Source organism: Dermochelys coriacea, chromosome 2, assembly GCF_009764565.3.
Source record: "Dermochelys coriacea isolate rDerCor1 chromosome 2, rDerCor1.pri.v4, whole genome shotgun sequence".
In the NCBI taxonomy this organism is placed as follows: Eukaryota; Metazoa; Chordata; order Testudines; family Dermochelyidae; genus Dermochelys; species Dermochelys coriacea.
The window spans coordinates 43,314,127-43,375,983 of record NC_050069.1 but is presented as its reverse complement, the minus strand read 5'-3'; the positions used below and the strand labels follow the sequence as shown (position 1 = coordinate 43,375,983).

Genomic DNA, 61,857 nt, shown 5'->3' with positions numbered 1-61,857 from the left:
TCACTAGAAGGGGACAGAGCACCACACCAAGCAGGCATGGATTACCTGTGCATCTTAAGTCAATGGAGGTCCATCAGAGATAAATCTAGACCACTGTCCCCATTCTACAGATGGAGAAACAGGCAGAGATTTATGGAATTATAGTCTGGACAAATTTGTCCCAGTACTTAGCGGTATTCCATTACTTAATGTAGCCCAAAACACTTACTACTGTTATAAACTGACATAACTCCACTGGAGAGGGACTAGCTTGCGCCCTCTGTGAATTTGTCCCCATATCTTCACATTTAATGATTTACCAAGGAACCTGAAATGAGTTCTAATTGAGACAACTGTTAGTCGGAGTGTATTCACTAGGAGTGCAATTCAACGTGAGTCTAGCAAACATGCATCTGAGAGGATAACAAAGTCTCAGGATTTTATATAAATATCTTGCTTATTCAAATAATGTAGATCTTTCCATCCTGCTTTTTGCTATCTTATTGCAATAACTCTTAGTGTTGCAGACAAAAGCATTCATGCCACTTGCCTAACAGCTGTGGTCATTCTAGTCAATTTGATCAACTTTAAAATGTAATATTCAAACCTGCCCTTTACCAAAAGCTCAGCTGTATTATACACTCTGCTAGAGGGAGATAAATATCAAGTGTGAAAGAAATTTGAGATAGGAAATGTAGCTAGTTTCGCTCTGATATTGAAGATAAGGACCAAATTATGCCCTTTATTTAATGCAAGCACATTTACTTCCATACTTGCTTTATACACAAAGTCTTCTTCAGTAGGGTTTTGTTAGTGCACCTGAAGACAGCATTTGCCCTTGTTACAGTAATTTAGTAAGTTGGAGAACTTACTAAATACAGTCCACAGTAATTTAGTAAATTGGAGAACTTATTAAATACAGTCCATTAGATCACGTACATGATGCTGCACGGCATAAAAGCTCAGATTATTGCTTTCTAAAAAAAACCTGGCTTTCATATTCTGCCCTTCAATTAGTCTGACTCCCACATAACGTCTCAAACTGCTTTATAAATTGTTTTTTATATGAATTAATGCAACTTCATTATTGGTGCTAAATTCTGGCCTTTTTGTTGTCTCTTTAAGACGTGCCCGGTTTCTATATATTGGACCACACAGTGTGTACATGTGTTATTGCATATTCTGAGTTCCTAAATTACATAAATACTACATAATCTACTGATTGATTGTGCCTCAAGTGAAGATTAATTTGGGGGGGGGGAGACGTAAATTCTGTGAGACAACACAGAAAGAAAACTGTGTTATTTTCTTATGTCGAAGATGGTAAAGGAAGAGGTGTATGTTTCTTTGATTTATAGGGGCTGCAGGGATCGGATGACACACCTGTAATTCCTCTATATCAGGAAGCAAAGCTAAGAAGCCTTAGTGAGTTTTAATTTAAAATGTCATGTTTAGTTTTAGAAACGGAGTCTCCTTTTCTAAAAAAGTCTGTATCAAGCTGTTTTTATAAAGTGACTAAACACAAGACTGAACAGGAGATATTTTGCTCAATGCAATTCTGCCCTCTGTAGTGTGGCTTGTGTAATTTCACATTCAGCATTCTATTCGTGTAAAAACTCACCATTCTTTAACTTGACTGAACACTTCTCACCAGCATGTACTGTATTGCCTTTTCTAATGCTACTTGTGACTGCTAACAGCATGCTGTAATATAATATAGAAACCTGTGGGAAAAGTTATACCTTTCTGATTTAATAAGCATTTTTTTTCCTGTTCCGAGTGAAATTCACTTCACCCACAAAGCAGGAACTAATGCTTGTCTGTGTTTGTACAGCACCCAGCACAATGGGCCCTCAAGCCTGACTGGGACTTCTAGGCACTACCATAATGTAAACATTTAAAACTACTACTTTTATGAGGGTGAACTACATCTTTATATGTTGAGGAAACAAAATGTATCACAAACCAAAGCCAGGGCATGGGGCATCAGTGTGGCCTCTTCCTGCCACTCAGACAGCATGTTAAGGCCACTGGATTTTGGTAGCAGCAGATGCAGTAATCTCTTTCCTAAAAAATAATTCTCTGATGGCCCAGAGACCCCTGTGATGGTTATATAACTCCCTACACTAGGTAACACAGGGTTGAAGACACACCAGTGAAAGATGTTACACTTAGAAAAGCAAACACACCACCAAATGCATCCGATGAAGTGAGCTGTAGCTCATGAAAGCTTATGTTCTAATAAATTTGTTAGTCTCTAAAGTGCCACAAGTACTCCTTTTCTTTTTACAGCACAGGTGGGGGCAGACAGAGGAGAACAGACTTCTAGACTTCAGTACCTGGAGAAGGGCAGGCTGAAAGCAAAGGTATCTTGAGTAACTGCTGCCTTGAGGGCTCCCTCCTTGAAGGAAGGGAAGGCCTGATGCTAAACCACTATTGTGGCACTATTGTTTGAGACAAGCTGTTGCTCCAACCTGGCTCATGGGCTAACTAGGAGCCCTACTGTGCCTGTGGGACAGTTCACTTGTGTTTATTGACAACCCAGGAACGGCATGGTATCTGGGACTCAGCTGGAGGGCTGTTTCTTATGACTGCAGTAGTGTGGTGGAATGCCTGGATACTGCAGACCAGAGACTGCAAAGGCCCCATTTTGGTCCCTGTGAGTGCCTCTGGAGAGGAACTTAGTGATACATGTCCCTTTATGCTGTACAAAGAAGTCCTTGCTTCACAACAGCTTTGACTATAGTCTCTCTGCATTGGCCCTGGAGAGGTCCTTTGCCCAAACATGTTTTAATCTGAGAACAGTGGATCAAATTCTGCTCTCACTGCATGCAACTTCCGTGCCTCCAGTGGAGCTATATGGATGTTACGATAGAAATGTGCCCAATGTCTGTGGCTAGCCCATGTACTATTTATAAATCACTACTAATTTAATAGGTTCTGCTTTTACTAACTTAGCAGGATAAGACACAGAATGCAATGTGACTATGATTATTTGATACAGATGCTGCCCTCTTCTCCCTCCCACTTGGGCAGCAGTCTGCGTAGACTGTCTAGGAACTGGTCTCTTGTATCACAATCTTACCAGATAATTTTCTAGATGTTTATTTAATGTCCTCTCGCACAGAAATAATTTGGGGCAGCGTTTTACTTTTATAGGGCTCTGTTTGATTGGAAGGGCACACCAGGGCTTATTTTACAAGTTGCAGGCTGCCTTCTGATGTGCTGATTTCCCCCAATCTGCTAAATTAATATTCAATAGTCTTTTAATATTTTTCAAAGCCACTTTCATTTGGGGAGCGGGGGGAGCTTTCGGTGCTTACGGTGTTTGCACAGAATACTCTTACAACGCAAAAGGAAAAAAATTCTTACATTGTGTACAACATAGAACTTACAATACATGCTACTTTTACTAAGCTATTGTAAGGCGTCATAATAAATCAGTACAGCTTTTAGCTGCTATCTCTATTGAGATCCAGAGCCCAAGTTCTAATATCCTATCTTTCACAACAAAAACACATGAGATTCAACTGGAACATCAGATTAGTGATAACTTTTAATCTGCTTCTCTTCATCGATTTTTAACAGTAACTTTATGCCTGTCCAGCAACAGCATCATAGAACATGAAACCTAAACTTCTGATATTTCAAAGTGAATGCTTTTGTTATGGACTTTTATTCTTCTCCCTTTATTTCTCATTTAGTTCAAAACTCTCAAAAGCAGGACAATGTTATCTCTGCTGGGGAGTGATCTGAACAAAACAGAAGTCCTATGTTTTCTTCTTGTCTTTTCCATAGGTATAAGCAGTAACATTTCTTTCTTCCAAAGCAACAATTGAAGGAAGACAAAGGTCACACTTGTATTAAGAAAAGGAGTACTTGTGGCACCTTAGAGACTAACAAATTTATTAGAGCATAAGCTTTCGTGAGCTACAGCTCACTTCATCGGATGCATTAGTCTCTAAGGTGCCACAAGTACTCCTTTTCTTTTTGCGAATACAGACTAACACGGCTGCTACTCTGAAACCTGACACTTGTATTAGTCAATGTTTCTCTGTAATACAGCCATTTGACAAAATACAAAATGGGAGACTGAGTGAATGACACTTTTAAATGAGTAACTTTTTATATCCTCTGGTTATAAACTCCACCTAGAAAGCAGCTAAATTTGGGAAAAACCAAACCACATGAAGCACGGCCCCTTTCTTGGTTTTACATCGGAGGGAAGCAGCTTCCTCTGAGAAGAAGGGTAACTTTGCAGGGGAGAAACAACTCCTATGTAAAATGCTGAAAATAACCTATGCTTAGAGCTATGTTCTACCTTGGATTATTTCCACAGGTCTGATGCTAAGATTCATTACAGCAGTCTATAAGAAGACCCTTGGCTATTGTTCTGTTATCTGTTTCATGCATTGTGTTTCCAGTGGAAGCACATATGCTGTACACTAACTCTCTGTTTGTTTTAAATAAAGCACTTTTCCAGACCTAGGGGATTTAGGTATTGGACTGCACTTTACAGATGAGATGAGGTGCTTTACATGGAGATATTAACAAAAAGCTGGGATATATGAAGTATTTTAAGATTGCACATGGATTGGACTGTCCAATAAAACTGATTTAGTTTTTTAAATTGCAGATGTAGTAACTATTCCCAAATCTAAAATGACATGAAATGTTGTAACTGTAAATAAAAACATTTATACAAATCAAAATGCAATAACACTATTTTTGTAAATACTGTACCTATATTTCACTTGTGATGAGCTCTTATATCTGCCATTCTAACCAGGGCCACAGACAGGTAGCTAGACTCCTTGAGGAAGAAACTATGAATGGTAGGATTCTTTCATTTGAGTATTCAGGCTTCTAATCACATCTTCAAGAAGAGGCCACCCCTGCCCCAATATTCTAGAATTTTCACTATTTCTTGTATGTTTGCAGCCTATCCCTGCTGGTACTAGCTGGTGCTATTAGCTGATAGTTGCCTCCACCCAGAAATAAGACACCATTTCCACAATGTTTTTAGCTTGCAAGAGGATGAAGTCTATGGTGACGTATGAGAACAGCTGATTCGTACTGTAAATAGATTCATCCTTCACAGATTAAAGTCTTCCTTCTTGGATTCAGTCACATTTGTCCTTTTCCCCTTTTTCTCCCCCTCTGTAGCCTCCACTTTCCAGTTACATTGTTAGTCACTCTTGTAATAACTGGGCCTACTGATTTACCCTAATTGTGAGCTCAATTGTGAAAAATGAGTGCAAGTTCATAAAATGTCACAATAACTTATAATAATAAATGATGATGGGGAAAGGTGCAAAAAAAGACACACTGAATTAATTCAAATGAAGAGGCTTACGCCTTATAACTCAAAGATCGTATATGAAGATCATGCCTGGTTAACAAGAACAGTGTGAGATGGAAAGCAATGAACCAAAACTGGTGTGTTAGAAATTAGGCCTAACTGGTGGACAAAATGAGAGGATGGGCTATTCTGCCCATCACTTCCCTTTCAGAGTCCTCCCAAAAAACCTCCAAACCTAAAAACCTACTTCAGGGGCGGGGGGGAAGATGGCTTACTGTGAAGCAGGCTGACTGTGAGACATGAGAAAAGGAAGGAGCAAGCTTCACCTTCACATCAGAGGCTAGGGGGTCTATTACAGAAGTGGGTGGGTGACTATTCTATGGCCTGCAACGTGCAAGAGTTCAGACTAGAGCATCATGATGGCTCCTTCTGATCTTAAAGTCTGAGTCTGCCATCCCACTATTTGCTAGGGACCCAGGCATTTGTCATTCTGATCCTAAGAGATGTCTTGACTAGACCAGGGCAGAGAGAGGGACCCAGATGACACCACCCCATCTACTGGCTCTGGCTGAAACTCAACCACCAACTGGGATACGAGAGTTTATCCCCTCTCGCCCATGTGTTCTTTTCCTTCTCCACTTTATTTCTTCTCTCTTCTTTGTTCCTGCCTAGTAAAACGTCTGGCTTAGCTGCCCAAGACTACCAACATATTTTGCAACACTGTTGTAAGGCTTTGATCAGGCTAGCAGCTAGAAGCAATGTCCTAAACAGCCCGATCCTGGTAAAAGTTTGCCAGGTCTCAGAGTGGTTGATAAGACAGTGTGCTGTGTTTGTGTTTCTCAAGCAATGAGGCAACAAGTAAAAGTTAGCACCAGAGAAGCTACATCTTCTGTCTTTTTCTCTCCCTTTTTGGGTGCTTGTCTTCAAAACAGGATTGGGTTTGCACAACAGTTGCAGCCCATCTCCACTAACTTCTCTTTTCCCCAAAAAGGACAGTTCTTACCACCTTTGATATAATCTAAAAGACAGTCACACAAGGGGCTTTTTCCTTTTTAATAACTATCTCTAATTAAAGAAAAGGGAACAAGGGATGTTGTTAAAATGAGAGCCTGTTTAATTCTTTAAGTTTCAAATGCTTAAACTGTTTTTTTCCTTCTTTTCTGTATCTTTAATATTAGGTTAAGAGGATTTGTAATGAATTTGCCATAGGCTGAAGCAGGTTGAGGTCTCTGTGTACCAAAGCTTGTTTTAACAGCGTATAATTTTGGACAGTGACAGGGTCTCATTAGCACCTTTGACTCTTCAGGCCTATTTTTTCCATCTAAATTAACACATCATTTTTCTTTGTTTCTGCTTGCTAGCTCTGAAAGCAGTGACTGGTGTTCCCAGTTCATTACTGGCTTAGCTTCACTCACAGCCCTGGTCTACACTGGGGGTGGGGATCGATCTACGTTACGCAACTTCAGCTACGTGAATAACTTAGCTGAACTTGACATAGTTATATTGACTTACCGTGGTGTCTTCACCGCAGTGAGTTGATTGCTGCTGCTCCCCCGTCAACTCCGCCTGCGCCTCTCACGGTGGTGGAGTACAGGAGTCAATGGGAGAGCGCTCGTGGGTGGATTTATCGCGTCTAGACTAGACGCGATAAATCGACCCCTGCTGGATCGATCGCTGCCCGCCAATCTGGCGGGTAGTGTAGACATACCCATAGAGCTCCCTGCCAGGTGTTGCTGAATCTGGAAACAAGCGACCAGTCAGCAAACCCACATCTCCCCGAGCACTACTACTAGGTCAGCTTGAGAGCTGTGTATCTTGCATATCATTATCAGAAACAGAAGTCTTGAATATTTGGTTCCATATAGGAGAGGTGCCTTCCAAATACTGAGTAGCAAAGAAAGTTTCCTTCTCCTAAAGAACTCTTCAATAAATCATGGTCTGATTGTAGGTGTCTTCTTACCCCAATACCACCTAGCATTCTCTGAGCCTGTAAACAACTCAGCTCATCTGAAGAAAACCCAGGAATACTTACCCCTTACAAATCCAAACTGAGGATGGTGAAGCTCTTCATATTGGGTTGTCAGGTACGCAGAGTTGTCTTGCAAACAGCTGTTTCAGAACTAGTCCATCAACTGATCTCTAGGTTTGCCTATGTTCTGGAACCTGCAGTTCTATATTCTCTAAAAGCTGGAACTTTGCCTTGAAATACCAATAGCAGTGAACTTGCAGATGATACACACTCATTACGAGTTTTCTTAGGAAATTTTTCTAAGGACCGAATGATCAAATCTACAGCAGGGCCAACCAGCAGAAAACTTACCAAATTTTATTTGCAACCAAAATACCACAGAGACCATTTGGCCAAGGATGTGAAAAGACTGTCTTTAGTAGTTAAATGAAGATAACTATACTGCATCAGCAGAAGAGCCAAGAAAATTCTTCTTGCTAAGGGAACATTTCCATTTATTAGAACCACCCATCCAGAACTTTAGATTTATGACAATTTTTATAAGATTGGTTAAGAGGATTTCTTAATTACAACCCCCACCGCCCCAAGAAACTAATGACAGTAATTTCCAATCTTTGAGTTGCTTCATTCATCTGCTTACTGCAGATTGCTCCTCATATTTCTCCTGATGTAATTAAAGTATGACAAGTGTTTAAAAACCAGTTACCACTTTGTATACATGAAATTGCATACATCAATTAACTCTGAATGAATCCTTAGAATACTATTTTATTGAATAGTAAAATATTTTCAGTACCGTGTTTTCATTCCATTTTCTTTTACATCATTATGAAATGATCCCATCCCCTTTGCCGAAATTGAACTATAGTCCATTTTTCAATATGGTAATTTCCAGTGCTGAAAAAAAACAAGCCATACATAATACTTGTGCATATTTTATATGCAAGTCGCACTTTTGGGGTGTGTAGTATTTCTGAAATGAAGCTTTTAACTGAAAAACGCAAACACAAGGACAGTTGGGATATATCTTGTTGCACTCTTAAATGTGAGCATCTTTGTTAACTGTTGCAGAGCTACAATTTCCCCAATTTATCTTGTAAAATTGAACTGAATATTGTTAAATAATTCAGGTCCATACTGTCCCCTCCCTGCAGTGCAACCAAAAGAGCGAGGAGAGACCAGGCAAAGAAACTAAGTGGTAAACCTCAGAGCCTTCACAGAACGTCTTACTCTGGACAAAGGGCTTTGAGGAAAACAAAGAGTAGTGAGTACTAAGGAGTTTGGATGGGAGTCTCCAAATTCTGCACTCTTGAGGATTTGTGGGCAAAGGAAAGTGAAGCCCTGTGTGGTGACAGCTGGTCTTGTCCTCGTCCTTTTGGCTCTGTACTACTACTCACTCCCTGAGCTGCAAACCTGGCCATCCCTGCATAAGGCTACAGACAGAGTGGGAGGAAGAGCATTAGTTCTAATGCGGATAGCCACTCAGCTCTGAAAGAGTGCCACAGGGCATGGCTGCTCCCCATCTCCATGGAGTCAAAGATCTTGTATAAGACTTCTGCTGGTTCAGGGGACCGCACCTAGGGGCTCTTGCTCTTCCCTTTTTCTGTGCCCCATTTGGTTTCATTGGCTTCTTCTCCCTCCAATGGCATGAGGGGAGGGGCGCATCAAGCCCATTTATCATTGACGCTCTAATGTCATCTGTAGCTGGCACTCTAAGGAATAGAAGGCCTCAAAGCTGGCTGTTTCCTCTATGAACTCCCTTAATTCATGAGATTGTTACAGTGAGAGGAAAAATGTTCAGTTCTGAATTCAGTGTCACTATCTAGTTCTAGATAAAACGTTCAGGTTCCTTTCTGTTCTCAGAAAATGGAGTGGGAAATGCATGCTAAAAGGAAGTCAGTTTGACTTGAAAGTCTGTTTTCACATAGGAACGCATACCAAACATGTGAGAAGACTTCATTCTACATGTTTACCACAGACCCAACGAAGCAGCCGGTCTTTTCGGAGGTCAGTTAGTTCATCAATGGATCTCCAACTGCACTGACAAGCATAAGCCCGTGATCCCTTCTTCTTTATCATCTTTGCTCTTAATTTACTGAGTTCAGGCATGTTATTCCTGTCAATCAAATAAGTTCACTTTAGTATCATGCAAGTTTGTTTTTTCTATAAAATAAGCACTTAGCATCCTGGGACCAAATTCTGACATTGGATGTGCATACACCAGGACTGACTTTAGTGGGAGTTGTGTGTGAAGCTGAGAAAAGATCTTAGCCCATGGCATTCTGCTGAAACCAATTCTGCTGAAACCACTCTAACAGACGAGCTTTATAAAAAGAAAAGGAGTACTTGTGGCACCTTAAAGACTAACAAATTTATTTGAGCATAAGCTTTTGTGATTTACAACTCACTTCATCGGATGCGTTTGGTGGAAAATACAGTCTGTTTTTCTTTTTGCGAATACAGACTAACACGGCTGCTACTCTGAAACCTAGCTTTATAAAGACACCTTATTATATCTGTTTTGTTTGTTTTTTTAAAGCAAATTTTTAGCATCCTAGGTGTATTACACTTTAATGTGATCGCTGGACAGCTCTTGCTTCTATAGCAGTCTACATGCATGCAGGAAACTGCCAGTGAGAACAGCAGTGTTACTCCTCTCTAGCTACTCTACGGACTTCTGGTCCTGTTGCCTACATCTACTTATTTTCTTCCAACCCACAAGCTCTCAAGACTGTTTTTTCCTCTCCTCATTGACTTTTTCCACTATCATGAGATCTGAAGTAAGAAATCACATACAATTTAAGAACATGTGTAGTGATTGTGGTCATTTATCTACTGGAGCCAGAGCAGTTGCTGAGAATCCTCTTCCTTACCTGAAGGAGGACCAGAAGCACACAGGCACCCCAGTAAATGCAGCACTGCTGCCCTCAGAACCACTTCCCTGTCAGTTAATGGACTGTTGCAGTTCCAGGTGCTGTCATTGTAGGAGCTTTGACTACAGTAAGTATAAAGTCCTCATGCAATGCTGAATGACGTTATTTAACAGGCCAGTCTCCTTTTTATATGCAATTTTTAAATCACCTTATAGTGCAATAGCATCTCTGGTTTAATTACGAGTTATAGGATAAATCAGCCATAGGCTGCTCTGAAATTTATACAGGTCACTTTAACTTTTTTGTTACAAGAGCAACACAATGTTCCAGCAAATAAAAATTCAAGAAGGCAAACTATTGGGTCAAAATCCTCCTGTTATATTGTTTTTAATTACATCAGTTGGAAGAAAAGGAACATTTTGTACTGTGATAATGTCAATTCCTTCCGTGGGTGGTTATGCTGACTAAGGTCTGTGGTAGAGAGGGAGCAAGGGTGAGGTGAGGGGGAAGGGAGACAGCCACTCTCTGCAGCATTGGTTCCCTCCCTCCCCCCCACAAAAAAAATCTGCAAGAAACACTAGTGATGTATAATTCTGACTGGACAGAGCATCTTGCTTTCTCTTCCTCCTTTGTAGTATACAACCACCAAGGAGACAGGAGCCACAGGGAGAGTCCAGTGCAATAACAGCCATTCCTGCACTCAAGCCAGATGCTAGGTCATGAAACAAGCTTTGGGCCTTGATTCAGAAAAACACTTAAACATATGCTAGACATTAAGTGTGCACTTAAGTCTCATTAACTTTAGTGGGATTTTAACATGTGCTGAAGTGCTGTCTTGAATATAATTCTTTCCTAAGTAAAGGTCTCAGTGTACTGTCACTATTGTTTGCAGGTGTATTGAAACCTGAAGTTTTTTGTAGATTTAGTTCTCTGCTGGTTCTTCAGAGGAGAATTCCATCCTCCAAAGTATCAGTCAGAAAGAAATACCAAGTAGACTAATGTCGGATCAGCTCTCCTACTTGGGAATAACCTACAGAGGATCAATCTGGTCTAGAGAGTGAATCTGAAGTGTGTTGTAAGTATTCATTTAGTTTAGATTTATACAGTATCAGCTATCCTATTCTAAGTATCTTAAACTGGTTCACTTGTATCATAAATTAATCCATATGCACAGTGACATTCTGCTGTCAGGAAATAGCATATGCAAGTTAATCACTACGGGGGGGTCTGTGGTGAAAGAGGTCAGGGTAGAAGGCAAAAGGGATCACATTTCATAATACAAACGGATAGACAATAGGGAGAACATGCACCAAATCACAGGTTATTTCTACGCTAGCATCCAGCAGTACAATGAAGAAGCCAAAGGACCGTATAAAAGTCAGTTATTTCAAATAGCAAGTATAAACTTAATGTGTTAACTATGACTGACATTTAGCCTGCTCTTTCCATTAATCCTTCATCTGCTGACCTTATAGATGGTCAAATACTACACTGATGAGCACAATAAAAATGTTTCAGTAGAAATCTGAGAACTAAACACAGTGGGGTAGATGCTTATTTACTAACTTGCTTGCTCATCCTTTAAATCCCATTTTTACACTATTTATTTAGGAAGGATTAAAAGGTTTACAAATGCATGCTATGTAAATATGAGAAACAAAAGCTCACTATTGTAATGATTGTTTAAAGAGACATTACATAGGAATATTTTCATCAGATCTCTCTGTTTAAGAGTTATATTACAGAGTAAGCATTATTACAAGATCTATGACATGTTGTTTAACAGACCAGGCATGTTTAATATTCATATTCAAAAAATTGGACAGGTATGCTGGTTGTGTTTGCAAGTGAATGTAATCAAATATCTGAGACTTGGTCTACACTACATAGTTAGGTCGATGTGAGGCAGCTTACGTCAACCTAATTATGTCAGTGTACACACTATAGCCTTGTCCCTACAGTGTACACACTATAGCCAGGTAGCTAGAGCCTGGCTGCCCCCAGCTCCCAGCCAGGCTGTTGCCCAGAGGCCCCCTGATCAGGGAGCCAAGAAGCCCAGGCAGCTTCTGGCTCCCTGCAATGGGGGGGCTGAGAAGCCCAGGAGGCTGTCCCTTGCTCCCAGCCAGAAGCAGGGAGCCAAGAAGCCTGAGAGTGGGGTGGAGGAGCTGGTTCCCAGTAGGGAAGTGAGAGCCCTGGCTTGTGAGGATGCACACCACCAACAGAAGGAGGGTAGTGTGGACATCAGCCTCTGCAGTAATTACTGTGGCAGTTGCAAGTCAACCTGACATATATCAATTTAAGTCTGTAGTGTAGACATGCCCTAAGTATATTTGTCCTCGGTCTATTCTGCTTGGTATGTAACTGGTTCATTTTCACCTTTAATCCCCTAATTTGCTTTGTTAAATCCAGGTTAGTCTAAATTGCCGAACATCATGTTGAGGATTACACATTTTAATCAAATTAGAAATAGTTGATGACAATGCCTTTCACTTGATTAAATTCTTTATTTTATTCATTCAAACCTCAGGAACAGAATAACTTGTACATTAAATAATATACATTCTGCCTTTTAGTTCATGAAACTCTCTAGTTACCAAAGAATCATATCAAAAACTTATCAATGCAGAGTATTTTTAATAATTTGCATTAATAAAAAAACCAGAGATCTCTCTATAGATTCTTAGGATCAGAGAGAACACAAAGGACGTCCTAACACAACAAGAAAGAGACTATTAATAACAAGATGACTTACTAATGGGTTATTATTATAAGGTGTTATTGTTCTTTACAAGCTACAATACACCCTGGTGTTCACAAAAACAATATGAACATCCAATTAACCTGATCAATGTATTTTAAGAGAACAAAGTTTTAATCAAAACAGATTTTATCAAAATAAATGGAATGCACTGTATTTAAATTCCATGTATAAATCAGGAATAAACCTCTTATTTGTAATTACAATCCAACCTAGTGAGGTCTTCAGGAAAGGTTTGAGAGAAATTACAAGTCAAAGTGGCTAAAGGACAAATTCAGGGACTTCAAATCCCCACTGGGGTGGGGGAAGAGGGAGAAATACCTCAATTTAACAACAACAAAAAAATTTTTTTTTTTAAGTGATTGGTCCAAGGTTTTTTTTCCCCCATGGAAAACCTTGCATTCAGTCAAGCTTCTACATTTTTAAAACAAAGGCTTTTAAACTGCTTAAGTCTCACTGTACAGCTTATATACATAGCATGAGCATAGTACTTAACAGTGGAGAGAAAAAAACCTGACAGAAGCAATAAGTCTGTCATCCAAAACATGGTGGCAAATATACATAAGGACAGTCATATTTTTTCTTTATTCATGAATGAGACACGCTGCAGTAGAACACAAGAGGCCAAATTCATCACTAGTGAAAATGACACTGATTTACATGGAACACCACCTGATTATGCCAGCAATAAATATGGTTCTTTATCTATTAAAATGTACATTTTTGATAAGCATATTACCCCAAATACTAATTTCAAGTCTACCTGAGGCATACCTGAAAAAGAGATAATCACATGACTTATCCCACTGATAGTCATTGTAATGAGACACATGGAAATCGCAGGCAGTACACCGTAGCTGATCACATGTTCTGTTCAAAGTAAAATAATCAAATATCAGTGATTTATTACAAAGATATATTAAGATTTCAAAATCAAGTGCTCAAAAGTTACAAAATTCCAGAACTAAAGTGCCCTCTCATGCACAGGTATTCTACATATTTTAATTACATGAGCCCATACCATACTTTCCACTGCCTCATTCAGTGCATAAGCTGGATGATGCGCTGGGAACTAACTAGGTTAATATAGTTTATGTAGGCTGTTGTCTCAACTCCTGCCTCATTTGGAGGGTGAAGGTGGAAGGTGTGTAGTGAATGAGGCAAAGGATTGTAGATAGAGAAGGGATCATCTCATGGCTAAGGAAGTGAAATGCTTCCCTGGATTCTATGCCCGCCTTTGCCAGAGTTTTCCTCTGTGATGCTGAGTATATCCCTTAAACCAGTGTTTCCCAAACTTGGGACGCTGCTTGTTAAGGGAAAGCCCCTGGCAGGATGGGCCGGTTTGTTTACCTGCCGCGTCTGCAGGTTCGGCCGATTGCAGCTCCCACTGGCCGCGGTTCGCAGTTGCAGACCAATGGGAGCTGCGGGAAGCGGCACGGGCCGAGGGACGTACTGGCCGCCACTTCCTGCAGCCCTCATTGGCCTGGAGTGGCAAACTGCGGCCAGTGGGAGCCGCGATCGGCCGAACCTGCGGACCCGGCAGGTAAGCAAACTGGCCTGGCCTGCCAGCGGCTTTCCCTGAACAAGCGGTGTCCCAAGTTTGGGAAACACTGCCTTAAACCAAAAATTTCACAGGTGGCTATTGTGTGTTCCTCATTTTCTGGGTGCCTAATCTGCAGAAGTGCTGAGCACTCAGAGCTACAACTGATGTTAATGGGAGCTGTTCTTTAAACATACAAAATGCTATGCAATTCTAATTTCTCTGAAAAATCAGACTCTAGGTGTCTCAAGTTGGGCACTTACAATTGGTAGACACTTCTGATAATGTTGGTTTTAATCTCTCTGTGCCTCGGTTCCCCATCTGTAAAAACAAGAATACCACCACCTCCCCTCACAAGGGTGTTGTAAAGGATGATGTTTGTGAAGCATTCAGATACCATGGTGATAAGTGTCTAAAAAAGTCTGTAAAGGAATTAATAAATCTGTATTCAGTGCAGATTTGGATGGTACATAGTAAATAAGGTATGGGACCATATATTGTATGGGAATAGAAATAAATAAATGCTTGACTTTACAACCATAACGTTCTCTTAACATAGTTTTTTGCATGTAATTTACTGGGTTTTTTTAAGCAAACTGAACAAACAAATTCCATCCATACTCACCTCCACATTTGGACTCTTTAGACACACAGCACAGAACACTCTCACTTGAGCTAACAGAATAACTAACTGGTGATACTAATAGTTTTAGGCGGCTATCTGCAGGACAGCCAGAAGAGGATGAGACACATAGTTTGTCAGCAGGCTTCACAAACGTATGCTAACAATAGAGGTCTGTAGGGAATTCAGACTCCTGGGTTCTGCTCCAGGTTCTGGAGGAGAGTGATCTCTAGCTGTTACAGACTCTTCGATCCCAGTCCCCAACCATGTCTTCCTCTCCCAGGGGTGCTATTTCTATCTCCATCTGCCCCTGTTCCCCTCCCTAAGCAGGGTCCCAATTTCTTATCCCTGGCTATTCCCTCTGCTTCTCATTCCTCAGCACTCGAAACAGGCTGATTCCTCTTCCACACTGCCTAGGCACCAGCAGGGGAGCAATAAGAGCACAGGAGAGAGTCTCCCTGATCTCAGTTGTAGTGCCTGGCAAGCTTGGGTGGACGTTTACAGAGGCAGCAAAGGTACCTCTCTGACCCTACCGGGACCATTCCCCACACCCAGAAACATTTAGAGACCATGCTCTGAATTATGGAGGCATTAGAGCTCAGCAAAATGGTGAACCTGTTTTGCCAAATACTAAAAAAAGTTATTTTCCCTTGTTCTCAGAAATGGCTAAACTATTTTTTCTAAACTTTAATAAAAAAAATAAAAAAAATTCAAGCAGAGGCAGACATTCAGTATGGAAAACTTCAGCCTAAATAAAAAGAAAAGGAGTACTTGTGGCACCTTAGAGACTAACAAATTTATTAGAGCATAAGCTTTCGTGAGCTACAGCTCACGTGAGCTGTAGCTCACGAAAGCTTATGCTCTAATAAATTTGTTAGTCTCTAAGGTGCCACAAGTACTACTTTTCTTTTTGCGAATACAGACTAACACGGCTGCTACTCTGAAACCTGTCATTCAGCCTAAATAGTTAGCTTCACAACCAAAAACAGGGTCTTATATTGGAAAGTTTTAGGCAACCCTAACTTAAGGCAGTGCTGTCATTTCTTACTATAACATTTACAAGAGAAAAAGTAATAATTTTAACTTTTTGAAGAGAAATCCATATATTAAAAGGTCATACGCCAGTGGTTTTCTATTTGGTCCTCAGTTTTATTTCCCTTCATTCCCAACTTAGATGTACTCACTAGTAACCTAAGCCCTTATAAGATTCCTATGTTTAGTCACGGATCTATGTCCTTACAGTTGGATTTTTCATCTGCAAGTTCTAAGGCTTTCTCAATATATTTTTTATACAATATACTGTTTCCACTACCAGCCTGACCCTGCAAACCCTCACTTGTATGAGCAGTTCTACTGGCCTCAGCAGGATGGCCTGTACGTGTAACTTCCAGTGGGACTACTCCTGGCTTAAAGGTCCACATGTGTTTAAGTACCTTACCACGTTGGGGCTTTTAGGACTATTCATGTAAGAACTGCAGGATCAGGACCATAATATAAAGGAGTTTATGAACATACTGCTCTACTTTAAACAACAAAAAACGCATTAAGAGACTGATTTTGTGTTTGCCAACTAATCTGAAGATAGCCTTTTCAGTTTTAAAACCCTTGGGGAAAAATGGATAGTAATACTGCAATTTAAGTGTATTAGGTAAATTATTTAATAGTAGAGAATGCTGGTATTTTAAAAGCTTATATTTTCACAACGATTTTTAGGCTAGATCAGCAGTTCTTAAACTGTGGGTTGTGACCCCAAAGTGGGTCATGTCCCCTTTTTAATGGGGTTGCCAGGGCTGGTGTTAGACTTGCTACGGGTCTGGGGCCTAAGTCGAAGACTGAGTCCCACTGCCCTGGGTGGCAGGGCGGTTTTCAGCCTCACGAGGGCTGAAGCCCTTGCAGTTCAGCTTTGGCCCCCTGCCCAGGGCAGTGGGGCTTGGGCAGGCTCAGGCTTCAGTCCCCGGCTCCTGGGGTCTTGTAGTAATTTTTGTTGTCAGAAGAGGATCACGATGCAATGAAGTTTGAGAACTCTTGGGCTAGACTGTCAATTTTTCCTGATGAAAAATACGGAAGACTACATTTAGGCTACTAGATTGTAGAGCTATGCTAGTGCAGTGCAGTAGGATAATATGCAGCACAGGGCTCAAAAGCAGCTGAACTGCTACAGATACACTGTTAAAGGTCACACTGGAAAAGGCCACTGCGGAAGACTGCTTTCCCTGCACACTAAGGCGCAACACTCCACAATTCCTCTCTCTAAGCAAGTTTGAGTGGCTGCATCACTTGTGTAACCACAACTAAGCAGTTCTATTAAACAAAATTGTCTTTTGAGGTAAGGGGTGTAAAGGTCACATACACAGCTGAAGCTAGTTGGCACCAAAGTGGCTTTACAGGGAAAGATTCGGTCTCCCACATAAAATCCCTGTGCAAATCCTTAGCCTAGGAGTCAAGATCTGGCCCATAATTCTGGTTCTGAAGACACTGTTTGTTATAAGCACTTTAAAAACATGATTTAGAAGGAAATTCCCTTTGGCCTGAAATTTCTTGTGACTTGCTGTAAGTTGATGGGTTAATTTTTTAAAATGTTACCTGCAAAGGTAACAAAGGTAACCTGCAAAGGTTGCCTGGCATGCTTTTTCCTTCCTTAAAATGTCTAAAGATGGTCTGAAACTTGAATTGATTTTTTTTTAAATTAAAAATCCAAGTCTGGCTTCGGCTGGATAACTATGACTGCAGAACTAATGAAATGCTGATACCATAAGAGCTGGGGACACCCTACTTTTATAAAAAGGGCTATAGAATCTTTAGTGTCAATATTGAGCAGATAAGCTCTCAAGAGTCTCGAAAACACGCTCATGAAATAAACCATATGTAATAGAGCAGTATCTTTCAGATTTCAGATTTCCTACCTCTGTGAAATATTTGTTCCTATACCACCTGGTGTAGAGCTTCCACCAAGATACACTGGACAACAGCTACATGAATTCAACAGAGAAATAGTAAAATAAGTTAAAGTCATTTGGGAAAAGTAGCATAATAATAACCTAAGTTGATTTGACCTAGTCTGTCATGCTCCAATGAGCACGTGTACCTTTTCAGCAAGTCCATTATTTTCATTAGAATTGTAAAGCACAGTAATTATAAAATAAGTGTTACTTTATTGGACTTATGTTGAACATCCAGGAGCATACAAGAATTAAAAGTTTTTCAACGTGGGCATAAGCAAGAGTCACAGAAACACTCTACTATGGGCAACGTGTTCACCAAATAGTATAGGGACTTAAAATAAACACAGAAAAGTAAAACAGAACATTAATTTTGAACTGTTAATGCTTTTTTATGTGGCAGAAGATTATTTATAACTGCAGTAATCTTTAGTACTTTAATTTAGCATTATAGACAACATGCCTTATACTGATAGACTCAAGGAGCTCAATCTGTTTATCTTAACAAAGAGAAGCCTAAGGGGAGATTTGATCACAGGCTAAAAGTACCTACATGGGGAACAGCTATTTGATAATGAGCTCTTCAATCTAGCAGACAAAGGTATAACAAGCTCCAATGGCTGGAAGCTGAAGCTAGACAAATTCAGAATGGAAATAAGGTGTAAGTTTTTAAATGGTAATTAACCATTGGAACAACTTACCGAGGGTTATGATGGTTTCTCCATCGGGGCAATTTTTAAATCAAGATTGGATTTTTTTAAACATTCAAAAAGGAATTATGTTGGGGGAGGTTCTATGGCCTGTGTTATATAGGAAGTCAGATTAGATGATCACAATGGCCTCTTCTGACCTTCGAATCTATGAATCTATTAAATGAATGAAAAACTTCCTTTGCTCTTTGGAGTCACAAAACGCTGAATTATTTGTCCTTTCTCCTATGAAAGCTCCCCTAAATACTTAGTTCCTTTGTAATTCAGTGTCATCATAGTTTAAATAGTAGACATTACTAGACTGATTATAGAATTTACACACTTGTGTATTCAGTTCAGCACTCTTCACGTACCTTTTACCATGAGCCTGAATGGAAGCGCTATTTCTTTCGGATGTGGGACTTGCAGATTTATATTTCAGTTTCTATTTCAAAAGAAAGAGAGAATGAGGCAGCATTACAGCAACATACACAGCCATTCAGTTTTGCTTAAGAAGCAAGGGCCAGAAATCTCTCTGATGGAAACTGGAATGAGGGTAGAAAAACTGCAAGTTGCTCATCACGGTGATTTGGCTCTTCTCAAAAGGCATCACAATTTTAGCAGATCCACCCATGGGTAGATAGGGAACCAGGCTCATAATACACCTATACTCATCCAATTTCCTCCCCAAATGCAGATTCCCCCACTCTGCAGAGGGCTCTGTGAAAACCCCATGCAATGGAGGCAGCAGATTCCACCCCTCTCCATACAAATATATTTGGGTGTTGGGGGGTAGGTGGGAATAATGATCTGGCCCAGGATAGTAATCAAATAACTTGAAATGAAAATGTACATCTTTCAAATCTATCCAACTGGAATTGTGGGTGCTCAGCACCCCCCCCCTTTTTTTAAAGCACATCCTAGATGTCTCACGTGTGGCATTGAAAATTAGTAGACACACTTAAAAATTAAAGCCTAAGTGACTCGCCCATAGTCATACAGTAAATGCATAGCTAGGAATTTAACTCTGATTCCCAGTTCTGTATGCTAACCACCAGACAATGTTTCCATGAAACACTAGCACACCAGACAGCAACTTTAATAAAATGGTGGAAGGACATAGACTGAAGAAGAGAAAGCTTCTATTTAGACAAATATCTTGGTAATGACAGAAAAAGAAATTGGAAAGTACAAGACCATTTAATTGAAAGTTTTGAAGTTTTCCCTAATAGCAGCTCATCTAGGGTTTATCCACTGAGTTATGGGATATTCTGATATTGGGCTTATAACCCAGGGACTTCTTGGTGCCAAATGGCAGAAGGCACAGTGGGTGCATAGGGTTTTACAAGGATCCCCTGGGTTGGATATAAGCATAACAGTTCACCAAAGGGTGGCATGTGAGGTCTCTACCAAGAGCCAGTAGCCCACTGATCACTGTCATCATTGTAAAAAGTATGTGCGGATAATATTTAAGGAGTTATGTATCTATTTTAAAATTTATGTTGTTAAGGTCGTAGAGTTAAGGACGGTCACCAGGAGGTGAAACACCACAAAAATTTTCCTTTCAGACAGGAGGCAGCAGATACCTATCACCCTTGGCTGGTCATTTGTGTATGGTATGGCTCACAATGTAGGCCTATTTGCATACTGAGCCACAGACAAAAAAAGAGATTTTGAAATCTACAAGAGAGGAAATTCACAGGACGAAACAATGAGCAGGAATGCCCTGTCTATGAATAAAGACAAAGAATGGGACTGATATAACTGGGGGGTGAGGGCATGAGGACAGCATACTTATCTCATGGAAGGAGTATCACAGCTAAGCTGGCTAAAAAGCGCTGCAAGGATTTTGGGTGAGCCAAAGTCAACAAGACATGAGAGTATCTTGGTAAAAAAGTCTAGGCTCAAGAATGCATTATAACTTTATTTTATATGTAAACATTTGTTTCCAGTACTACTACTTGCTATTACTTGAATCTGTGCTTTGTTAAATAAACTTATGTTCACAGTGAAATCAAGTATATCGAAAGGCTGTGTATTGAGTGGAGAGGTGATACGAGATAGAATTGGTAAGCTGATGAGTACTGTTTCTTTGGAAGCAGCGAATCTGTGAAAACTGCCAATGCCAGTGGACCAGGGGCTGGGCACTCCAGGAAGACGTCTGGAGAGCTCAAAGGTTGGACTGTATCTATCACTAACCTGTAGAGTAACAGTGGGGCCTGTAAGGCCTAGAGGGGAGTGCTTGTGTTGCCTCTGGCTGGAGGAGCTGGGGATTACCATGGCAGGCATAGATAAGGCAGGTGACAGCGAGGTGCCTCACAACCCCGGGTATCCCTAGGCAATGTGTCAGGGCTCGCACAATCTCTCCTGCTAAAGAAAGGAAGAGAGCAAGAATGACTGTGTAGCCTGGTGGTTAGGGCACTCACCTGCGAGATGGGAGACTAAGGTCCAGTTCCCCTGCTCCAATGACTCTTTTACTACTTATTCATAATGGAACAGCTTCAACTGGAAAGACTGGGGGAGCCCCACACCAGAATATCCCATAACTCAGTAGTTAGGGCATTTTTCTGGCAGGTTGGAGATGCCTGTTAAAATCCTTCCTCCCCCTTTAGCAAAGGGGGGAATTGAACCTGGATCTACCACATCCGCAAGTGCTCTAACCTCTGTGCTAAAAATAATAAACAGCATCACTTTCTCCTCTTCCCGCCATTTTCTGTGGAACTTATTTCTGCAAGAAACTACTTAGGAACCTAAGTTACTTGACTCCAGGAGGTGGGTTCCCCTGATCATGGATTGCTAGCAGAGATAGGTGCCTATCTCTGTCAGAGTGGTAGGGTTTAGGACACACACCTCTCCTTAGAATTTCCCATGGGCTAGCGTTTCCAGCTCCCCGACTAGCACATTGGCTTCTGTGATCACATTCCAAGGCGCTTCTATCTCCACAGTGATTGTATAGGGAATCCAGGTACCTAACTCAGGCTTTGTGAATTGCAGTGTTGATCCTGTGTCTTTCTAGATGCCTAAAAGTTAGGTACCACGATGCTAAGCATTGCAATGCCTAAATCCCTTTCTGGATCTGGGCCTTAGCTTCCATAATTTCTTGTCCATGCTGCACCACTTACTGAGGAAGAGAGTCTGGTTCTCAGGCTCTCTGAACCTCCGCACAGTTCACATATCCTGAGCTCCCAAGTTCACTACACCCACCTACTCTCTCACAATTAAAAAACAAACAAACAAAAACCTCCATGAAACTCCCTTTTCTGAAAACTTTCTGACGGAATCCCTTCATGCAGTATTTTTCAGAACTCTACTTACCACAGTTTTTTTGGAAAAGCTGCTTTCATCAATGATATCTTTAATTATGTCATCTATGTTCTCTTCATCAACAACAGCCTTTGTTAGTATTTTAGCTGATCTGAGAAATGTAGAGGAAAATCCATCATTGTGTAAAATGAGCAGTTAAAGTAGTTTCAAGCGTTTCAACCATACCTACCTAGTTTCAAGAAACATTTAAAAAACATTCAGCTATTTTCCCTCTAACATATCTTTACTATCTAAGGCATGAAATATTAGTGGTATAAGAGCACAGGAAAATTAGAGATCAGCCTGAACATTTGCACATGCTACTAAATTGTCAATGCAATTTAGAGTACATAAGTCTGCTTATGATTCCTGACTCTTTTCAGACAGATCAAATTACAAGTAATTTCTGAAGCACAATTTTAATTTGTGTTTCAAAATTTTGATACACAACACTGCATGATTTTACAGACTTGTTTATAGTATAATAGATAGCTACATATGGAACTATTAATGACAACTTTGGTGTTCACTGAATGTCCTTGCTTATATATATTTGAGACAATCCCTTAACATTCAATGCTAAATTCATACCTTGTGTAAACCAGTTCAACTTGCTGTTGAAGACATGGATCTGTGACTGTTTAAATCATGTCTGAATTTGGCTTTAAATTAACACAAATTAAAAAAATACAACTACAAAACTTTAATCCTGCATCGTACACAAGTGCTAAATAATGGCTTAAAAACCCAATTATTGTAATGGCTTGACAAAACCTACAATATGAAAGACTCTTAAGAGTATAAATTGAGATGGAAAAAGCAAAGAATAGTTCAGAGTAGTTATGGTACTGTATTTCAGGAAATATAGAATACAGTAATAAGAATCTAACACTAAACCCACTGAAAATCTGCTTAGATTTGTGAATATTTCTATTTAAGGGTTTAAATGATCAATTAGAACATTACAGTTTAGCAATTACAGAAAAATAAGGGTCAAACGATCAATTAGAGAAAATTTTTACATCTCTTATCTTCACCATGGTTGCCTCTAGGTTGGCATTTAACACCAATGGTTGTCTCTCTCTCTCTCTCTCTGAGAAACAAACACAAACTGACAATCCTTGGTTTAAATGACAATTTGGGACGTAAGGATGGTGGAGATGAGAGATTAAAAATGCCTCTGTTGTTTTGAAGAAACTGAATGAGTTATTTACAGACTCAGTAACATTCAGTCTTGGGTTTTTTTGCACTGATATGAGCAATTTCAACATTCTGCATACTGTAAAATAAGCTAGTGTTTAACCACTAAAAGTCAGGTTACATACTTCATGTAGACAGTACATACTTCACTGTACATTACAATAATAGCATAGGGAACTTTTTATATATCTTGCTAATAAATATTGTACTGCTGTAGTTCATATTCATGTTTGCACAGAATGTTTATTTTACTAATCAAAATTAGGTGACACTGATTTTTGTACAGTTTACAGGCTAGTTAATTTTCAAGTATGGTATCTTGCTAGTCCGTTATTAATAATCAATAAAGTATATCAAATAACATTTGTTTACCACAATGCACTGGCCTTGAGTGACACCCTTAGCCTTTGGTTCAACTGCAACTTCCAAATAAGATACCACTATCTTTACTAGCAGTTAGCATTACACTCCAACTTATGTGTTAAGACAGATTTCAGAGTAGCAGCCATGTTAGTCTGTATCCGCAAAAAGAAAAGGAGTACTTGTGGCACCTCAGAGACTAACAAATTTATTTGAGCATAAGGTTTCGTGAGCTACATGCATCCGATGAAGGGAGCTGTAGCTCAGGAAAGCTTATGCTCAAATAAATTCGTTAGTCTCTAAGGTGCCACAAGTACTCCTTTTCATATGTGTTAAGGGAGGGCACCAGAGAACGTGCAAAATCATTGAATGGAGTATTTTCAGTCCTTTTTAGACTTTTACAGACAAATTGAAGCTTGTCTTGGCCTCTTCTGCCCCTGGGAAAGGGGGTTGGGCTGGGTTGGGGAAGAGGGATGGGGTGCAGGGGAGGGATGGGCTCTGGGCTGGGGGTGTGGGCTTGGGGGGGACAGAAATGAGGGGTTCAGGGTGCCTCTGGGCTGGGGCAGGGGGTTGGGGTGCATGCACGGTGAGGGTTCTGGCTGGGGGTGTGGGCTGTGAGATGGGGCCGGGGATGAGGGGTTTGGGGTGCAGGAGGCGGCTCCAGGTTGTGTCAGGGGGTTGGAGTGCGGGAGGGGGTGAGAGGTCCGGGAGGTAGTTTGGGTGGGGGAAGGGGGCCCGGGCTGGGGCAGGGGTGCGGAGGGGATATGGGCTTCCGGGAGGGAGTTTGGGTTGCTGGAGGGGACTCCAGGCTGGGGCAGAGGGTTGGGGTACAGGGTGTGGGGTCCTGGCAGTGCTTACCGTGGCTCCCAGGAAGTAGCCGCCAGGTCCCTGCGGCCCCTGGATGCATGGATGGTCAGGGAGGCTCTGGACGCTGCCCACGGGCCCACAGGTGCCACCCCAGCAGCTCAAATTGGTTGCAGTTCCCGGCTAATGGGAGCTGCGAAGCCGGCTCTTGGGGCGGGGGCTGTGCGCGGAGCTTCCCTGGCTGCCCATGCACCTAGGGGCTGCAGGGACCTGGCAGCCACTTCCAGGAGCCACAGGTAGCCTACCTTAGCACTGGGCTCCCACTATGCAGTTGACCAGATTTTAATGCCCCGGTCCGCAGTGCTGACAGGAGCTGTCTGGTCCCTTTTCGACTGTGTGTTCTGGTAGAAAACTGGACACCTGGCAACTCTACCCAGGAGGAACAGAGGTGAGGTTGGTGAGGAATGAAATAGACAGATATGGGGGCTAGGCAGATGGGGATGAACTGATGGGATGAGTGTGAGGGGGGCTGGGATACAGGCCAGGCTAATGCAGGTGCAGGACTGATTTAGAAGTTGAACGTAGAATTAATTGCTGGGTAGGGGCAGGCATGAGTGGGTGACAACTATTACAGTGGGGCCAAAATCACTGTACCCAATGAATTTGGGGGAGGAGACAACACTACTTGTCACCTACACACACTGTGAATGGGCTGGACAAGTTCAAAAATCAAAAGACAAACCAAAAATCATGATATAATTCTATCTTCATGATTTTGGATCTATTTCATGATGTTTGATATAGTGAGGATGTCAATACCACATTTGTTGCATTCCAATGACTAGTGCCCTGATACAGCTGTTTAGCTAATTTTAAATAAAACTACACTCAGTTTGCTCAGCAGAGAGCATTACAAAAGTGTGTATGACAGACACTAACATTTGATTGACACTTCTCGTGTTATAAACCACATTAGTTACTGCAGTCTACTATTATTGTGGTTCAGCTTGCTGCAAAATTCTCTCTTTTGAGACACCAACAGAATGAAAGCCAATGTTAAAATTGGTCACCTAATTTCTAACTTGCTTTAGTTTAATGTTCAGAAAAACTTTCAGTATGTGAACAACAATAGTTGCATAAGCTAGTTTTCCTGACATTAAATTCTCTCCCTGCGACTTCACAGCCACACACTGACAACAGGTTTCAGAGTAGCAGCCATGTTAGTCTGTATCTGCAAAAAGAAAAGGAGGACTTGTGGCACCTTAGAGACTAAAATTTATTTGAGCATAAGCTTTCGTGAGCTACAGCTCACTTCTTCGGATGCATTCACGAAAGCTTATGCTCTAATAAATTTGTGAGTCTCTAAGGTGCCACAAGTCCTCCTTTTCTTTTTGCGCTGACAACAGAGCACCAACGCCAGCAAGCCACTCCGCCATGGATGCAGGCGAGAGGCGGCGGAGATAAGGGCCATCTCCGGAGCCTGTCGTCGAACTCCAAACGCGGACATTACTAGCCCAGCGTGAACGGATGCCGGCCAACAGCTGATGGCGAAGTGTGTCCTCAGCCCTCCTTTCAGTGTCTGGTCTCCCTTCTTCTTTAAGCTGATCCCTGACAAACCCAACTTGGCAAAGTTGGGTTTTAAGAGGTTCTTCAGCCACGGGGCACGCTGCGGGCACACGGAGGGGCTTCCCTCAGGGTCTACAAAGCCCAGGGCCAGAGCGTGACCCCAGGGCACACGCAGCAGAGCCTGGGCCAAGATTGCCAGGTGACAGGGAGCAAAGGGATTGGGGGGAAGAGGGAGGGAGCCCGGGCCAGAGACCAGAGAGGCCCCGAGAGCGTGAGCCAGTAACTGGAGTGTGTGTGGGCGAGGGCCCGAGAGCCCAGCGACTGCAGGCCACAGGGAGCCCCCAGGAACGTGGCGGGAGACGGGAGCAGGAAGGAGACAAGCAGCGCCTGCGGCTGCCGGGCACGCGCGGCGCCCCGGGGAAAGGGGGAGGCCGCCGGGCACGCGGGCACGCGCGGCGCCCCGGGGAAAGGGGGAGGCCGCCGGGCACGCGGGGCGCCCCGGGGAAAGGGGGAGGCCGCCGGGCACGCGCGGCGCCCCGGGGAAAGGGGGAGGCCGCCGGGCACGCGGGCACGCGCGGCGCCCCGGGGAAAGGGGGAGGCCGCCGGGCACGCGCGGCGCCCCGGGGAAAGGGGGAGGCCGCCGGGCACGCGCGGCGCCCCGGGGGAAAGGGGGAGGCCGCCGGGCACGACGCCCAAGGCAGGGACGGAGCCCTGGGCCCGGACGGCGGGGCGGGGAGACCGCACCGGGCTCTCCCGAGCGTGGCGCACCCACTCCCGCCGCTAACCTGTCCCTCTCCCCGGCCGCCTCCTCGCCTCCGCCGCGGTCCCGCTTCCCGGCCGCCCCCCGCGCCTGTAGGCGGCAGAACTTGGTCTCCACTTCGTCTAACAGCGCGTCCAGATCGTCCGCCATCGCCGAGCCTTCGGCGGTTGCCAGGGAGCCCGCGGGCACGCGCGCCACGGTGGGGGGGGGGCGGGGCCGGGCGCGCCTCCGCGGAAAGGCTTCGGGCGCCGGGGGTGCGGCTGTCGCCCTGCTCTCCAGCGAACTAATAAAACATCCCCGCCCTCCGCCGCGTCACCCGCACAAACGGGGACAGCTCTAGGGGCCCCGCCAAAAGCTAGGGACGGCTCGTAGTCGGCAGGATTCGAACCTGCGCGGGGAGACCCCAATGGATTTCTAGTCCATCGCCTTAACCACTCGGCCACGACTACTCATGGTGGTGGAAGCTGGTGCAGCAGAGTAAGAAGCGGACTTAACACCTGCCTCAGCTCTTTTCTGCAACGATTGAATTCCTGGTTTTTGGCTCACTATGCTACATTGTGACAGGCCTTTAAAAGAACTATATTGTGTATGGTCTGTAATGTAATTGTTATTTATTTGTTAATCAGTGGTCCCTGCAGGTTCAGCACTATCACTGCCAGATTATTAGCTATGGGCATGACCCACAAAAACCTGTCTTTGCAGCTAATCACATTTTTGCCCCCCACAAGGCTGCTTGCACCCACAGAGGGTTTTTTCGCAGCTGCGCCCCTTACACGTACATTTTTTGCTACCTGCAAAGCTGTTTCCACCTACATAGGTATTTTTGCAGCTGCACCTGTCATGCCCATATTTTTACATTCACAAGCCCCATTTGTGCATACAAAGGTGTTTTTTTTCTAAGTGCACTTGTCACACTGGATCCAATGCTCTCTATGGGGGACAGGACTACCAAATCCACCCCCACCCAGGACAACCTAAGGAGGTGGCAGTTGTAGGTCCTTTCTGGCAGTCCCTTGGCTAGTTCATTGAGGGAAGAATAGTGTATGAGGACTGCAGGCCTCCCTTTCCCTGGAGATGGCCATTGGCTAAAGCATGTGGGGGTGAGGAAAGTGGGCCCAGTGAGGTACATTTGGACAGGCAGCAGGGAGTTCTGGTCTCCCATGTTTAAAAAGGATGAATTCAAACTGGAGCAGGTACAGAGAAGGTCTACTAGGATGATCCGAGGAATGGAAAACTTGTCTTATGAAAGGAGACTTAAGGAGCTTGGCTTGTTTAGCCTAACTAAAAGAAGGTTGAGGGGAGATATGATTGCTCTCTATAAATATATCAGAGGGATAAATATAGGAGAGGGAGAGGAATTATTTAAGCTCAGCACCAATGTGGACACAAGAACAAATGGGTATAAACTGGCCACCAGGAAGTTTAGACTTGAAATCAGACGAAGGTTTTTAACCATCAGAGGAGTGAAGTTTTGGAATAACCTTCCAAGGGAAGCAGTGGGGGCAAAAGATCTATCTGGTTTTAAGATTCTACTCGATAAGTTTATGGAGGAGATGGTATGATGGGATAATGGGATTTTGGTAAGTAATTGATCTTTAAATATTCAGGGTAAATAGGCCAAATCCCCTGAGATGGGATATTAGATGGATGGGATCTGATTTACTATAGAAAATTCTTTCCTGGGTATCTGGCTGGTGAATCTTGCCCATATGCTCAGGGTTTATCTGATTGCCATATTTGGGGTCGGGAAGGAATTTTCCTCCAGGGCAGATTGGAGAGGCCCTGGAGGTTTTTTTGCCTTCCTCTGTAGCATGGGGCATGGTTGACTGGAGGGAGGCTTCTCTGCTCCTTGAAGTTTTGAACCATGATTTAAGGACTTCAATAGCTCAGACATGGGAGTGGTTTTTCATAGGAGTGGGTGGGTGACATTCTGTGGCTTGCGCTGTGCAGGAGGTCGGACTAGATGATCAGAATGGTCCCTTCTGACCTTAGTATCTCTGAATCTATGAATCTAGGTCTAGGGTTGCCAATTTTCCAATCCCACCAAACTGAACACCCTTGCCCCGCCCCTTTCCCGAGGCCCTGCCCCTGTTCCGCCCCTTCTCTGAGGCCCCTCCCCCCACTCACTCCATCCCCTCTTCCTCTGTTGCTCGCTCTCCCCCACTCAATTTCATGGGGAAGAGGGTTAGCGTGCAGGAGGGGGCTCTGGCTGGGGGTGTAGGCTCTGGGGTGGGGCTGGGGATGAGGGGTTTGGAATGCAGGAGGGTTCAGGGCTGGGGCAGGTGTTTGGGGTGCAGGAGAGGGTGCAGGCTCTGGGAGGGAGTTTGGGTGCAGGAGGAGGCTCGGGGCTAGGGTTGGAGTGCAGGATGCAGGCTCCAGGAAGGAGTTTGGGTGCAGAAGGGGGCTGGGGTTGGGGTGTGGAAGGGTTTCAGGGTGCAGGCTCCAGCTGGACAGCGCTTACCTCAGGTGGCTCCCGGTCGGTGGGGCTAAGACAGGCTCCCTGGCTCTTGGAAGCAACTGGCATGTCTGGCTTCTAGTCCAGCATTGCTCAAATGAGGCCACTGTGGCTGCATGCAGCCACCAGGGGCTTTTCTTGTGGCCACAACCTCCTGGGCTATGATCGGGGGGGAGGGAGCAAAGCAGCAGCACTTCCCCCTTCTTCTTGCTCCTGGATGCACTGCCTTGGTGTTGATTGCTGGGGCTGCCACCAGAGGTTGGGCCCTGCCCCCCTCTGGAAACACCTGGGGCACAACACTGGAGGAGTAGGCACCTGGTGAGTTCCCCACTTTCCCAGGGGTGGTGGGGCTCAGGCTTTGGGCTTCAGCCGTGGGGTGGCGGGCCTGGCTCTGGCTGTGGGGCTTCTGGCTCCAGTCCTGGGCTCTAATGCACAGTGGCGGGCCCCAGGGCCAGGCTCCAGCCATGCACCTTCAGTCTCTGTCCCCCCGCTGCCTGCCCCGACCCCCGCATGCAGAGTTTAATTTGTCCCCAGGCTTGCCGGGGCTGAGTAAGCCTGCTGTGAATAGTGATACTTGTATGTTTGTTAATATCACTTTTCAGAACAGACTCCTGCCACCAGGGATACTGCCGGTGCCACAGCTCCCCCTACCCTCATGACTAGACAATTATCTACCATGACTTTGGGGATGGGGAGGCTGACGCAGCATAGGGATCCAGGGGAGCAGGATAGCAAGAGCGTGATAGCTGCAGCGTTGTGCCAGCTGGGAGAACAGGAGGCCAAAATGGAAGGCCAGTTAATTCCATTTAATTGACAAGCCATTAAAGGGGGCCAGAGACCCACATTGAATAATCCTGGCTTTATATGAGGAAAACAGGAGCTCTGTATGGTATGGAAACATGATGAGGAAAGTAATAAAAGAGCACGAGAGGGCTTCCTTCTTGGGGAAATGCTTTCCCTCCTTCGGGTGAATCCTTCCTTCTGCCAAATAGGATAGAGCTACAGCTACCATCTGCAGCTGCTTAACTGGTATGTGCCCTTTTGTATTTCAGGCTGAGAATGGGCACTTCATTCCACATACTGCTGTTAGCAAGTATCCAGGGTAGAACAACTGGTGGCGGAGGACTCTAAAATGGGCTTTCTGGGAAAGTAGGCAGGGAGAGGATATGTGAAAGGCTTCCCCTGAGAGTCCCACTTAGCTTCAACTCAGCTAGGGGCCCAAACCCAACCTGCTGAGTCCTGGTGTGCTGCCTCGCTAGAGATGAAGGATTCCACAAGAAAGAGAAAATTCCATCCTGGGAGAGTCTGTCAGTTAGATAACTGTAAGGGTGCGGAGGAATAAAGTCCCTCCAGGGGCAGCCGTGAAATTGTCTTTGGGGAACAGTGGAGAGACTTGGAACTGTTGCTGCATCCACTCTGCCTTAAACCCCTTTCCCCAGCTCGTTCCCAGTACACAGCAGGTCTTCTGCAAAAACGGGTGCTGGAAGTGCTATGCAACCTGTTCTGTAAAGAGCCTCTTAAAGGCGCCTCCCTGGTCTGTGTAAGCCCACCTTTTCCACAGCACGCATCTCTAGCTGACTTGCTTCAGTGGGAGGTTGGAAGGGAATGGTTTATTGAAGAAAAAAAAAAAAACCTCCCCGCTGCTGAGAGAAGCTTTGATCTACTCACTGTATCCCCCCTCCCTTCGTTAGTGGTGTAATTTTTCTGGCCTTCTTACCTCTCTCTTTCCATCTACCTGGCCTTTAGGAAATGAGTTTATATCCCTCATCTCTCTTTCCATAGTACAATGTGTTGCCTCCTTTTTGAGATATCAGACTGGAAGTGGACATTCCTGTTTGTTTTATCCTTGCCTAATTGCTTAGGATTTCGGGGTCCACCCCAACATTTTACACAATAGTAGCCATCTCACCTTGGTCACAGGATAGTATGGTGTGATTAGGACATGGGGAAAGCTCATGGGCGTGATCTCATTACAAAGCTAAATGGTGCTTGGCCAACTCAATGTTTGAATGGGAGATCATCATCTTCATGAAGGTAAGAATCATTTAATCGTCCACGTGGGTGGTCAGCTCCCAAGACATTCATTATTTTGTTGTGTGTACCCAAGTGATGTGCTAAGGAGTGAGAGAGCGCGTTTGGGCTAAACCCACATTTTTGCTTCCCAGGGGTGCATGCCCCCAACTAGTTCTCATTCACTCACTCTCATCTGCAAAACATGGCATCCTCAAAACATGGCAGTTGACAGAGGAAAAAATATGACCAGCAGATGAGCATCAATTACTATAATTACAAACTTTTAGAATTAAATGCCTTATAGTTATTAATAAAAGCAGGAAGATTCAAATATAAATTGCATATTTGTGGCTATAAGTTCTGCCCATGGTGCTTTAGAGCAGTATGACTGAGTAGCTTTTGCAGTATATCTCCATTTAGAGGCAAAATGAATCATATAAAATGAATAGAATAGTTCAGTATTTTATATATTGATCCTTTTAAACTAAAAAAAAAGTGAGCTTTTTACATGTTGCAATTTTGAGAAAATGGTCCAATTTTGCTAAAAACCTGTTTTTTGCTAAAAAGCCCCATCGCTTTAAAAAACAACTATGTTTTTGAGTGAAAATCTCAGCATTTTGAAAACACATGGCCAGATTCATAACCTTTCTCTGGCCCTGTTACCATGGTCCACTAGTGCAAAATGGTAGTATACTCCACTGAGTAGGGGAATCTTCTGGTGGTACATAGCCACCACTGCAGTTCCTATGTTAACCCCCTCCTTGTATTTGCTATAAGGGGTGTGTCTGTGACCCCACAGCAGCCAGCTGTTCCCGGGATGCTGACACAGACTTTGTGGCTTACTCTGGGGACCAGGCCAATGCCTAGCAGCTCCAAGATTGACAACTGTCATGGAGGCTTAAAAATGTGATGCTAAAACCATACAAAGTAGTTAATTACTGGAATAAATTTCCTAAGGGGGTTGTGGAATCTCCATCACTGGAGATTTTTAAGAGCAGGTTAGACAAACACCTGTCACCTGTCAGGGATGATTCTGCCATGAGTGTAGGGGACTAGACTAGATGATCTCTTGAGGTCCCTTCCACTCCTATGATTCTATGAAATTGATAGAGGAAATCTGGGAGAGTTTAAAAGTAATATTAGGTAGTTAATACAATTTTAGAAATTGGTAAATTTTGAATTGGTGCTACCCCTGTAAATACATGTAATTTATTTATTTAAAAATAGTTTTTAGAAGATATCTTAAACAGGTGGGGGATTTTTGTACTGTTTTTAAAGTGCGTCCTGTAAAAATGGAATATCGCCTATTTCTTTATTAATAAATCCAGGCAAATGTACGTGATGTGACTCACTGGTCTCCCAACATGTGCTGTATGTTCCTCCATCTTCAAACACACATGGAAGGTCAAGTGTTTCATGTTGGCACAAGGCCAGTTTTCTCAGTTGTAAAACATTAAGAAAAATGATGGAGTTGAACACTGTACGTTATGTTTGATTGGTAACTCGAGGAAGCAATTTAGAGAGAAAGAGAAATAAAATAAGTAGTGCTGTCTCTTCCAGCAAGTTGACAAAAAGCTCATTGCTGGCTTCTCTTGCAAGCGCTTTTCAAAATTTGTCAGTCTGTGATGAAGTGAGGGCTACAGTCCTTAACAGCTCCAGGCAAAGCCTCTGGGTTACAAGGTGTTTTATAATTCTCCTGGTACTACAAGTAATGAATTGCAAGTCATCTTTGAATTCCCTTGTACTTAAGCTTTGATTTCAGAGCTCCATTTTCCTTCCCACACATCTCTGGACTTTGAATACAGCCAGCTTATAATGACAGCACTGCTGGGAGATGTGTTAAGTAGAACAGTTGTGAGCCTCCCCGTGGTTGATGCTATCGAAGAAATGGAACAGCATTGATCCTGCTCCAGCTCTTTTAGTAGTCCCTTGGTTAGGAGTTGGTGTCATGTAGGTAAATTTAGTCCAGAAGAAGTGGATTCTTAAGTGGAATTTTTACATTTGTCTTTCACAGCTGTGGAGAGTTTAGACTAATCATAATTCTCCCTGGTATACTATCATCTCTAATCTGAAAAAGGATCAAGAGCCTGCAGGCTTGGAAAATCTTGAAGAAACTCTTGTCTTGAAATATAACACCACATGTGGAAAGACCACTTGCTGCATCATCATAAGGAGCTTAAGAGTGCCAAAATCAAGTACTTTTCTGGCATTCTTTCAAATGGCCTTAGAAATTTAAGTGCATTTTCTTTTGACTGCAAAACAGCTTCTTTCCCCTTCAGTCAACCCTGTGGCTGTCAATGTGTTTATCTGTTAGGTGCCAGAAATGTATGGAGTTGCTAAAGGATAACTGTGCCAAAGTCAGGACTGCTGAAGGGCTTCTCTCATGAATCTACTGCAGTTTTTGCTCAGTTGAAAAGCTTTTGAAGGCCTCTGACTTCTTTTCCATTGAACTGAAGAGATTGCTTTTATTTCTTGTCTGCTGCTGCCTTGTCATTCTAAACGTGGCCTGTCACAATCATATAGGCCTACTGGGCCACATGAATTCCTGGTACAATAGTCAGTGGACTTACATTAGGGTGAATCTAACCTATTGGGCCACATTCCTCATTTTGGTGAAGCTATGCTCAGCACAGGAATGAGGGTATGGGGAAAGGAATCAAGTTGGCTTTAAGCCACCTTTGCAAGGCTACTCCTAGCATAAGCTGGAGCATCTTCAGGGCTGCTCTAACTTACCCTCACCACTAACTGCCATCATGGGTTTTCCACAACTGAGATAGTCAGAATGTGGTGTACTTCAGCCACGCCACCATCCTCCCCACAATAGGCCTCTGATGCTGGGGACTGCAAAAGTGGGTGGTGTAGAGTCATTCTGTCAGCTTGTCTCCACTTATTTCGGGATATTTCTTGGTGGGGCATTTCTGCCAAGTTTCTGGCCCCTATACATCACTAGAATAGTGGTAGGAATGGTTAGGCCATTCTAGGTATTTCTTATGTGTCAGTCACTCTGCAGGCCTGCAAGTGACATTCCTTATGGGAGAGGGCTCTTTAGTCCATGTGCTTTTGATTGAGGATCTTGAGTGGAGTGCACTTCAGTCACACTTGCTTTACTCCCTCTTCACAGAGGTGGAAGGTTGTTTCACCTTTCACTTCATCAGAGGTTCTGCAGGAAACTCAAACAGCGGTCTCAGACTCATATGGTTTAATTAGAAATAGGATTGAGAATAGAAAGAAAATCAGATTAAAACAAAAGATTGTTTGTAACATAACTAGATGTGGGCCTTATCTATGATGAGTACTAGCCCTTGATTGAAGCCATCAGTGTCCAGCAACTTACATAGCTGGGCTGGCGTGAACCCCTCCTATAGATAAAGAAAGCTGTGATTTACATTGATGAAGCTTGCTTGGTTTAAAGCAGGAATAAGATCTACTGGTGCAAATCATGGCTTCCAATGTCTACACTAGGAGTTTGTACTAGAACAGCTACAACATTTGCTGGCTATTGATGGCTTGAAAGGTGCTAATATCAAGTATAGAGCAGGCTTCTTGACAGTGATGTGCACTTAAATAATCATTTCAATGACTCTTCCACAAGATTCCTCAAATCCTTTTCCTGATCAGTGGATCCAATGTATCATTTTGAATGATGGAGCACTTACTTCCTAATAATGTCCTGTAGCACTGCAAGATTCACCCAGTGGCACCTCCTGCTGGTCATCAAGGGAATTATCTCACCAGCCTCCAGAGCACTCTTTCAGCTAGTGTCTTGCCAGTTGCTGGCCCCGTGTCCTTCTTGGCCCCTGGTGCCCCTTTCCCTTGGGTCCTGCCCCCTAGCAGTACCCCCCAGTCTCTGGGTCTTCCCTCCCCAGGGAACTCTCCCCCCACCACTGCCTATCCCAACCTCACCTCAGTATATGGCTACTGCCAGTCACCACCTAGCCCCCATTCACTGGGGCAGACTGCACTGTATAAGCCACTCATGACAAGCAAGGGGAGTTTGGACCCACTGCCTCCACTTACCCTTGGGCTGCCCTGTTGCAACCGCAGTACCCAGTACCATCTTAGGCTATCTACCAGGCCTGCATCCTGGGGCTTTTGCAACCTAGGGCCTCCTAACTCCTCTGGCCTTCCCCAGCCCTGCTTCACCTTAGGTACCCTGGTATACTCCCCAGCAGCCAGGCCCATCTCTCTCCACAGTTGGAGGAGACTATCTGAGCATCTGGCTCACAGCCCTTTTTAAAGGCCAGCTGTGGTCTGTTTGGGGCGTGGCCCCAGCTGTGCCTACTTCCCCAATCAGCCTGGGAGCTACTTGCTCCTCCAGCCACAGCCCTCTCCTTGGTTGTTCTAAGTCCCTCAGGGTAGGAGCAGGTGTCTATCTAGCTGCAGGAGGGAGAAGGAAGGAAGGAAGGAAGGAAGTACTACTTTAATTTACTCACTTACACTGCCGTGCTGGCTAGAGCTCTCTCCCCCTTGGGCTGCTACTCTTTGGAGCTCCCTCCCTGGGCTGTTGATGCTAGCTAGAGCTTTCTCCCTCCCTGGAGGGCTGCTGCTGGCTGAGGGAGAGGGCCCGCCCAGGGGGAGGTTTCCCTTCCTTGCGTTGTCCTGCCCTTGCTGCCCCAAGCCCCAAAACGATCGCCCTTGCCCCCTGCCCCTGCTGACCGGCCCTCCTCCTCCACTTTGGAGGGCTGGGTGCTCGTCCAGGGGGAAGCGTGGCACCTGTAAATCGTGGGCTCGATCCCTCTGATGAGGAGGCCCCCTGAAAAATGCTGCGGGGGGCTGATGCTGTTACATCTTCTGCCGCGCCCCCGGATGGAGCTCGGCAGGAGACGCTGGCTATGGCAGCAGATGGAGATGCCACCGCCCCCCTTGTGAAGTCCCCTCCTGAGGAGGCCTCTGTAGGAATTCCCCCAGCCCCTTTGCCATCTGTGCCCCCTGCCGCTGTCGATAGCGGGGCTATTACTGCCCCGGCTCCTGACTGGGGGGACTCTGGGGCCGTGGGGACTGAATTTATTCGAGGAGATCAAGGCCCTGGGTCTGACCCCAGTCACCCAGGGGGAGGACGACACCCCCCTGCCAGCAGGCCTCGATCTGGGTGGCGGCTCAGTTCCACTGCCCCCTCCTCCTTCTCCCGGCCCGTCACTCCCAACTGTAGCCCCCGCTCTGGTCCTGGGGGCACCCTTGGCTCTCCCTATTTGCCCGGCCATGGATGGCACCTCACCTGAGGCCGCTGTGCCCCTAGAGGCGACGGCTGATGCTGAGCGGTCGGGCCCCAAGCCTGTGGGCGTGCCCTCTAGCACCAGGACGGAGCGGTTGGCTTCCCCTCCGGAGGGGGGCCCCACTGAAGTTTCCATAGTGCTGGATGCCGTGGCTGCGGGTGACGTGTTTCTCACAGCTCCCGTGCCCAGCATCAGTGATCTAGGCCCCTCTCTAACCCGTCCTGTTGTCCCCCACTCCTGGCCGAGAGGAGCCGCACCCTGATAGCCCAGCTGCCGGGGACCGTGAACCCATCAGTGTTCCTGCTCCTGTTCCTACCCCTGCTCCCGGCCCCCTCTCCTGCCCCAGTCCTAATATTAGCCCTTGTCCCTGCTCCCGTCCCTTCTGTCCTCATCCCTGGCCCCATCCCTGCCCCGATCCTATTTCCGTCCCCAACGAGTTGCTTGCCCCCTTCCCCACCACTGCCCATGTTATTGCTGCTCCCGAGGTTGTCTCATTTCCTCTGTCTATGGACAATTCTCAGAGGGTGGTTTTCTTGTCCCCTCTTCCCAACATTATGGGGGCTGCACTATTCCCTCTGCCGCCCCCTCCTGTACCAGGGATGGGCTGCCCGGCGCAACTGTGCCGGGGTTCCGCTCCATGCCTGCTCATCTCTTCAGGCTGCGAAGATCTTTTAGGGGCCTTACCAGAGGACAGCAGCGGGTTGACTGCCGTGTCCCCCTCTGCGCTGAGGGAAGAGCTGCACTGTTTCCTGCTGGACACTCGAGGCTCAAAGGGCAAGGTGCAGCTCACCCTCCAGCGCTGGGGGACTTCCACCAAGTCCTCTGGGCCATGAAGGGCTTTTTGGGGGAAGGGAGAGGGACTGGGAGGCGGGCCCATAACTTCCGCGACTCCCTGATGACCTTTGGGGTCGAACATTGGTTGTTGAAGGGCCCGCTGGAGGCTGTCGATTCCCCTGCCTGTGAGGATTCTCCCCAGCACTCCCTATGAAGGACAGCATCTTTGCTACGCTGAACACCAGGGGCTATAGTGTGGGTCTCCGCAGGAGCCAGGTGCTCCCCTTCCTTTGGGGGGGTACTCTGTGATCTTCCTGCAGGAGACCCACATGGCTCCAGCCATCAAGGCTAGCTGGCGGCTGGAGTGGGGGAACAAGGTTTACTTTAGCCACCTCGGCACCCGTTGGGCTGGGGTGGCCACCCTGTTCTCCCCCGAGCTATGGTCCGAGGTGCTGGGGGTAGCTGAGATCGTGCCGGGTCGCCTGTTGCACATCCGGGCCTGCGTGGAGGGGCTGAGATTAAACCTGGTCAATGTTTAAGCCCCAAACACGGGCCTGGAATAAGTGTGTTTCTATCGGCAGGTGTTGGCCTTCCTCAGCACTCTGGATCCTCACGAGTGCCTGGTCCTAGGCGGGGACTTCAACACCACCCTCGAGGACCGGGACCACTCAGGAGTAGAGACGTCCCAGGCAGCCGTGGGGGTCCTCAGAGAGATTGTGGATAATCACTCCCTGGTGGACGTCTGGCGCGACCACCACCTGGATGATGATGTTACCTTTACTTATGTCCGGGTGGAGGGGGATCGGTTGCGCCATTCCCGGTTGGACCGCATTTATATCTCTCGTTTCCATCTGGCACGAGCCTGAGCCTACGCCTCCGGCATCCGGCCAGCCCCATTCTCGGATCACCACTTGGTGACCAAGAAGTACTTGTGGCACCTTAGAGACTAACAAATTTATTAGAGCATAAGCTTTCGTGAGCTACAGCTCACTTCATCGGATGCATCCGATGAAGAGAGCTGTAGCTCACGAAAGCTTATGCTCTAATAAATTTGTTAGTCTCTAAGGTGCCACAAGTACTCCTTTTCTTTTTGCGAATACAGACTAACACGGCTGCTACTCTGACACTTGGTGACCGTGACAGCCTCTCTCAGTCCAGAGAGGCCAGGGCCAGCCTATTGGCATTTTAATAACAGCTTGCTGGAGGATGTGGGCTTCATGATGTCCTTCTGAGAGTTCTGGCCGGCCTCGCGGGGGCAGTGGCATGCCTTTCCCTTGGCGAGGCAGTGGTGGGATGTGGGGAAGGTGTGCACATGGCTCTTCTGCTGCGACTACACCTGGGGCGCCACCCGGTGGAAGGAAGTGGTGATAGGGCAGTGGTGATAGGGAGGTTTTAGAGCTAGAGAGGCATCTCGCCTCTGGCCCTGAGGATCTACCCCTCTGTGCAGTGTACCCGGAGAAGCAGGAGGAGCTCCGGGCCCTGGAGGACCATCGAGCCCAGGGCGCTTTTGTTTGATCCCGCATCTGCCTCCTGCGGGAGATGGATCGCAGCTCCTGCTTCTTCTACACCCTGGAGAAAAGGAGGGGGGCCAAAAAACATGTCACCCACCTCCTGGCGGAGGATGGGACCCCCCCTTACAGATCCAGAGGAGATGCGTGGAAGGGCCAGGGCATTCTACGCTAACCTTTTCTCCCTGGATCCAACTGACACCAATGCCCGCAGGGTGCTCTAGACCGAACTCCCGACAGTCAGCGCAGGTGACCGAGACCGGCTGGAGCTACCTCTCTCTCTCTGGCCGAGCTCTTGGAAGCCCTCCATCGCATGCCCACTAATAAATCTCCAGGCATGGACGAGCTGACTGTGGAGTTCTACCGCGTGTTCTGGGACGTCCTCAGCCTGGACCTTGTCATCGTCTGGGACGAGTCCTTGCAAAGCGGGGTCCTCCCTCTTTCGCGCAGGCAAGCTGTGCTTGCCTTATTGCTGAAGAAAGGGGACCTCCGACTTATGGAATTGGTATCCTGTCTCGCTCCTCAGCACGGACTATAAGGTTGTAGCGAAGGCCATCTCGCTGTGGCTGGAGTCTGTGCTGGTGGATGTGGTCCATCCCGACCAGACCTACACCATCCCAGGCTGGACCATCTTTGACAACTTGTATTTGGTTCGGAACCTCTTGGAGCTGGGGCGTAGGGATGGTCTGTCGTTCATCCTCCTGTCCCTTGAGCAGGAGAAGGTGTTCGACAGGGTGGACCACAGGTATCTTCTGGGCACCCTGCAGGCATTCGGCTTCGGTCCCCAGTTTGTGGGCTTTCTCCAGGTGCTGTTTGCCAACGCGGAGTGTCTGATCAGGCTCAACTGAACCCTGACCAAGCCGGTCAGCTTCGGGCGGGGAGTATGGCAGGGGTGCCCCCTCTCAGGCCAGCTGTATGCTCTGGCATTTGAGCCCTTCCTCCATCGCCTCCGCTGGAGGTTGATGGGGTTGGCGCTTCGGGAGGCGGAGCTGCGGCTGGTCCTGTCAGCATACGCTGACAACATGCTCCTCATGGTCCAGGACCCATACGACCTGGTGCGGGTGGAGGCCTGCCAGGCCGTTTACTCAGCAGCCTCCTCCGCCCGGGTCAACTGGGTCAAGAGCTCTGGCCTGGTGGTCAGGGACGGGTGGCAGGCTAGTTCCCTCCCATCCACGCTTCAAGCCATCCGGTGGAGTGCGGGTCCGCTGCTCTATCTTGGCGTTTATCAATCCACTACTCATCCTTCTCCACCGGAGAACTGGCAGCATTTGGAGGCCAGGGTGGGTGAGCGGCTGCGGAGATGGACAGGACTGTTCTGGTGTCCCTCCCTGCGAGGGAGGGTGCTGGTGCTGAACCAATTGGTCCTGTTCATGCTCTGGCACCGACTCAATACCCTGAACATAGCCCAGAGGATCCTGGCCAGGCTCCAGAGGATGGCTCTGGAGTTCTTTTGGCCGGGGCTGCACTGGGTCTCTGCAAGGGCTCTAAGTCTTCCCTTGGAGGAGGGAGGACAGGGCCTAGTTTGCTTGCACAGCCAGGTCCATGTCTTCCACCTCCAGGCCCTGCAGAGGCTCCTTTACAGTGCAGGTAGTCCGGTGTGGAGCACATTGGTGCACGCCTTCCTCCACCGCCTCCGAGGGCTCCGATATGACTGGCAGCTCTTTTTTCTCCATCTGAGAGGCCTTCTGCAAGACCTCTCAGAGCTGCTGGTCTTCTACCAGGACCTTCTCCAGACCTGGAAGCTTTTTTCGGCAACCACGTCATTTGTGGCCATCAAGGGAGCGGACCTCCTTGCGGAGCCCCTGCTACACAACTCAATCTCCGTGTCCAGGTGGCTGAGTCTACCTCAGTGTGTCGGAAGTTGGTCCTGGCAGAAACCACCAGAGTCAGAGACCTCCTGGACTACGACGGGGATTGGGTGGAACCCCGCGTGCTCGGATGAGGCATGGGGCTTTTCACCCTTCCAACCCCTAGGCACGTACTCCAGGAGATGCAGGCCACCTTGTCACCCGATTCTCTTGTTTTCCTGCGGCGAGCCCTGTGAGAGGGCATTCCCCACCAACCCCTCACCCCTGGCCTCTGGACATTTTTCTTGGGCCCCTGTTCTGTGAGACACCCCAGCCTCCCCGCTTCCACACTCTGAGCCGGCTGCGTACCCTGCAGCCAGTCTGGTTTTGAACCACACCCAGAAACTATCTGTACACGCTCACGCTCCATATGTTGCGTCTCCTCACCCTCGTGTCCCACCCCAACACCAAATGGCAGGACTATCTTCCACCTAAAGAGGGTGAGGCGCCCCGGTGGGCCAGCCTTTATTCCATCTTGATCCCACAGCCCGCCAGGGACATTAGTTGGCAGCTCCTTCATGGAGTCATGAGCACAGGCGTGCACCTGGCACAGTTCACCCCTACACCTGAGGCCTGCCCCTTTTGCGGTGTGAGGGAGAACCTGGTGCATGCCTATCTCGAATGCGCCAGGTTGCAGCCCCTATTCCGGCTCCTCCAGAACCTCTTGTTGAGGTTCTGGCTGCACTTTTCCCCACACTTGTTCCTCTTTGCACACCCTATTCGTGGCCCCACGAAGTCACAAGACCTCCTTGTCAACTTCCTCCTGGCTCTGGCCAAACTCTCTATCTAAAATACCAGGATGAGGATGTTGGACGAGGGGGTGCTCTGCGACTGCAGGGCCTATTTCCGTTCCTCCCTAGTTCCACGCGTCCGGGAAGAGTTCCACTGGGCAGTGTCTGCTGGCTCCCTCAACAGCTTTGAGGAGCAGTGGGCGCTGTCTGGGGTTCTCTGCTCAGTGTCCCCATCTGATATCCTCATTTTGAACCTCTGACCTTCACTCCGATCCCTGTTTTTCATTAGTTGTCCCCCGTAATCAGTTGGTCCCTGGGTTCAGTGGTCCCTCCTGCTAGGCTGGGGCAGGGGCTTTTAGCCATGGGTGGGCTTGCATCCACCTGCTTCCCGGGTTTTTCCACTACGACCCTGCTACATGTCCCAATGCACAAATGTAAGAAAATTAAGACATAATACAGACTCTTAATTGCAGTCTAATCTTCAAATATTTCTGTGTTAACTTAATACTCAGTAAAATATTAGATCTGGAGACTCTGTTCTGCTAAAGAACATTTGCAGCATGGATAGCAGTAAGTGCAAAATTACTCATGTCATGCTGTCAATGTATCTTATCAGTGATGCTGAGGGACTACCACTAGAGATGAGAGGACAATTTAAGTTTGAGGCTGATTCAGTCTTTGACTTGTCTGCTGAGCCTTCCAGCAAAGGAGCCAAACGGGTTGTAATGGTGGATTGTTGGTGTGGTTTTTTTTTTTTTTTTTTTTGGTGCCAGCTGAATTGTCCATTGGGGACTAGACTTGGATCAAAAATGTAGGCCATCGAACAGACTTTGAACTGTAACAACTTTCACTCACTCCCCACCTTAATTTGAACTGACAACTTCAAGACTCTGTATCCCATTATTAGTCCTCTGAATCACCCAGTCCTCCTGAATATTAAAATTTTCCTAAAAAATGTTGGGAAACTTCCAAAGTGAAATGCTGGGTTTGTCTTGCTGAGGAGCTAATGTGTTTTCAAATGGTTAGAGCCACACTGGCCCACTTTTAGATAAGTGTGTCAGCAGCATGATGATTCAGGTGTTAGCAAGGGAAAGATTTTTTTTAAATAAATATTGTGATGCAAAAAATATCTACCCATTGGGCCATTATCCTTTTAATGAATCTGGCATAGTGTTGAAAATTCTGCCTATAACCATGATATTTTGATCTCTGTGAGGCATAATAAACATTGTAAAGTAGTTTCTGGAAAACCTGTTGGCTTGTAATGCTGTGTATCAAGAAGGTGGTACTTCCAAATCAACAATAATTAACTTCAAATAAACAGTGTATTGCCAGGCACTGTTTAAATCACTGCATCTGTTCTCTGGCACCAGGGGTGTCTGTCCCTGTAAATTAGGGCAGAAGGAAGGAAGGGGTGATAAAGCTGATTGGTGCAGAGGCAACATCTCAGACCAAGGAAAAAATGGCTCCATCTGAAAGTTAAAAATAATAATTAGTAGTAAATGTAATATAATTGGTTGGGAGGAAAGAGCCAAACAGTGGAATAGGAGTTATAGGGAACAGCCATCCCGCACACTGATCTTGAAAAGGATTGGGGGCTATTGTGGAAAAATCATTCAGATTATCCACCCACTGTTCAGCTGCATTGAGAGAGACCAACAATGTATGAGACTGCATTAGCAGAGGGACAGAATGGATAAAAATCTAGACAGTGATACTATTACTTAACATAGTAGCCAACACTGGAAAATATTTCCTAGGGATGATTCCCCAGATAAGCTGGGGGGTTAGGGTTGTTAAGCAGCAAACCCCTAAAAGATTGTGGGTGTGGAGGGCTCTGTGAGTGGGAGATAGTGGTTCCGGTGAACTCTGATTGCTTTTATTTGTTTTGTTAAAGTATCTTTATTATAGGTTTCAGAGTAGCAGCCGTGTTAGTCTGTATTCGCAAAAAGAAAAGGAGTACTTGTGGCACCTTAGAATGCATCCGATGAAGTGAGCTGTAGCTCACGAAAGCTTATGCTCTAATAAATTTGTTAGTCTCTAAGGTGCCACAAGTACTCCTTTTCTTTTTTTATCTTTATTATCAGGCTCTTAAACCTGATATTGTATTCACGCTGTTCTTAAATATCTCTCCTTCTAGGAGACCAAAACAGCAGTAAATCCTACATTCTCTAACCCAGCTATTGCAATGTGACACTGCATTAGTTAGAGCTTGTGGTATTTAGTCATAGTGATAACATACAAAATGGAGATGAAACAATGGGAGAAACCGAAAAGTTTACTATTTGGAGGGACATTCTAAAATCTGGTTGCTTATCTAAACTTATGGAGACTCCCGTTACTATAACAAGACTCTCCTTTGCTGTTGTCACCTGTACCCCAACATTAGCCCTACTCATTTTGCTGGCCAGGATAAATTTTTTTTCCCCCCTCCAAGCAGCCTGTGTGTGTGCGCGTGCGTGCGTGCGCGCAGGAAAGTCTAGTAGCACTTTGCCTCCTGAAAGCTGGCATCTAGAGCAACTTCCTTGCTTACCCACCTGTAGACCTATCCCTGTTGTGCACTGCTACCCACAGCTGGTGTGATATTTTGATTTTTGGGGCATCTTTTGATTTTTTTTTCTCTCCCTCTGAGCTTCCTCAAATTTGAATCCTTCTGGGTAGGCTCTCCATACCTTGTCTTTGATTATTATTAGTGGTGCAAGTAGAAATCATTTCTTGCCGGTAGGCTGCACTCATGAGAGGAACACAAAAGGGGGGGCACATAATCTCCCCACATGACTCCTCCGCACCCAGCTCTGGTTTCCCCATGCTCTCCCCATCCCCTCCTTATGATCCACATCCATACCACGTTACCTGGGGGCGGGGGGTGTTACGCTATTCTCCTCCCACTGCACCAGAAACTTCTGCTGTACAGACCCCAGGTAGGAGGACTCAGGAGATGCAGCTGTGTGGAAGGGCTGGGGGAGGGAGGGCACAGCCATGCCACAGGATCTGCTGGCATGGGGCTGCCCAGCGGCCCCACACTCTGCTCCTTTTCCCACTGCGTTTCCTGGGAGAGTTGTTCAGGGCTCTCCTGGGAACCACAGCGGGGAAAGGAGCAGAACATGGGACCACCAGGCAGCCCCACTCTGGCAGCTCCTCTGGCGCAACTGCTGTACTTTTTTCCCCCCCCATCCCCACCTCCTGCCCTTCCACAGAGCTGTCTCTCCTCCATCTGTACAGCGGCCATGCTGGAGGGAGGGGCTTGGGGCGGTACAGAACACCAGCTGCTCCTTCGGTGGCTGTACCGCCTCCAGCCGCATGTCCCTGGCCCTGTCCTCCGGTGGGGCTGCTGTACAGAGAGAGGAGATGCAGCCCTGTGGAAGGGCAGGGCTGTGGGCAGGCTTCTCCTTTGTCTTTCCACTATGCCGTACCAACTATAAATATCTTACTGGTATGGCATACTAGACCGTACCACTGTACTTGCAGTACTGGTTATTATTGTTGTTTGTGTTAGAGTAGCACCTAGAGGACCCCAAATGAGCTCCGTCACACACACACACACACACACACACACACACACACACACACAGAGTAAGAGATGGTCACTGCCCTGAAGAGCTTCCACTTCAAACAGACAAGGGATGGGAGAGGAAACTGAGGCACGGAGGGAGGAAATGACTTTTCCAAGGTCACCCAGCAGGCCAGTAGCGGAACTGGAAAGAGAACCCAAGTCTTCTGAGTGGGTGTTCTCTGGATCACACTGCCTTTTATTGATTAGTGATGTATTCCCTTGCTCTCTCCTATATAGGGATTCCTCCTTCCTGCTCCCAAGGAGCTTTTCCCCTTCCTCTGCTCTACACAGTGAGGTTGTAATTTCCTCTTTTCTACCACTGGGGTTCCTTCTTCCTATTTTTCTCCATTAACTTCCCCCTTCCTCTGCCCCAGGACTGTGAGATCCTCCCCTTCCTCTCCCTATGTGGGGTTACACATTCCTCTCTTTGCTATCTCTTTCCCTTGGTGTCTCCTTGACTAGTGATATAGCACATGGTGAGCCATTAAGTCTTTCAAACCAGGCCAACTTTTTATGACTACCAGATTCTGGGGACAAATAATACATTCAGGACCCCTCATATCCACAATATGGATCGTAGCTGATTTGTCCTCTTAGGGGAAAATCAAGCAACTCCCTCTATAGTTGTCAAAGCCCCTTAGGCAGTGGACCCAGTGCAGTGATACCCAGAAAGGAGGGGTCTGTATTGGGGGGTTCTGTAAGGCGGTCACATCTGCATGTTATGTAGCCTAGCTCTGAAGAGACTCCCTTTTCAGCTGCCTACAGGTAGAGGCAGGATATGGGTGATCTGAGGGAGGTCAGTGGTAAAGCCAGAGAATCTGCTGCAGCATGGATTCTCCAACCCTTCTCACCACATCAGGGCCACATTGAGATGGAATAGCTCCATAGCTGTCCCAGGGGCTTTAAGGGCGGATGTCTCTCATGCCTGTCTCCCAAGTTCCTAGCTAGTTTCTCAGGGTGCATGCTGGGCCAAGGATTTGCCTGTATCTGGACAGAATAAGAAAGTCCTTCCTTTACATATTTTTCCACTGAATAAAAAAAACATTAGTGATATTTCTTTGTTCAGTTTCTTTATGGATGTATTTAAAGGTCCTTCTGAATAATGTTGTAATCCTGCTTTAATGTTTTATGGATTTAATTAACTCTTGAGATATTTTACTACATTTTTTCCTTTCTGGCAAAGATCCTTTGTTATAGCTTTAGCAGTTTAGGATAAATAATTCTGGTTATTGCATCAGGTTCCATATGCATTTCCTTCTTTGTCTTTCTTTTCTTCAGCATCTGAATCTTGCTCATTGTATATTTTACAAGGTAGATTAGCACATGGGTTATGTATAAATGTTGTTTCAAACAAGCTTTTATGTTTAATTAGTTTATAAACATAAAGAGAAATAATGTCTCTGACTGTTCTGTACTTCCTTCAAATCTGTTTGCACTAGTTCATGTACATAACAAAAGAGAATTATTTAATATCCTTAAAAATAAAAGCAATAGTGGGATTATCACTTGTATTTGAAATAACTAGTGAACCCAGCTATCTTTTTCAGACTGATAAGTAATGTAGTTTCCTGAGAGAGAATGAAATCCTGACCCCTCTGAAGTCAATGGCAAAACTCCCATTAACTTCAGTGGCCCAGGATTTCACCCTAAAAATGAAAACCCACCTCATCTCATTTAAAAAAATATCTTACTGGAAAACACACACAAATAGATTTTGTTCAAACTTTAGCTCATCTCTACCAGCAGGGGACACTGCAGGGTGAGATTATTGGTTTTTTTTTTTTAAGAAAAGGTATGGAACGTAAATTGTATTTGAAGCAACCATTTTGCAGGTCTAAAATTTATTTTCACGATCTTCGTTGGGGCAATGGATTATCTGTAAATTTAAGATCAAGAGTTGTTTTTAGTGAGATTAATATAGAGACAGATGGATAAAGACATTTTGTGGTGTAAGCTTGAAGGAAAATCAAATTCTAATGAAAACCGTTTATCCTCTAATGCTGCAGACAGTACACAACTTCTATTCTTATTTTTGAAGGATACTCCAGTCTGAACTGAGAAGGCATGGCTTTAGGCCAAGAGACTCTTGATTGTGTTATCCGTAGAAAAAAGTTAAAAAGGGAGTCATAATGCTTTATAAGAAGGCAAATTTAATGTCTATTCTCCCATCAGTAAAAGCAACATAGAAAGTAACAGAAAGAGAGAGCATATGTATGCGCTACAGTGGAAAGTAAATTGTAATTGCAAATATAATTAAAAAAAGCAAATAAGAGAAGGAAATACTATAATTTTAAAAGGAGTATGCTGCACATCAAATAAAGAAGCAAAGGAATGCTTGGTTCTCAATAAATACCCTGGGTAGATGTGATTGTAGGAAATAGCAACAAAATAAAGGGAAGATACAAATGTAACATGATAGATGTAATTTAAATGAGAAGTACAGATCAGAAGTAAAAGTAAAGCATGCATGTGAGGATGAGAAACACAAAAAAGTTAAAGAAAATAAATCTTTGGGAAAACATGTAAAAATGTTATAAAAAGCAAATACTCAAGCCCTGACTCAGGAAAGCATCCCTTTTCAGGAGAGCATTTAAGGATATGTTTAACATTAAACACATGCTTAAGTCCCATTGATGCTTAAATTCAGCAGGTTCTTAAGTGCTGCCCTGAATCAGTGAATGATTAGGAGAAAGTGTTTTGACTTCTTTATAAAACCATGTGTTTAACCTTTATAGATATTCTGCTTTGTAGGACAAAAAAATGCCAGAACCTTCCTCATAATTTAATAACACATTCTCTCATAAATCCAATTTAAGAAAAATTCCCAGCATTCCCATGCTGAATACTTAACAGTCTTCTCAAACTTATGCTATAGCAATAAATGTGTTATATGACCATAAAATTAGGGTTATGTTGGCTTGTAACTTTTTAGTTTATGCTAGCTCTGTGAGCCAATAGCAAATTTTATACGGTTTACTGTTCTAGCATTTACAATGAATCTGAGCTACAATGTAAAATAACGGAAAAACAAACTAACAAACAAAAATCCAAACTAACAAAAAAAACCCAATGAATAACTCATAGTTTTTACTTAAAGCTCCCTAGCTGCTTAAAAAAGGGAAAAAAAGCATGGAATTCACATTTTTCTAGATCTAGGATCTTCTCAGTGTGGCCTGTCTCTTTTTAAGGTTGATAAATGTTAAATTAATAACCAATAATTCTGACTGTAGTAAGGTTCTTCCCCCAGAATCAGGCTACACAGAATTCACACTATGGAGTTCAATATCTTATGGAAAGTCTGAGGGTGGATAACAAGGACACTCACACTGAGAGCAAAGTAAAACCTTAGATATCATTATTAAAATAATAGAGGAAGCTAGAATAGATCCAAGCCACATAAAAAGATAAAGATAATACAGGATCTCTGGTATCATTCTATGCATAAGCTTTTAGAATTGCATACTCTGTCCTTAGTTGAAGACCTGGTCGTAAGAGACAAAGGACCAGCCCTGTCTCTGGTATGCAGTGTCCGATGGTCCAAGTTCCCCACCAAGTTGAAGGGTCAAGTAGAAAAGAAGCAGACAGCAAGGGAAGAGTTCCAGGAAATAACAGCTCCGGACCACATGGTAACAGTGCTGTTATAGGACCTGAACACCAGCTGCTCATGCTCAGTCTTCCACGCCCATTACTATGCCCATATTTAGCCTTTTCACCAGGGGCGGCTCTACCAATTTTGCCGCCCCAAGCAGTTGCTGCCGAATTGCCGCTGCCACAACAGTGGCAGAGCTGCTGCTGCTGCATTGCCGCCGTGCCCGGAAGAGCGGCGGAGCTGCTGCCCAAAAGCCACCACGGCGAGAAAGGCAGTGGAGCTGCCGCCGAATTGCCACTGCGGGACATGGACTGCCGCCCCATACTTGAAACGCTGGTGCCTGGAGCTGGCCCTGCTTTTCACCAACATAATACTGAGGTATACTTATTCTATAGGTTAACATATTGATATGAGTAACTACCTTTTCAGCACATGATCATGCCATCACCCCTTGCTTAAGTGGATTTGCGGTTATGATTTCCATGTTCCTTGCAGTCACATTGACTGGAACATTTTAACTCCTACCATTGATCAAACTCTTCTTAGTTCCCAAAATCTAAAGGTAACCTTTGATCTATGCAAGGTTATGGCCTACTTAACCACACTTATGCTAACTTATACTCCAGCTAATATCTTACAGGATACATGCCTATACATTTCTTGTGTTACAGCTGAATATGATAAAAGACAAGCCACTGAATATAATGGGGCAAACTTGCCATATGGGCTACATTAGAAGATCAGAAGTAATTCTCTCACTGTTGTACAGTATTTGAAAGTTACTAGTTTACAGCAGTCATCATTATACCAATGGAATGTTCAAAGGCTAGAAGAGGGTCCAATAGTATCTCTAGACTGATGCTTTTAGAATGTGATGGATCATATGATGATGGCTAATGTTGAGCATCAGATTTCTGGAAGTCTATGCTAGTTGAGGTCCAATTTCTGCAGAATGCGTAGTTGTTTTCTACAGTGCTAGCACATCAGGGAAAAAAGTTGATTTCTGTGCAGTTGCATATATGCAAACTCCACTATGACTTGTAAAAGGATCCCTGGCTTCTCAAAACACAATGGTCTGCTTTTATTTTGTGATTGTCCAGCACCTAGCAAAGTGGGGCCCTGATCCTGACAGAGGCCACTTGGCAATACTGTATTATAAATATTAACTAATACATAATAATGGCCTATGTTTCGAAAAGGGACTACTGATTCAGGATGCCTCGATTTTTGGGTGCCCAAATTGAAACCCTTTAAAGAGGCCTGGTTTTCAGAGAGTGGATGCTCATGATTTTCTGAAAATCAGGCCTCCCCCGGACCTAAAAGAAATAGTCAGTTTTGAAAATGTAGGCCAATAACTTTATGAACTTTAACAGCTTTTTAAAAGAGCAGTCCCTAGTACTAAATGCCTAATTTAGTAATATATGGCTTCCACAGAAATTACAGGGGTTTTTACAGCAGTTGAACAGGTTTATACTGAATCAAGCCCTTAGCTATGAGAAATGTGGATACAGTGGAAGGGGGCTAAGGAGGGAACAGTTCTTCCAATAATATTAAAAAACACAACCACCATCATTTAAAAGACTTCTCTCTGAGCAATAGTCTTAAATTCCTCCCATCCCACTCCCCACCAACATACTGTCTTGTTCTGGCTTTTGTTTACTTTACTCAGCCTGCCAGCCCAACAATAGCTTGCTAGAATTGGTTGGTGTCTGATGGTGACCTGAGATGCCGGCCTTAAGATTTGCCAGGCGGAAAATGACCAGCTCGGTTTTAAAGTGCTGGCTCTGGTTTGCGAGGAGTTAGCAAGGCCTGTTTACCTTTTTACTTTTATAGCTTGTTCCAGAGTCCGTGGAGGATACACAGCTGCTTGGCAATGCCACAGCTAATTCCTTGGCTGCAAAGTCTAAAAAAGTAGAGCCTCTGATGATGCTGCTGAGAGGCAATGTACAAGAATAGTGTACAGTACATATGTACACTGCACACTTTTCTGTACACTGTACATAAATATGCAGGGTTTGTGAGGTGTTTCATTAATCTTTGGCTAAAAAGAAAAGCTAATTTATATAGATAGCAGTATCTCACTGGTCCTGGTCTATGCCAATTTTGATTCTATTCCAGTACCCCCTGCCCTGTATCACTGATGCTGTCTAAAGTGAATTAAACCCAAAATCCCTTCAAACCTATTTTGCATTTTTGTAATTACAGATTTCTGGGAAACAGTAAGCTGTTGTTTTGAAGCTTTTTAAATTGGTGTTCTGATTCCAAATGACTTAACATTTTTCCTGTTTACATTGCTTATAGTTTAACTGGCCACATTTTGTTTTCTCTGGATTATGTTTTTTTATGGGCTTTCTTTTGTACTTTTGCCTGAGCAACCAGTGGAAAAAATGTGTACACAGAAAAATTAAGAGGGCATGAATTGGCTTGATTGTCATTCCATCCATATCAAGACGTAAGAACACGAGAACATAAGAATGGCCATATTGGGTCTCCAGTATCCTGTCTTCTGACAGTGACCAGTGCCAGATGCTTTAGAAGGAATTAACAGAACAGGGCAATTATCAAGTGATCCATCCACTGTCATCCATTCCCAGTTTTTGGCAGTCAGAGGTTTAGGGACACCCAGAGCATGGAATTGCATCTCTGTCCATCTTGGATTATCCTCCATGAACTTATCTTAATCTTTTTTGAATCAGTTATACTTTTGGCCTTGACAGCTTCCCCTGGCAATGAATTCCATGGGTTGACTGTGTGTTGTGTAAAAAAAAAAAAAAAAAAAAAAAAAAAGTACTTCCTTATGTTTGTTTTAAACCTCCTGTCTACTACTTTCATTGTGTGACCCTTGGTTTGTTGTTATATGATGGGATAAATAATACTCCTTATTCATTTTCTCCACACCATTCAGGATTTCAGAGACTTCTATCATATCCCCACTTAGTCATCTCTTTTCTAAACTGAACAATCCCAAGACTTTTAAACTTTCCTGTTCCATACACATACTCTTTTTTTTGTTGCCCTTCTCTATATCTTTTCCATTTCTCATGTATCTTTAAGAGGGGGCAACCAGAACTGCACACAGTATTCAAGGAATGGGCAGACCCCATACTAAACCAAAGCACCCATTGAAATCTGGGAGGTGTGCGGACGCAAGCCTGCCTGCGTCTGAAGGCCTCCTACCCCACCCTAAGGGGAGGAGCTACTGGACCCAGGGTTCAAAAATACTGTCTGCTCATAGTCAGCAGGATTCAAACCTGCACAGGGAGAACCCAATGGAGTGCCTTAACCACTCTGCCACAACTACTTATTGCTAAATTAGAGCAAGACAAGAAGCAGTACTGGGCCAGAGACACCCTGCCCCTCAGCAGCTGCAGGGCATGCACCAACTGGAGGAACTGTTTAAAAAGGGCATTGGTAGCCTGCAGGGAGGTTAGTTACAGGCTGGACAAGGAAGTGAGACTGGTGCTGGGGTAATTGACAGAGTGACTGCACCTTTGGTAAGGGCACTCTGGGGCAGTGATCCATATTTCCACCCACCTTTGGAGCTGAGAACCCACAAGAGGTACTGAGGAATGGGATGTTGTTCCCTAGCAGATGAAGCAGATACTACTAAAACTCTGACCCTGCCCCAAATGGAGAAGCCACAGCCTGGTGGGCAGCAACCCGGGGGAGAGTGTAATTTGGTGTGGACCAACAAGCAGTCTGGATGCTACAGTGCCCCTTTAAGGTCCTGGGTTGGGACCCCGTATAGTGGGAGGGCTTGGGTTCTCGTCCTCTGCTCCCCCTCCACTTCCTCTCTATCCTGATAAGCATAAGCATATATCACAGAGGTCAAGGATTCTGTGACTTTCAGAGATCTCCATGATATTTTCCACTTCAGTCCCAGAACAGCAGGGCCTGAGCTGCCGTGGGTGTTGGGGACACCTGGAGCCCCAAGCTGCCATGGGTGGTGGCAGGTGCTGGACTCCCTCCCCTCCCCTTTCTGCACCAGGGCTTGGGCTCTCTTACCCTCCCATGGAGCTCTGGCTTCAGTCTTTCCCCTGCCAGCTCCCCCCCCCCCCCATTTTCCACCCACCTTTTATCTTTTTATCAATTACTGATCTATGAGAAGACCTTCCCTCTTGTCCCGTGACTGTTCACTTAGCTTAAAAGCCTTTGCTGTGGGATTTTGTCAAAAGCTTTCCATTGTATCACTCTTGTCCAGATGCCTATTTACACCTTCAGAGAATTCTAATAGATTGGTGAGGCATGGTTTCCGTTTACTAAAGCTGTGTTGACTCTTCCCCAACATATTGTGTCCATCTATGTGTCTGACAATTCTGTTCTTTACTATAGTTTCAACCAATTATCCTGCTACTGAAGTTTGGCTTACCAGCCTGTAATTCCCAGGATTGCCTGTGGAGTCTCTTTTTTTTTTTTTTTTTTTAAAATCAGTGTTACGTTAGCTATCTGCCAGTCATCTGGTATATTCATAAAATATCAGGGTTGGAAGGGATCTCAGGAGGTCATCTAGTCCAACCCTCTGCTCAAAGCAGGGCCAATCCCCAATTTTTGCCTTGGATCCCTAAATGGCACCCTCAAGGATTGAACTCACAACCCTGTGTTTAGCAGGCCACTGCTCAAGCCACTGAGCTATCCCTCCCCCCACTGATTTAAGTGACAGGTTACATACCACAGTTAGTAGTTCAGCAATTTAATATTTGAGTTCCTTCAGAATTGAATACCAGCTTGTCCTGGTGACTTATTACCATTTAATTTATCAATTTGTTCCAAAACCTCCCCTATTGATAACTCAGTCAGGGACAGTTCCTCAGATATATCACCCAGAAAGAATAGCTGAGGTGTAGGAATCTCCCTGACATTCTCTGCAGTGAAGACTGATGCAAATAATTCATTTAGCATCTCTGCAACGGTCTTGTCTTCCTTGAGTGTTCCTTTAGCACCTTGATTGATCAGTGGCCCCACATATTGTTGGGTAGGCTTCTTATTTAAAGACATTCTGGTAAAGTCCACAACTGAGAACAAAGGATGTAATCTGTTGATTATCTGAAGAAGGTATTTCTGGACACTGCTCCTCTTTGGGAATTTGAGAGTCACAGCCTAAGACTGCAAACCTCTTTGACAATAGTTTGAACAGATGCACTCATTTGAAAGAGTGTGACCAGTCATACAGATTTTGCCAGTTCCCCACAATGTTTCCCATTGCCAACTGATAGCCACTGTTTTCTATACATTGAGTCTAGGTCAGCGCTCACACACATACACAGTCACTGAGCCTGCCCACCCATAGCCATGTACTCAGTCACTTGCTGAGAGACTGAACCATTCATCATTCGCACTGGTGTCAAGCAGGGCTGTGTCATTACTCCAGCACTCTTCTCCATTTACCTTGCTGTTATCCTGATTCTCATCCATGACTCCCTTCCTGATGGAATCAGGATTGAAGAGTTCCTGATCCATACGATACTCTATATTTCTGATGTCTCCAAACAAAATCTAGGATCATGAGAATTGGCATCGCTGGCTTTTAGTAGGCAGATGACTGCGTCATTCTCGCTGACCTCCAAAGTACCCTAAATCTTTTTGTGGGTGCCTATCACAGCCTGGGTGTCTCTCTCATCATTGGGAAAAATGAGGTACTCTACCAGCCCACACTTGCACAAACTACTCTTTGTACTCCACAAATCACAATCGGCAGAGAACCCCTGGAAAATGTGGACCATTTTCCATTCCTTGGCAGCCACCTCTCCCAAACAATCAGCACTGACACAAATTGAATACAGGATCTGCTGAGCCAGCACACCCTTTGGAAGACTACTCAAACAAGTCTTCAATGATAAGGATCTGCCAACAGGCACCAATATCTTGGCTTGTCATCCCCACCCTTTTCTATGGGTGTGAGACCAGGGTAAGCTACAGACGACATCTCAAGCAGTTGGAATGGTTCGATGCTGCCTCTGGAGGATTTTCAGGATCAACTGGGAAGACCGACACACTAACACCAGCATTCTCTCTGCAACCAACATCAGCAGTATAGAAGCACAGGTCATGAAACACCAACTCTGCTGGACTGGCCACTGTGTATGTATGCCTGACACTCTCCTCCCGAAACACATACTCTTATCTCAGTTAAGTCAGGGAAGAGGAGCTTGTGGAGAGCAGCAGAAGCGCTTCAAAGACAAACTGAAAGTACACCTTAAAAAGAGAGGCATTAGCCCAATAACCTGGGAGGACTTGGTGTTGAACAGAACACAGCGGCGCCACACCATACACTAAGTCCCAGCTCACTTTGAGGAGAACAGACGTGCCCATGAGACAGAGAAGCAACAAAGGAGGAAAGAAAAGGCACAACAGTCCAGCCAACAACTATGTCTCCTCCAAGATTACACCTGTCACTTCTGTGGGAAAATCTGCAAGGCATGAACCGGGCTCCTCAGCTACTTTAAAAACCCACCAATGAACCCCCCTGGCAGACATCATCCTGACATCGAGGGATAGCCGAAGTAGTAGAAGAAAACATCTCGGAACCCATTAGCCATCCCCACACTCACACAAATACACCTGTTTACTCACTCAGCCATCCTCCCCACACCTGTGCATCCAGTCACTCACTTGGTCCCCTCATCCATGCACTAGTGCACTGAGCACTCATTGATTTCGCAGATAAACACCATGCGCTCCTTGACTCATCTCTGACCCTAACTTGACATACACCTGCACATTCATTCATATCCCTTTCACTCAGCAATATGTCCACTCACTCAGCCTCTAGGCCTTTTACATAATCCTATTCATGCTGCTATGGTGGCTGTCTGTATTGGATCCAGAATTGTAGGTGGTTGTCTGGATCTGTACCCAAAATCCAAGCACCTGCAATGATTGAGGTTTTGAGGTGCAAGAGGCTACTTCTGGTGCAGTTTTAGATTTGCCTACTTTTAAGTGTGCTTACAAATGTTTGTGTTATATATCTGTTATGGGAAAAATAGGATTCGCCAGGACAGATTACTTTGTTAAAACTGATCTGACTAAGAATAAAACATACATTTTAATTTGATTAAAATTAATCAATTTTAATCATACAATTGATAATCATCATGATTTTAATCATACAATTGATAATCATCATGATGAATGGTGTTTGTTTTCTATAGAAAAGATAACAATATATGTAAAGCTGCACCTGCAGCAAGACTATATTTTTTTGTATGGCACTGACAGGAAATGTGAATTATAGATTATTACAGATTTTTTTCTGGGTACATCATGGGTTTACCGTTATTTATTACAATTCCTTTAGGATTTAACTGAGGCCTTGAGTAATAAGTGTACTCGTATGTTCTGTGATACATGCATATAATGGACAGACAATTTTTGAAAAAGAGGAGAAGTATTCTAGGTGGCTAAACTCTGCAACCACTGGCATCTGAAGGGAGAAAAACTGTTACATCTAGATCTTAGAATTAGTGAGCCAACTTCTAATTTCAGTTATCAGTGTAGTAGTGGAGCTACTCTGGATTTATATTGGTGCAAATGAGATAAGAATATGTCTCGAGACCTAATTCTGCCCTATGTTATACTCCTGTGATTCACTTTAAAGTCCCTGTTCCAAATTCAACCTAATGTAACCAGACAACAGTACAGTACATGGACCTGTCAGAAAAACATTTAAAACAATTAAAATCCATGAGTATTAAATACCGTAAGTCAAGTTGCCAGCAGTTGCTTAACACAGCACAGGTGAGAAATGAAGGAAAACGAATAGGCGCTGAGCATATGGCATTTCAGAGGTTGCCTTTCCCAGTGGTGTGCCTGTCGCTATGGAAGAACATATCCCATAGGAAAATTAGTGAGTTAAAAAAACATTTCATACCCTAGCACCACTATCCCTGGTGTGCTTTCCATGTTTAATTTAAAATGTGTTCCATGGACTTACAGTACTTTCTTTGATTTGTTGCCAATATTTACTGAAGCAAATTGAAGAGTTCATGCTACACTACAGTAGAAAGAGTGATAAAATGTACAGCATTTTTTCAGTTTAAATATCTATTTTTTTCATAAAAATTCTGGTGAACTTTAGCTCATGGATAATGATTTTGATTAAAAGAAAAGAATAACATGAGCGAAGTGAGCTAATATTACTGCTGTAGCATAATCCAAAGTCAATAACAAGGGTTTCTGTCAGTAATTAGGCAGATTCAAATGTGTACAGTACCTGAAAATATATGAACAATGTATTTTCAGTTAATTCACTTTCTGCAGTAAAATAGTCTGAGTTTAAGCAGCATAGATATATGATTTAAATTGGTAAATTTTATCAAAATTTATATTCAAATTGGCCAAATCCCACTTGCAAATATACACGTGCAGCGCAAATAGACTTCAGGACAGAATTTGGCCCGGAGTGGTTTTGTTTTGGCATATTGTTTGCTTTTGCCAAACATTTTTCACTGAGTTTCCAGTGTAGATGTTCTGTAACTTATACAGCTGTTTAATAAGTAAAGCCTTCCAGCATATGCTATTAGAGATGATCCTGAACCAAAACCCTGGATAGTATTAACCCTGAATTTTGGAACATTCAAAATCTAGATTTGGATAAAAATTTTGCTGCTTAGGTGCATCTCTCTACTTGTGAAAGGTGAGATTACATTTTATATTTATTGTTTAACCTTATAAAAATAATAATCATAGTAATGTTGCATAAGATAAGTAATGTACAAGATAATGGCATATATTCTGATCCTTTGGAATGACGTTTGTGTATCTTTGATTTGAGTATACAAGCACTATTAAAAATCCAAGGATGCATAAATTATTTAGTTTGCATTACAGTCAGGTAAATACTGTGTAAAAGTATTTTTACAGATTTGTTTTGAATAAAAAAATGAACTGCAACAGCATTCCCAACCCTTTTAAATAATTTTCTGTTAACGTTCTGATGTTTAATCATTTATTTGCAAGAACATACTTGTGCAAATGTGTGTTTGCACAAAGGTTCATGTCAGAAGTGATTGGGTGCCCATCTTGAAACTTCTTTGATTTTATTTCTGTTCTTAAAAGTTTCACTGTTCAAAGAACAGGTAGAAACAATATTATGTGACTTGGGGAACCAATTACTGCTCATGAAGAACATATAACAAACAGCAGAGAAAGAGATGAAGTCAATCATTCAAGAACAATCTAATCAGCTAAACTATGTTCATTTGAAAAGTTATTTAACGATTATTTTCTATGAATAGTTTGCCTAGCTCTAGTTCATGTACTACAAAAGGAGGTTGGCTTAGAATATACTTTACTGCCAAACCCAGATATGGATATAGGGAAACATTTCCTGAGAACTTAATTAAGGTAGCTGTCACTGGGTATGCACACCCTGTCCTCCTTTCGGGACGGGGTCGGGTCGTGATACCACTGCTGTTATAGTCGTCTGGCCCTCCTCCTCTTCCCCCCTCCCTCCTCCTGACAGCCTTGGCTTACTTTTGAACTATAGTTCCTGCTTTGCCATCTCCTCTTGGTGGTACCTCCATACTTACGGCTACAACAGGTCTCCCTTCATTGGTATTGAGTTTTGGTTCTGAATCCCATCAGTGCCTGTGTTGGACTGTTTTGGCACCCCCGTGATGGGGTATTCCTATATGCCAAAAAATACTAACAAGGTCTGAAGCAAAAGAAACAACCTTGTGCAGCAGTTTCTTATCTGTTTCCATGGCTGATTCCACCTTATTCTGTGGGTGTGCTGGGGAGGAGGACTGATGGTCAAACTCCCATTTGTGTGCAAATTCCTTGCAATCTTTCAAGGCAAATTGGGATCCGTTGTTAGTGCATACCATGTTTGGAATGCCATGGTCTTCTTTGTGAGATTTAATTCTGCTAATCACTGACTTGCTTTTTGTATCAGGCAGGGCATTGACCTCCCAAAAGTTTGAATAGTAGCCCACTGTCATCAAGTACTGCTTTTACTTGAAGGTTAAATAAGTCTGCTTCCACCTTTTCCCATAGTTGGATGAGAAGCACATATGGTAATGGTCTCTCTTTTACCGGTGGGTATCACATGAGTAGCCGGTGTCACACCCTACTATCAGGAGTGGATTTATGTATTCATTCCCAGGCAGTAAACACTCTTGAGCCAGTCTAAAACAGCTGTCAATGCCTGGGTGTGAGGCATATATTTTTTGCATGTCATCCTTACTTAATGAGGCAGGAACAACAAATCTCTGTTCTTTATAATGTGATTCTGTCCTGCACATTGAGTTCATCTTTAATTTGAAAATATGGTTCTGCTCTTGGCTTTTGTTGTCTGGCCACCCCTGGTATCACTCTCTTGACTGCCTGTCATTGGATGTCTTTTTCTGTAGCCTCTTTGCGTTCTGTCAGCATCACTGTTGAAACTGGCACATAGTGCAGCATGTTAATGGCTTCAGTGTCCTGATCCCCTCCCCACAGCTCACTGATGCTGGGTATATATGTCTTGCTCAGAGCAGTAATTATCCAGGTTACTGATCTCTACTTTGTAAAGCTGAAGGTGCATCAACATTGCACAGCAATCCCTTTGGAGCACTAAGCAGATGCTTTGCCATGATTATCTCTAGAGGTTTGTGGTCTGCAAAATTGCTGGGTGTCCATAGATGTGCTGATGGAATTGTTCCACTCTAAATACCCCATCCAGAAGCTCTGTTTCTGTTCGAACATAATCCTGTTCAGTCTCTGTTGACATAAACAATTGGCTGCTCCTGCAAAATAACTACACCCAGTCCTTTCTCTGATGCCTCATACTGGTGTGCCAATGGCTCTCCTGCCTGGTAGTACTTCAGAACACGGGCATCCATTATCATTTGTTTCAGCACGTCAAATGCTTGCTGTTGGAGATCTGCCCAGTGCCACTCAACATCCTGCTACTGGACAGAACTTGGATAGAAAATTTATCATTTGTATGAAGTGCTGCACCCCTTGCACTTTCCCTGGAGCTGGCCTGTCTCTGACTGCCATGATGTTGCTTTTAGTCCCTCTACTGTGAGCAGATGTCCAGTGCATGTTCCCTCACACTGTTTGAGCTGCATTTTTGTGGGTTGCATTTTATTTTTTTGTCTCTGCATTGCTGTAGAAAAGCTAGTAGTTTTCTGTCATGTTCTCATTCAACTTCTGTATCACTGCTCTTTTCATTACAATAAGGATATCATGTGCAATTATTTTCACCTCAGGCAGTCTTTCATCCTCTGGTGCTGGGATTATGCCCATTTGGCATGGACAGCCATCTGTAGTGACCAAAGGGTGTCGGAAGGGTTGTCAGCATGCTGGATTGTTTATCCAAGCTTATGTGCCAAACCATTCCTCACATCACAGACCATAAAGATTCTAGCTTTGGAAAGTTCTAGCAGCATGCCATCAATTGTGGGCAGTGAATAGTGGCAGCTTTTCAATACCTGATTCAGTGGCTTTAGGTCTATGCAGATGCATAATTTGCCTGATGTGTGGTTTTTTTATGACCACCATGCTGCTTACTCAGGCTATATTGGCCTCTGCAGGTTCTATGATATCCCTGCTTTGAGGACTTGCAAGCTCCTTGCTTACTGGGCTTTGTAGTGCCACTGGAATGTTCCTTTGTGGTAAGCACACAGGTTCCACTGTCAGGTTTTCTTGCAGGTGCAGCTTTCCTTCAAGGCCCTGGTTTCCTTTGAAAATATCCCTATATGCCTTTAAAATGATCTCCATTGTCCACAGGATTCCAGCTTTTGCTTCTTGAACTGCAACTATAAAATTCTGAGGCTGCACCTTGAGCAGATCCATGGCTTTTATGGCTGTATTCCCCAAGTGGGATCTGTGGTACTTCCATCCACCCCCACAAACATCAGGTTGTACTGTTATTTTTTAGGTTAGTTTCTACAAGGTCACATTTTCTCATGGGCTGCATTATCTTCTCATTGTACATTATTAGATTACTCGGGGTAAACTGAACTCAGATGCAATCACATTTCAGGAGGTCCCACTATCCAGTTGATATCACACAGGGTGTTTCTCTATTAACATTGCTTCATGCATGGAGGTTGGTATTGTCCCATGTTGCTTTCCTGTCCTGACAGCCTGAACCTGATATGCTCTTGGATTCAAGGAGAGAGTCAAGATATTATGACCTGTCTCATGTACTTTCCCCCTCTTATACAAATCTGACTTGTGGAGTCTGGGCATTATTTATTTGGTTTTAATGTTTATTTTAAAATGTTTGTAAAGTAGTGAAGATGTATCTGTTGTGAGACTGGAGTCAAAGGGCCCATGTTCCTTGGAGGGACTGTTATTGGTGGGACTCCAGAAAACCAGAAACTGTGGGGAGTCTAGGCTTGAAGCAAGGACAGAGCAGAGCACACGTTTTTTATAAAGTTCCCCTTGTTCAACATAATCTCATTCAGTTTCACTTAGAGCTGTTGATTAATCGCGGTTAACTCATGTGATTAACTTAAAAAAATCGTGATAAAAAATTAATTGCGATTAATTGCAGTTTTAATTGCACTGTTCAACAATAGACTACCAATTGAAATGTATTAAATATTTTTGGAAGTTTTTTCTACATTTTCAAATATATTGATTTCATTTACAACACAGAATACAAAGTGTATGGTGCTCACTTTATATTGTTTTTGTTTACAAATATTTGCACTGTAAAAATGATAAAAGAAATAGTATTTTTTCAATTCACCTCATACAAGTATTGTAGTGCAATCTCTTTATCTTTATAAGTGTAACTTACAAATGTAGAAATTTTTTTTGTTATATAACTGCACTCAAAAACAAAACAATGTAAAACTTCAGAAACTACAAATCTACTCAGTCCTATTTGTTGTTCAGCCAATCACTAAGACAAATAAAATTGTTTACATTTACAGGAGATAATGCTACCCACTTCTTATTTACAATGTCATCAGAAAGTGTGAAAAGTTATTCGCATGGCACTTTTGTAGCTGGCATTGCAAGGTGTTTACATTCCAGATATGCTAAATATTCGTATGCCCCTTCATGCTTTGGCCACCATTCCAGAGGACATGCGTCCATGCTGATGATGCCTGTTACAAAAAAATAAAAAAAAATAAAAAAAATGTTAATTAAATTTGTGGCTGAATTTCTTGAGGAAGAATGGTATGTCTTCTGTTCTGCCATATATTTCATGTTCTGGCAATCTCGGTTGATGACCCAGCATGTTGTTCTTTTTAAGAACACTTTCACTGTTTATTTGACAAAACACAAAGAAGGTACCAGTGTGAGATTTGTGAAGATAGCTACAGCACTTGACCCAAGATTTAAGAATCTGAAGTGCCTTCCAAAGTCTGATCAGGATGGGGTGTGGAGCATGCTTTCAAAAGTCTTAAAAGAGCAACACCAATGCAGAAACTACAGAACCCGAACCACGAAAAAAGAAAATAAGCCTTCTGTTGGTGGCATCTGACTCAGATGAGGAAAACGAACATGAGTCGGTCTGCACTACTTTATATCTTTATCGAGTAGAACCTGTCCTCTGGAATGGTGGTGG

At 44.3% G+C, this 61,857-nt stretch overlaps 1 protein-coding gene and 1 non-coding gene across 4 annotated transcripts; both read right to left on the bottom strand.

Annotated features, from left to right (window-relative positions):
- Positions 1-4,621: 4,621 nt before the first annotated feature.
- On the bottom strand, positions 4,622-26,924 carry CFAP418 (cilia and flagella associated protein 418). Of its 3 annotated transcripts, none has more exons than XM_043507573.1 (7): positions 26,690-26,924; positions 21,987-22,086; positions 19,046-19,116; positions 17,947-18,012; positions 13,656-13,751; positions 9,189-9,366; positions 6,967-7,020 (listed from the first exon to the last, which is right to left on the bottom strand). In XM_043507573.1, exons 1-6 carry the CDS (start codon positions 26,812-26,814, stop codon positions 9,207-9,209), a joined length of 618 nt encoding a protein of 205 aa, XP_043363508.1. In that variant the 5' UTR covers positions 26,815-26,924; the 3' UTR covers positions 6,967-7,020; positions 9,189-9,206. The 3 variants fall into 3 exon arrangements, with proteins under 3 accessions (XP_038248466.1, XP_043363508.1, XP_038248467.1); XM_038392539.2 differs by lacking the exon at positions 6,967-7,020 and adding an exon at positions 7,999-8,147; XM_038392538.2 differs by having other exon boundaries at positions 4,622-9,366; positions 26,690-26,920.
- A 107-nt stretch (positions 26,925-27,031) lies between these two features.
- TRNAS-AGA lies at positions 27,032-27,113 on the bottom strand. The gene has a single exon. It is a non-coding gene; the product is annotated as a tRNA-Ser (tRNA).
- Between the last annotated feature and the right edge of the window lie 34,744 nt (positions 27,114-61,857).

What these genes read in the sequence shown, in the direction of transcription:
- CFAP418 (XM_043507573.1), bottom strand. Translation starts at nt 26,814, where the DNA reads ATGGCGGACGATCTGGACGCGCTGTTAGACGAAGTGGAGACCAAGTTC. An exon ending in GCGGCCGGGGAGAGGGACAG is followed by an intron (nt 22,087 to 26,689) that starts GTTAGCGGCGGG and finishes TACATTTCTCAG; the next exon opens with ATCAGCTAAAATACTAACAA. An exon ending in GGAACAAATATTTCACAGAG is followed by an intron (nt 13,752 to 17,946) that starts GTAGGAAATCTG and finishes TACTTTGAACAG; the next exon opens with AACATGTGATCAGCTACGGT.